At 38.1% G+C, this 72,089-nt stretch overlaps 1 protein-coding gene across 1 annotated transcript; it reads right to left on the bottom strand.

Moving 5' to 3' along the window:
• Positions 1-14,113: 14,113 nt before the first annotated feature.
• LOC100678198 lies at positions 14,114-54,410 on the bottom strand. Its single transcript, XM_031930051.2, has 3 exons — positions 53,500-54,410; positions 53,018-53,366; positions 14,114-14,220 (listed from the first exon to the last, which is right to left on the bottom strand). Exons 1-2 carry the CDS (start codon positions 53,820-53,822, stop codon positions 53,072-53,074), a joined length of 618 nt encoding a protein of 205 aa, XP_031785911.1. The 5' UTR covers positions 53,823-54,410; the 3' UTR covers positions 14,114-14,220; positions 53,018-53,071.
• Positions 54,411-72,089: the final 17,679 nt, after the last annotated feature.

Below are 72,089 nucleotides of genomic sequence, written 5' to 3'. Positions count from 1 at the left end.
CTCGGAACGTCCGCACACACACACCCACACACGCTGCCTTTAAAGGTCGTAGACTGCTCTGCTGCCCGTGTTCGTCCTGTCAATGTCATCATAGCTTCGTTCGTGGCGTCTCTCACTCGCCGAGCCGAACGTGTGCGGAATTCAGTGCCCAGCTGAAAAGTCGCGAAAACCATATGCAAATGTGACCGTAATGCTTAGCAAACTAAAAAAATCGATAAATCTGATGCAATGCTCTCGGCGTGTGAGCACGTGTTATCGTTTGGGCGGCTAGCGTGCTACGTAGTAGCGCGGGGACATGCGTTGGTCGATAACCGCTGCTAGCCAAAAACGAACTGGCGCGTAGAACCCGCGAGCGCTGGAGAAAGCCGGAGAAAGGGGTCAAGATGATCGCGAGATATGATGTGCACGACGAGACGTATTTACATGCATGACCGTAGTGTGCACGTGCGCGAAAGAGTATCTCGTTATCTCTAAACCATCTTTCCCTCAGATGACAGATTTCTGTACCTCCATTTTTCACCACCCATATACGATTAATGTTGCGATTTCATGTATAAGCATTTGAATATACTATTAAGCTAAAAATGAAAATAATTAAAATATAACGCGCGCAGTGTTGCTAGCAAAAAAAGAGCGCGCAGTATCTATAGATCCTTATCTATAGCCCTGTGTATAACGGTTGCGTGCTGAGTTGCAACGCCTGACCTTGCCTATTGGAAAATAACATAAAAAAAGAAAACGTTCCGGTCACGGTCATATTCTTTTTTATGGAGCCGTGCCGACAAATACAGATTTTAAACTAACGAAAAACAAATTGCTGCGCAGTAGTCTCCACGTGCTAATCTTTTCCTATACTGGCCAGCACCTGTATCTGCCGGATTGCCGTCCTCACGGCGCCGATCGCCTTGCTTGTGGCTACTCGTTACTAACTCGATTTTTACATTTCTTAAATTTAAAAATAAAGTATATTATATTTTCAAGTAATTTATTTCAAAAATTCTTATGATGCTTAGCTTACCATTGATACTCGTTGATCTGATTGGTTGGCATATAAGAGCGTGGGTTTTGAACATTTTTACAATTATAAAGCTTTTTTGTTCAAAAAGCAAAAGTTTCATATGAGGATTTTTATTGAGAATCGAGAATTGAGCTACTTTGTATCAGTTACTAAACAATAGATTTAAACTTTTGATTAATATTTGGCGTTATAAGCGTTTAATTCCTAGTTTATTATCTTGTTAAACATGTGAAATAAAGAATATTCTCCGTCTAATTAGAACTGAAATGATTCAATGCATACCTACGAATGTGAGTGCAACAGAAGTGGAAGTTGCGCTACCCCTACAAAACATGCTTAACAGAACCGTGAAAAGATTATGTGAAGCTGTTGCTATCGATTGGAGTCAAGATGTCTTAGATGATGTTACTTTGTTACTTACGTCAGGCTTTGATAACTCGCCTGGGCACATAAATTTGCATCAAAGGTGTGAAAACCCTGAAAATGATTGCTTAAACGCTCAGCAATCTTTGTTTGTAACAAGTATCTTGTTGATTGAGTTAAAGTAAGATTAATTGACTAGTAAATTATAATATTATGATACATATTATAAAATATTACTAAAATTATTATAATCTTTTGAGAAGTGCTAAAAAATATAGGTGGAGGGATCCAACACCACAAAGCATTCGTTTTTGTCAACCGTTGCGAATCGCTCTCGAAAAAGAAGACGAGCCATCAACGATTCGTGAATTTGAACGTCTGACTAATGAGATAAATTCGCTCACTCTTTAAAAATTTTATCTGCCAAACAAGAAAAAAGTATCAGTAAATTTGCCAGGTTCAAAAACCATGTTCAATGGAAAATGTGTTAATACGATCACAGGAAATAAAGCGACTTGCAGATGTCTCATGTGTCTACGAACTGCACATATGTTTAAGTCGCGAGATCCATTCACTCCTATAGAGACAAATTTATATTTTGGATTGGGATTGTTGCATGTTAAACTAAAAACTTTTGAACATCTCCTTCATTTGTCATATAAATTATCAATCGAAGAGTGGGATGTGACTGAACACCGAAAGGGTAACTTTATTATTATGATTTTTAATTAATTTCTACATAATATTAATTTGCTTAAATTTTTGTCCAAAACGTCATTTCCAGTTCAATTTATTTAAATTCCTTCAATTCTAATTGAAAATTTTTTAACTGTTTTATTTTTTTTTCTTTAGTGCATCAATATTGCAATATTGTAATGTAAAGATAAAATATAGCACTTTTCGGATTTTTCAAGGAATTTTTCTGGACTTCTTAGAATTTTAACGCTGATAATGTACTTATGATTATTAACGAGGTTTCTTTGTGGTTTAACTTGGTGTAATTTAAAGGTAGCACTATATATCATTTACCATAACTATAATGGGTTAAACTCAGGATTATCCTGACACCTGGACATCATCTAAAGGAAGTGAAATTTTTTTTTCGGTACTATAAGAGAGCGAGTAGAAGAGTGCAATGCGGTGGCGGACGTGGCGCGACGACAGAACGTCTGCCTTGCAAGCCAGAGGATCACGGTTCAAGCCCCGGGTCCGTCACTTTTCGTTGTACTTTTCACTCGTAACTGGACAAATATATCTTTAATCCTCATTAATGTTTTGTTTTGCATTATTTAAATATAGATGTTTGCTTGAAATTTTATACCATCAGAGCCGACTAATATACAGTAAATCATTATTTTTGTGCAATTGAAACAAAGTTTAGATCTGGGCTTGTACCCGTGAATTTATAGTTTATAGATTACAGATTATATGACTCATAGTTCTTTTGTCAGTTAGAGTATTTAAGTATAAATCATTATATATTATAAAATTTAGATTTTTTAAGTTTGGATTTAGAGAAAATTTAATTTATTTAAGAATATTTTGAGTTTTTTTAAACATATCCATTTTTTATAATACTTTTAGGAAAAAAACATTGAACATGTTTCAATATACATTCGATTTATTTTAATTTAGAACACTAAATAGTAATTTAGCATTTATTTCTTAATATTTTATATTGACATTTCATGTATATGTTTGAAATTAACAATATATATATATATAAATATATAGATTTAAGGAATTGTGTTCAAGTATACTTTGCATTTTTTTAAATTGCTGTAAATATAGTCTGCAAATTGTTTTTATCTGCAAAAACCCCGCGTAAAAATATTATATGAGATCGCATATGAGACCTCATATGAGATCTCCCGTAGATCTCATATACATCTCATATAAATCTCATATGGATCTCAGTACGAATTTCAGTCATATGAGATCTATATGAGATCTCATATAATATTTTCACGCGGGACAATAATAGAAAATTGTATAGAACGGCTGCAGCATTTTAAGAAATGGATAAGCTGAAATACTTAAAAGGAAATTTTGTAAAACAGCTGCAGTATTTTAAGATAAATGCATGTGCTGTAAACAATAATCTAAAAATGAGTGAAAGAACTCAAAGTGAGTTCAGGCAAGGAAAGGGTTAAGTGAGTGAAAGGTTAAATAATTAAAAAACACGATTTAGCGGTAAACAAAAATGCACTTGCTGTGGCGTAAAAACCCCCACAGATTAGTGGGAAAAGCCTCAGCAAGTGTTAGCTTTATTCAAAATAAAGAAAAGGAAAATGTACAAGAAAAAGAAAGAAAACAGTGACTCTAGAAGATAAAAACTTATGTAAAAGAACGCACGCAAAACGCAAAGACGCAAGGTGCCTGTTTCGCATGCAGAAAGAGCTCTCTTACCTAAGGGCTTCGTTGCCCGCGCAAATTTCGCAAACTCGAACGCTGCCGCTTAGGAGGACGTTGAGTCGCCCGCTGGTCGCATGCTGCCGCAGCTTTTCAGCGTGTTCTGGTGGGCTGGCAAGCCGTCCTGGGGAGAGAGTAGACTGGTCCGCAACCTGCACCAAGCGCGTCTCGACGTCTCGAGGATCCAGACGCTTGGTGCTTGGGCAACAAGAGGTGTTGCCGCTGCTCTGCTCGCCCCGAAGGAGTCACGTCGTAAAATTACCGCCTCGAGGCACACACTCACATGCGCACGAAAACACACACACGCGAACACGATCGCGAATTTTCGTAAACGCACGAGACGCAAATTACACTAGCGCAGAGCGAAGTGAACAGTGACTGCTCTGAAAAAGACAGATCACAAATTCACTTTACACAAAAACGGTGAAAAGCGCAAGAAAGCCAAACGTACGAGTCGCTTGGCGGTCCTAACAAGAGTGAGCGCGCGCGGACCCTTCGCGCGCTCGTGAGCGGGGCCGGCGCACAGTGGGAGAAAATGGACAAAATTCGAGCCACGCGTCATTTTTAATCGTAGAGCCATGATCTTTTGTTTAAACTCTTTAAAAAAGTATCAAGTTTAAGCTACAGGTGCGGAAATTATTGTATCACCTTCCCCTAAACCCATGCGACCCCTAGAAGCCACCCCTACCAAACCACAAGCAGTCTAACTCATCTATCCCAGGGAACAGCGAGTTAAATCGCTTAATTTTTTCTTAAAATAATTAAGCTACATACCATAAGCCAGCTAATAACCTAAATACCTACCCCTAACCCGCTTAACCCTAGAAACCACCCCTACCAAACCACAAGCAATAAAACATGGTTTAAAAAAGAAATCTTTATTCATGTCGATTTTTCACATTAAGAAAAAATTAAGCGATTTAACTCACTGTCCCCAGGGTTAGGCTAGTTAGCCTGCTTGTGCTTTGGTTGGGGTGGTTTCTAGGGGTTAAGCGGGTTAGGGGTAGGTATTTAGGTTATTAGCTGGCTTATGGTGTGTGGCTTAATTATTTTAAGAAAAAATTAAGCGATTTAACTCGCTGTTCCCTGGGATAGATGAGTTAGACTGCTTGTGGTTTGGTAGGGGTGGCTTCTAGGGGTCGCATGGGTTTAGGGGAAGGTGATACAATAATTTCCGCACCTGTAGCTTAAACTTGATACTTTTTTAAAGAGTTTAAACAAAAGATCATGGCTCTACGATTAAAAATGATGCGTGGCATGCGCAACGGAGAGCGTGCAGCGGTGCAAAATTCAAATACCCAAACCCGCATCTACACTACTTAACTGACTAAAAATAAACTGAACAGCTGAAAATCATAATAGAAAATTTTATACAATGGCTGCAGTATTTTAATAAATAAATGTGCTGGAACACTTAAAAGTAAATTTTGTCATACAACTGCAGCATTTTAAGATATAGCTTCACGATACACGTGCATGAAAGCTGCAGCTAGCTATACTTGACCTTGGCCGGTTCACTGCGAACTTCGAAAACATCCCGAGGAAACGAGCCCTTGTCTCGATTATTACGAGGTGATTCCCGCGACAGCAGTTGCACCGCACGCAGCTAACGTCTGCGCGACTGCTGTCGAAAACTCCACCCCGTTATAGTTTGAAGAATTAAAAAAAAAAAATTTAAGCGAAAATGTGGCAATTTTAAACTTTTTAACTTTAGACAGAGCGGAAGCAATTCACTTTATGCGCCCAAATTTTACAGACGTTCTATTTGATATAACTACTAAAATTTCCGCACTATTACGAGTCGCGAAAGTGCGTACAAAAATTCGATACACCCTAATGTACATATTTGATTTTTATTTTAATGTAATAGTAAATGTCGTTTGAAATGACAATTTCTTATAAAACATTTTCCACATTTTAAACAAAAAAAATTTCTGATACGTTCGTGTTCATTCAAATGTCTTGCAAAATTATACGCACTTTTGATATTCGAATTACAAAGTGTACATACAATTCTTTGTTTTATATGCTCTCCCTTTAAATGCTTTGTTAAAAAATCATCATTTAAGAATACTAATCCACAATATGAACAAGTAAAAAACTTTCCATCAATTCTGTATAATCAATAATTATTCATTATTTATTATATTAAAAAATAGTTTTAACTAAACATAAAAGAATGAAATTTACTTGTTCATTTTTAGTTAATCACATATTCTTATTTCTTCTAATGCAATCGTTTTCTGTTATTAGATAAAATAAAATAAATTAGAAAATTATATTATACACTATATTAAGCATAAACACTTTTTCTCCGGTTCTCTGGTCCTTCAGGGTCACACTATCTCTATTTCTTAATTTATTAGTATTAGAGTGATCTCATTTGAACCTCTTTTAGAGTGCGTTTACTTATATAACATTATATTATGTTATATTATCAAGTGGCGCGGTAGCGCCACGAAGGCGAGTTTGAGAAGCAGACGGAGCCGCGGCGCCCGTAACATTATTTACTTCTATATTACTGTTCGGATTTTTCATGATACAGAAAAAAATGCTTATCGTTACTTTTCGTGAGTTTTTTTGGCTTATTAGAATTTTTTCAACAGTTCTCTACATTTTTGTCCAGTGTGGTAGGACCGTGAAGTTGACTTCCTAGCTGACAAGTGGTAGGAGCGTGAAGTAGGCCGCACAAGCTATTATGAGCAATACAGTTGGGTATTGCTTTCCAACAGAGTAAATGTGTTTACATTGTCGGATCTTCCGTTTCGGCGGGAAAGCTGTGCGGACGTGACTTCGATGCTCTCTCAGTTTGCAGTCGTTTTATAGTGTTCTTGAGTAAATTTTAGTGCCGAGCACGGTATCTACGTTACGCTTACTTCTATTCTCTCCCCTCCAATCGTAGATTCCTATCTGGCTCTGCCCTATTTACCCTTTTCTTCAATTCTGCTCCCTCCGCCTAACCTCAACCAGGCGACAAGGGGCTACCGGCCCTCTCTCACGCCATTTTCAAACTCCACTTTTCAACCTCCTCTCTCTTCTTCCATCATTCCTACAACAACCAACCCTGATCTCTCTGGCAGTCATGTCCCTCTTCCCAACTCTCCTGTTGACAGCTCCTTAATCTCTGGCACTCCTAACCCAAACCCCAACCTATTCGCTATGCACCAGGAACCTTCCAAAGATCCTGATTTAGATGCAGCTAATGCTCTCCTCCAATGCAGCCAGCATCAACCCCTTTTTCAACTACCACTCTCACTTCAACTGTCAGGCTCTCATTCTTTTTTAATCTTTTCAGCCGAACACACCAATACTACTGTCGACACTGAGATGCTAGATGCCTCCAGCAAGTTTAAAAAGAACAGAGCTGCTTTTGAAACCAAAGAGAACGCTTCTGAACGTGGCCACTAACTCAAAAAGACCATACACAGACTTCACCATCGCCTGGAGAGCCCTTCTGGTCCTTCAACAACCACAACACCTGCCTTTACAATGACCTCTCACCAGCACCAGTGGCTCCATTCCCATCAACACCAGTTCTACTGGTCCCACCAATGGCAAAACAACTCAGGTTTTACAATCACCTATTCTTTACTCCTCTCTCAACCAGGGACCTTTTGTGGTCTTTGCTGAGCCCATGGACTCAACCCAAATCAAGGGACACCTTCACCCGACCACAGTTGGAAGACTTGTTGCCTCCACCTACAAAGGTAATATTGTTTCGATTACTGCTTCTGGCTCCCATAAGGTATCCATAACTCTGAATGACCGACAAATTACCAATTACCTCATCTCTAACACTGCCTTCGCCCCCTACAACCTTCGCTTCTCTGCTCCTTCACATCGCCTCTCCAGACAAGCTATCATAAGAGATGTTCCCTTTGAAATTTTTAATAAATCCATTCTCCAGGAACTTTGTTTCTCCCTCCCTTTCTCTATCTCCAAAGTAGAAAGGCTTAACAGAAGAATTACTCTCCCCGACTCCACTACTAAGCTCGTTCCTTCCAAAACTGTACGCCTCGCCTTCACCAACCAACACCCCAAACTTCATTCACCTCTTTTACGTAAGATACCTAGTTCAGATCTATGTACCTCCCGTTGAAATGTATTTTAAATGTTTTAGGTACGGGCACCTGAAGGATCAATGCAGAAGTAAACCTATCTGCCAAAGATGTGGCCGACCTGACCACGACTCCCCTGAAACTTGCCCTTTCTTCGAAACGCAACCTACCTGCGTTAACTACAACCAGCATCACCTCCCGAAGGACAAATCGTGCCCTGAGCGGCACTTCCAACACTTCTTACGCACCTATACTGCCACCCACAACATCTCTCTCACTGAGGCTCTTCCCAGAGTTCTACAAACCAACCCCCCTCAACACAACTCGCGCTCTTACCCCAAATTCAACCGCAACAACATCAACAACGCACCCAGCTTATAATTAGCTGCACCTGCCACCAACTTCTCTACATCTTTCCTACTTCCATCTCCTACCCCACCCCCTCTCAACACTCTAACTACTCTACACAGTCTCTCTTGCAGCCTTCAGCACCCTCATATGCTTCTATTTCACGCTCTTTCAGGCCTCCCCTAATGGCCAACTCCCAATCAAGGAGCCTCGCCCCCGCTCATTCTCCAACACTCGCTTCTAGCAACCTCCTGCAACCACAGCTGGGTTTCAAACCTCGTCACCGCTTGAACTCTTCTCACTCATACTCTCGCTTGGATCACGATGACTGCCTCGTCTCTCCAAACGGACGCTCTTCGCCCTACTTCCAATCGCAGCCCCTCTCAAAAACATCGACCTCCCCTGGACTCTCAACTGAATCTCCATCCTCCGAAGCTACATTTCCCTTCTCTTTCGGCAAACCCGGATCTATTATTAGTTTTCTTCTCGATCTCATTCTCAAAATTTTGCTTTCCGCTCTAAACTCTGTAGGCTTGAATGAAGTCGCTCTCAAGGCCACTCAAGCCTGCTCGTGCTTCCTTCCTCCCCCAATATCCTCTCATAATGGCTCATTCAATTCAGCCAAAAAACCTTAGCTTTCTTCAATGGAATTGTCTGTCTTTAAAACGACGTAAAGCTGAGCTCTTCAATCTTTCCAAAGATTTCGACATCATTCTCCTTTGCGAAACATGGCTGAGCCCTCACCACAACTTCTCACTTAAAGGCTTCGTTACAATTCGTAACGACAGGCCAGTGGGAAGAGGTGGTGGCACGGCCATCTTCATTCGCAATACTATCCCTTTCCAAATTGTCAATTCGTATAATTCTTTCAACATTCTAGAATTTAATGCTATCTCTGTAAACACCTCCCAAGGGGAACTCCTCATAGTCTCTGCCTATAAACCTCCCAACTCCCCCTTCGATCGCATTCATCTCAACAATTCCTGAACTCGATTTCTTCTTACAGGTCGATCTTTCTTGCAGGCGATTTCAACTGCCACAACTCCATCTGGGGCAGCAATTTCTCCTGCAATATAGGCGATCATCTCTTCTCGACATTTGCCGACAACGACCTTCTAATCGTCAACAAGGGCTCTCCCACCTGCATCAACAGGCGAAACCCCACCAACCCCTCCTGCATCGACCTCACTTTTGTTTCCCCCCCATCTTTACTCCATCTGTTCTTGGTCGGTCTTAGAAGACAACCACCTAAGCGACCACTACCCCACCACCACGTCTCTCGGAATTCCCTCTCCTGCTGCATCTTTCCGCTCTCATCGCCCCGATTACCGTCGCATCTCTCCCAAAAATTGGCGCGCTTTTGAAGAATCATTATCTAACTTCTCCTTTGACAATATCTCTGCTGATGCAAGCTCCTCCGAAAAATACGAGGCTCTCACCTCCGCGATTCTCACTTCGATCCAAAACCTCACTCTCCCATCTCGCTCTTCTAACAAACGCCTCAAAACTCCAGAACTCCCTTGGTGGAACGAAGATTGTTCTCGAGCTGAATCTGCTAGGAAAGATGCTCTAAAGAACTTTCGACGCGATCCCAACTTATATTCCACAATTTGTCCACCATCTTGTTTGTACCCCAATTTTCCCTCTGACTTCTCACCCTCCCCTCTTATTCTGGAGCTCTTCTGTAAACCCTTCACACATTTCAAACTTCGCGTTGCTATAGACAAATCTCTCGAGAAACCCAACTCTGCCCCGGTTCTCGACAAAATTGATAATCTTCTTATTTCGCATCTTCCGGAAAATATCCTGGATCATCTTCTTTCCATCTTCTATGAAATCTTCATGAAGGGTGAATTTCCCTCTTCTTGGAATGAGTTTCTTGTCTTTTTTATTCCCAGATCGTTCTCCGCAGACTGAATTGGTGGCTCGAGATATATGAGATCCTACCTCGCTACCAATTCGGTTTCCGGAAACAAAAATCCTGTTCCGATAATCTTAGCATCTTCACCTGTTCTGTTTATTCTAAGTTCGCTAACAGCGCATACACTGCAGCTCTTCTTCTTGACATCAAAAGTGCCTTCGACGGAGTTGACCCTGGTATCCTCGCACACATTCTCCGAGACCTCGGTTTACCATGGCAAATTTGCCAATTTTTCTATAACATCACTTATTCTAGATCAATTTCCTTTAACGTTGGAGGCAAAATCCAGGCCCCTTCAAAACGCTGAAGAGCCCCAAGGCTGCTGCAGCAGCCCCATCGCCTACAACGTTTATACCCACAAACTTCCAAATCATATCGACCCCAACTGCAAATACCTTTGTTTTTCTAATAACGTTGCTGTTTTTATCTCTTCCACTGATCTTGACTTCTGTCTCTCTGTCCTTCAAAATAGTCTCGACCACATTACTTCATACTTTCTTTCTCTTGGTCTCTCCATAGCTCCCGATAAAACCCAACTCAGTATTTTTTCTAGGAAGTCTACAGACACTTCTACCGCTTCCCTCTCTTTCGGTGATACCAAGATCAACTCCTTGCCTCAAGTCAAACTTCTAGAAGTCATTTTCGACTCCAAACTCTCCTGGACCCCACACTTCAAATATCTTCTCCAGAGATGCACCCCGCACATTAATCTCATTCGTTCTCTATGCGGTACCTGGTGGGGAGGCCACCCTCGATCCCTTATCCAAATCTACAAAGCCTTCGTTCTTGGTTCTCTTGAACTACGGTTCTTTCGTCTTCCTCCCTCGCGACAAATCTCTCCGCCATAAACTAGAAGTTGCTCAACGCAGAGCCCCTAAGAGCCTGCTTAGGACTTCGCCGCTCCGCAGACGCTGAAATTGGTGTCGCAATTAAACGCTCCCCCAAACCTGCCAAAACTGTCAATCTCTCTTTTAAAGATCTTCTCTCTTCCATTACTTTCTACACCGACGGATCCAAATCATCCAAAGGGTCCTACGTCGGTCTCGGCATCTTCTCCCCCAACTCAAACCTTAACTTACGCTTTCGCATCTCTTCTCACGCTTCTATTATGTCACAAAATTTCCAACTCAACTATTTTCGCATATTCTCTCAGCACTATTCAAGCTATCACTAATCTTCGCGACTTCATTGTCACACCCATTAACTTCATTTTCAAAATCAAGCTTTTTCTCTATCGCCTCTCCGCAGCCGGCCAAACCGTCCGCCTCTTCTGGATTCCCAGCCACCTCGGAATCCCTGGCAACGAGAAAGCCGACCTTCTCGCCAAAGAAGCCTCCGGTGCCGGCATCATTCTCAATTTTTCTCTACCTCACTCTGATTTCTTCCCTCTTAGCTCCCAGATCTGTCGCACTGAATTCAACAATTACCTCGATCACTATCGCACCAATACTGGACGCGACTAATTCTCATTCTACCGCCTCGACTCCACCAAACCCTGGTTCCATTCACTTCCTATGGATCGCTCCGCGATCACCACAATATGTCGTATGCGCAGCAACCACTATAGCCTTACCCTCAGCCTCTATAATAAAAATCTCGTAGATTCTCCCGATTGCCCCTGCGGTGAAGACGTCGAAGATTTGAATCACGTATTCTGAGCCTGCTCCCGCTTCGACGTCCAATGCACTCGTCTCTTCTACTCTCTCGCCGAATGTAAACTCTTCCCTCCCTTTTCTATCTCTTTCTTTCTTGTAGGGAAACGGTAGCAAGAAACGCGGAAATCCTCATAAAAGCGGTGGAGTATACAGGGTTAGAAGTGAGTGAATCAAAAACAAAGTACATGATTGTGGATAAGCTAGGCATCTGCAGAGGGGAGGAAGATCTCAGAGTTGGGAATTTTACTTTTGAAAAGGTTAGCGAATTCAGGTATCTGGGTACGACCATAAATGATAGAAACGAGATTAATGTCGAAATAAATAAGAGACTCCATTCGGGTAATGCTTGCTTCTACGCCGTGAGTAATTTACTTAAGTCGAGGCTGTTGTCTAAAAACGTTAAAATAAGAATATACAGGACAATAATACTGCCGGTGGTTCTGTACGGGTGCGAAAAATGGGCTCTCACTAAGCAGGCGGACAACCGTTTTAGGGTATTTGAAAATAAAGTCTTGCGAAAAATATACGGGCCGAAGAAAGATGAGGAAACCGGGGAATGGAGGAGACTACACAATGATGAGTTACACAATCTGTACGCGTCACCAAATATTAACAGAATAATAAAATCACGCAGATTGGGATGGGCAGGGCACGCAGCGAGAATGGGAGACGACCGTACGGCAGCGCGTGTCATGAAGGGCAGGCCGATGGTAACGCGACCTCTAGGTAGACCTAGACGTAGATGGGAGGACAACGTAAAAGCGGATCTAGTAGAAATAGGACGGGTGGGTGTCGATCGGAGAGGTGCATCTTGAGTGGGGTTGACACAAGATAGGGCAGCGTGGAAGGCTTGCGTAGATGAGGCGATGAACTTTCGAGTTCCAAATGCCATGTAAAAAAAGAAAAAGGTAAATACATCATTCGAGGGTGATGTCTAGGTGTACGGGGTAGCCGATGACGAGGTCTAGGTGGTGCGCTCCGTGGTTTTTGGTGTCTAAGAAAATAAATCATACGAGGACGGCGTCTAGGTAGACAGGGTGGTCGATGACGAGTTTAGGTAGTTCGCACTTGGTTTTCGGTGTCTAAGTGTATCATTCGCGGGTAGTGTATTAGAACAATCAGTGATTTTATGTTAGCGATAAAACTGTTACACAAAAACCATGGTCGAAAGGTGCTCAAGATGCTTATATTTTATTTTTAGGACAATTATGAAATACTCAAAAATTTACTAAAAAGGATTTAAATCTCTAAAATAATTAACTTTTAAAAAAGTAAAAGGTTAGGCGAGTTTAATATATTTTGCAACGAAGCAACTGATAAAAAAGAAATGAGATCAATCAAACAAAGTTCAGTTTATTATATTAAATCAAAAGAAGCAACAAAATTTTGTTGGTCAATAAAGGGCTTACTTAACTTAAAGTTAAGTTATATAATGGTGAATTAGGAAAACCTCTCCAGATATTTACTACGTATCTTTCCATGACCGTTTTATTTTGTTTATTGCTGAAAAACTAAAATTTTCTTTCTATGCATTAAAACGTCATAAAAACACCATAAGTACGATGAAACGGGCATGGCAAGTTACGTAGTAAGTATCTTGAGAGTTGTTTCTAATTCATCATTATATAACTTAACTTTAAGTTAAGTAAACCCTTTATTGCCCAACAAAATTTTGTTGCTTCTTTTGATTTAATATAATAAACTGAACTTTGTTTGATTGATCTCATTTCTTTTTTATCAGTTGCTTCGTTGCAAAATATATTAAACTCGCCTAACCTTTTACTTTTTTAAAAGTTAATTTTTTTAGAGATTTAAATCCTTTTTAGTAAATTTTTGAGTATTTCATATTTCTTTTCAAAAAATAAAATACTGATACATATACATATACTAAGGAATTGTTAACTGATAAAATAAATGACAAAAACCTATTGTGAATAATAAATAAATAATATATTATATATTTAATAAATAAATAAATATTATATTATATAGTTAATAAATAAATAAATATTTTCAATAAATTTTAACGAATTTAAATATTTTATAGGATTTTTATTTAACTTCAATTGTATATTAATTGTTATTTATTGATTCTATAAATTAACAGAAAATTTAATCACACTATAAGAGCAAGTATAAGTATGTAATTCTTCAATATTTCATGTAGCTTCCATAGGAATTACATATCTATGATCTGTGTATTTTATTTCATCATATAATACTGTATTTTTATTATTTTCATTTACTCTATCAGAATCACAATCATGTCTTTGATTCCTATCCATAGTGTTAAGAATATTTTTATTCATTTAAAAAAAAGCATGATCGTGATGTTTCTTCTTTTTCATACAGTTAAGAACATTCTTATTTATATTTAAAGAAGCATAATCTGGCCATTTGTTTTGTTCCATGGTGTTCCGTCTTTCCATGTTTTGTCTCTATTCTCTGTAAATAATAATAAATACATAAATATAAATATAGAAGATCATCAATTAAATTGTTTTATTTTAAATTAAAGATCTTACAATTTAAATATTTCTTTCCAAACAATATTTTTGATTACACTACAATCTTCTGTTTTGTTTTGAATAAATAATTTTTGTGGTCTTTTACATCTAGATAAAGCTACATATAATTAACCATGAGAAAACAAAAGTTTGTGGATATAAAATCCAACCATTCCGAATCTTTGCCCTTGAGATTTATTTGTAGATATTGCAAACGCCAAAATTATTGGAAATTGTCGACGAAATAATATAAATGGCAAAAAAGTATATTCTCCAGTTTCTAAAATTATTCATGAATAAAAGCTATATGTATAATCGTGGCTGTTTTGTGGGCGGTACATAAAAGCCTAGTTGGAATAAATTGACTTTTTGAGGATTTCTTTGTAGAAAGGAATTAACGGCTCGATTCATTGAAATACACGAAACTATAGGGAAAAGCCTTTCGGCATAAAAACCCTTTTATTTTTCAATTAAATTACACTGAATGCACTTAAATTAAGATGGACAAGAACGAATTAATTCTTAACACGAAATACGAAAATGAACAAAAGCACGGCGTGACGTCGCGAAGAACAATGGCACAGCGCACACGACAAACACGTGGTTCGACGATTAGATACACAGACATTATAATGCGAAGCACACACGCACAATTTTGATGCGAAGTAAAAGCGATTTGATGTAGGCAATGATGCTTGACAGTATCCAGGAGACGAAACGATTTGATGTGAGCAAGGATGCTCGGCAGTCTCTAGGAGACAGAGTCGCGAGGGAGTACCGCACGCTTAGAAGGATAGTCGGTGACCGACGGACGAGCCGCGCGAAAGAAGCGGGAGCGTCCCGCTCAAGATGGCGGAGGCAGCACTGCGCGGTGCTGCCACCGCGCTAGACTCAGTAGGCACACACACACGCACACAGACACACTCATTCGGTGCGCGGGCAGGCGCAGAACGAATTATGTACACGTCCAATGCTGAATTAGCATTGGACAAAATGCTGCGACGTAACACTATATTTCCTTTTTAATCACCAGTTATAATTTCTGCTTTAATGTTATATTTGTATAAATCTAGAACTTTTAATATTGTGCGATTACAAAGTCCATCGTTTATACTTAAATTTCTGATAAGCATAACTACCCTAGTGGAACAAAGAATGTAATAAATTCTAATAAATTGTAATAAAACGTAAAAAAATGTAAGAAAATGTAAGAAACTGTACCTTTTTGTTGTATTTTGGACCTTTTTTCTCATACGTTTTTGTACACTTTCTTACATTTTCAGATTTGTTACCTTTTTTTTTACATTTTATTACATTTTATTACATTTTATTACATTTGTTATTTTACCGCCTAATATAGTCAATATATTTTTTTAATTATTAATTTTATAATAAAATGTAACTAATAACTAATAAAAATAACTAACTAACATTTTCTTATATAAAATCATGCTTACAGACAATGTTTTACATTTTGTTATACTTTTTTACGTATTGTTACATTACATATAGTGTTGTTTTAAAGAAGAGATTCCCATGAAATCCTGGATCATTGGATTTGTAATAAATTGTAATAGAACGTAACAAAATGTAATAAAATGTAGCAAACTGTAATAAAACGCAAAAAAGGTCCGAAATCCAACAAAAACGTACAAAATGGTACGAATTTTCTTATATTTTATTAGACTTTATTAAATTTTTTATTTCCACTAGAGTATTGTTTCTATTTTTAGAGTCAACTTATGTACTGGAAAACCAGAAAATCTTAAAGAATTTAAATATTCCGTGGGATATTTATATTCAGCATTTATATCAGTTTGATCTACACCTTTATCTCGTGCGTAATCAATACTATAATATATAGTTGGTTTACTATCAATTTTTTTTTAATTTTTTCATTAATTTTATAAACGTCTATATTCTGCGGTGATACAATTTTATTTGATAAATCATCATTGACTGATATATTAGAACCATACATTTTTTTTACAAATGTCATTGCTTTTCCATTTGTCAGGAATTTCGAAATTTTCAATTTTTCCGTCACCAATTTTTAAGAAAAATGATATAAAATCATTATTTTCTGATATCATGTTAGTTTTTAATTTCAATACCTTGAAATTTATCCATAAATCTGAGTTTTTAATAGATTTAACTAAAGATTTTTTAGGTATCATAGAAGCTTCATCCAAAATAACAATTTCAGATTCTTGAATTTTTTTCTTATCGGAAGGATGTTTTAAATTTGCTGTTTTTATGTCTTCTAAATTTAAAGGTGATTTAAAAGTTTTATGGCTTGCCATTCGTCTAAGTAATAGAATAGAAGCAATACTTGTCCAAGCCATTGATAAAATTTGTTTTCTTTGACTCAAATAATAATAAATTAAAGTATTATATACGAATGTTTTCCTGTACCACCAGGTCCATCAATAAATATCATTTATTCATTTTCGAGAAATTTGGTTATATAATCAAAAATATATTTTTGATCATTATTAAGTTTTTCATATAATTCAGTGAATGTTTTTTTTTTTAATCATCTATGGTAGATTCTAATTCATCGTTTGTTTCATTTAATTCAAAAACAGGTTCTGAATGAGCAATGACTACTGCTCTTTGTATTCACGCATATCACCATATCACAAGACGTATTTTGCAGATGCTTGATCTGATTGAATTATAACTGTGTATGCTGTTCCCGATATTATGGCTTAACCAAGAGGGTCATCGTGCCTCTTTGACTTGAGCCTGTCTATAGTGTTAGCGACTACGCTACCTCGCCTTCGAAGGAGATGTCCTGGGGCTCGAGCTGGTTCCCGAGAGCGAGTGAAATCTTCTATTCATGAGTGTCAGCTCTCTACATCTCTCTCTCTCTCTACATCTCTCTCTCTCTCTCTCTCTCTCTCTCTCTCTCACTAGCTCTTTCCCAATCTCCAATTACGCCGTTCGTCTGTGTCTCGCACACCCGCTTGTGTGCTCGTGTAACAAATACTTTGAGTTATTAGAATATAAATTTGCTTCATAATATTTATTTCATGTGTTCAGTGTCGGTTATATCCGCAAACCCGCTTCTTGTCTCCTTATAGACAAAGTTCCCTGCCGCCTCCGAGGTCACGCGTATCACTTCACGATACACGTACATAGAACCTGCCGCTAATCATTCATCATTATACGACCTTGTCCGGTTCATTACGAGCATCGAAACTACATGAGGAAACGAGACCTTGTTTCGATTATTACGAGGTGATCGTCCCGTCAGTAGTAATGCAACTGCTGCAATGCAGCACGCAGCTAACGTCTGCACTACTACTGCCAAAACACTACTCCGTTATATTGGCGCCTATACGTAAGTGGTCCTTTTGTCTTTTTGAGTACAAATTTTATTTAGCGAAACGCGTGGTTAATTGACGCAGAAACAAAGCGAAGTAAAGCGACGCGCACGAATTCGAGAAAGTTTGGTCGAGTCAAAATCGACGGTTTAGAAGCGAAGCGAAAACAGCTCTGACGCAAGTGTTATTGACATTGCGGCGAGCGCTCGAAAGCGCACTTGTAAACACGCCGAGCCGTTGAGGTGTGTGTCTAGCTTGCGGCACGACGAATATTATTTTGTTACCGCAGAATTTTAGAGCGAATGGTTGGCATGCAGTGAGTGTATCAAGTAGATCACTCGTTATTTGGCATGCTGCAAGCAACCACACAAGTAGCGGTAGAGCCGCGTGGCTCCCGCGCGGCGAAATTGAAGGCGAGAGGCGACGCAGGCGACCTAGCCTACTGTGTGACGTCACACGCACAGTAGCTGCCGACTCGCTCACGGCGCGAAGCCATTAGGCGAGAAGCTTATAAACTTGCGAGTGCGCGGTGTAGTCGCAATAGCGTAGACTTATACAGGGACACTTTCGCGAAAAATTGTGAGTCGTATATTTTAGGATTAAACAATTGCCAATCCGCGTAAGCGCCAAATTATTATTCTGGGATGGAACATTTTTTTTTAGACAGTTGTAAATCGATTAGGAATATTAAATGCATAGAAAATTTCACTTAAAATTTACGGTTTTTTTCTCTCCTTCCGAATGCGACGAAAATAAAATTTTGTTTTGTTCTTGTCGAGACATTAGGACGTGAAGAAATTTTCTCTGCAAACTCCAACAAAGAAAATAGAGTGAGGAGCTCTTAGTTCTGCAGATTGCTCAAATAAATAATTAAATCGTTGTGCGGTGTGATATTTAGAGAAATTAAGAATTGTTTTTTTTTTCGTTCTCTCTAATTTACTCGCTTAGGCTGTACAAAGTCAAGTACAGACTTGGTCGCGATCCCAGACTGAGAGGTCTATTATAAAATAAATAAAAACAATAAATTCTTTCTTTTTACAAACAAATTGGAGTGAAAATTTTTACTATACAATCGCATAGATTTTTCCTTTTTCTATTTATTTGTTAGAAATTACATATTTCTTCAGATTTCCTTTAACTTATCCTCGTTTACTACTGCGCATAAGCGAATAATAAATAGAAGAGAATGGATAATCCCAACGCTGGCCATTTCGACGTGGCACAAGAAGTAGCAGCATGAGCATATGGAATGCCAGAAGAAAGTATAAAAGACGTTCTTACAAATCTACAATTCAGAGTAGAAAGCGATCCATTCCGGAATATAGATAGGTTCATTAGGCTATTGTGCAGCGACTACACTGCAGAAGATTTCGTGCAGTCTACCTGACCAGAAGATATAACAACTTCAAAAAACGCGGCAAAATTGCAAAAGGCATTGCTGACGAATAGTGTTCTCGCGACTATCGTTCGCAACAAAAAGTCAAATTCTTGGGCGTTAACGCCCGTATCACGAGCACAGCTCCGAAATGGAACTTAAGAATATGACGGCAGGAGGACCTATGTACCATAGCTCACCCATACAGCAGCTAGAGAGTAATCCTCCCAGCAACAGGGCTCAAAATGTCGGAAACTAAGTAGCAGTGGCTTCTAATGTAGACGACAGGCGCTGGGAATCGACAGAAACAATAAGTCGTACGACAACGTCGACATCAGCAATCAACACAGTAGCAGCTGCGGCAGCGTCAATGTACGCACTAAGCAACAATCGCAGCGACATACAGGCAGCAAATACAGCTGAATATAGTGTCCAGCAACGCAGGCAGCGTATGCGGTAGAAAGTGACAGGCTCAAGAATAAAATCAAGAACTTAGAATATCTAGTGCAAGAGTTAGTCCTAGACAGTCAAGAGACCACTGACTCGATACTGCAAACAGCGAATACGCAACCGAGCAAACAGGTGTACTCGTACTCGTAATTCGGTAATGAATCCAGTGGCTAGTGCCTTCCTACCCGCAGCAGGAGCGAGTGCCAACTATATGCAAACCAGAGCTCGTTAACAACGACAACATCTGCAAAGGGATTCTAGGAAGGGGGTGGGATTACCCTTTGGTAACGATAACCTATTTTTCGAAGAAGAACATATTTTAATCTACTCTGGCAACCCATTCATGACCGAAAACTCCTACCCGTTTCCATGGAGCAATTCATGCCGAGATATCGGAAAAATAGCCAGAGAATAAAATATCAAGTTCGACGGGCACAAAGACAACTGCATTGAAGAATTTATTTGACGTGTGAGCGAACGTAAAACGTCTTCTCATCTCGACGAGGAAGATTTGCTAAATGCCTTGCTGCATATACTGACATGGCCAGCGTTAGTCTGGTGAACAGTTGCGACCACATGGTCAACCTGGAGCGATTTTTGCCAAGTGGCAAGAAGAAGTTACGGAGTGGACCAAGACATACAAATGCAGTTCCTAGCAGAAGCGCAAGCACGCACGCAGGGGAAGAAGGAAGAGGTCAGAGACTACATCTTTGCTATACTGACCATTCTAAGTCGACTAGACGTACAACCGCAAATGGAAACCCAGCTCAGCATGATTTGTGATAACATGCTGGCTTAGATTAAAATGCTTGTGCCAAAAAACAAGGTACTTAATTTAGATGCACTGGTAACGCTCGTCAGGGCAGCAGAAAAATTGATTCACGATAGAGATCATTATAAGGCTCTACCGCCGCCAGAAGTGTGTCTGATGCCAAAAGTGGCTTACAAAGAAGAAGCGGACGCACCAGGGCAGAAGACTGCGCCTCATTGCACCTTAGCAGTTGCCGAAGTGACAGAGATATTCGTAGTGGCAGCATACATCGCTACGGCTTTTGAGGAAGCGCAAATGCAACTTAGCACTCTTGGCAATGCGAACTTGCAAGGCTCTCAGCTGCAGCTGTCGATAAAGGCTGGAGGGAACAGGCAGAACGGCAAAAGAAACCAGCCAAAAAGCACATCCGCGGTTACCATTGAAGAGGTGCCGGAGGAAGGAAAACCGCGACGTAAGCCCGCTAATAATCACAACGTGAGCCAAGCAAACCACGGTCCAGCCAAGTCTCCAGTAAAGTGTTGCTAGCCCGGTTACTATAAAAAGTCCTGCCTCGAATGCTCGCAAAAGGCGGGAAAAAGGCCAAGGGAAACAGTAGAAGGAGTCTCTACGTTTCCCGAAGACACCAAAGGGACCTCAAACTCATCTTTAGGGCAGACAGGAGGTAATGAAGTTATGCCGCTGAGAGAAGATTCCCCTTCCGACATGGACTGTAGTCGTTGGTGGACTGAAGTCGGAATTGGTGAATTTCGACTACGCGCTCTTTGTAATTCAGGAGCCACTTGTACTTCAATTAGCCCTATTGGCATACAAATAGCCTCAGCTTGTGGCCAATCAATAATTCCGTATAAAGGGCCAGGTGCGAAACTCGCAAATGGACAACTAGTGCCAATTTACGGCCATGTGGAGTTACCATTTGACCTCCTCGAGAAACCCACTACTAAAAAGTCAGGATTATGAGTCAGCTTGACTTAGAATGCATCCTGAGGACTGACTTTATGCAGGCGTTTAATGCAATCCTCCTGCCAGATAAACCGACTAAACATTGAGGGCATATAGAGAACTCAGTCCCTTTAGAACTTTACACTCTTATGCATGGGGTGGCTAATGCCCTTGAGGCCATCGGTTTAGCAGACGTGATCCCTACGCAGCGAACTCGCTTAGAAAATGTTTTGAATAGATGGCTTCCAGAAGGAGAAACCGTATTGGGTTGCACGACGTTGATTTAACATACTATAGATGTAGGATCGGCAAGGCCTACAACTATATTATCCAGTATCAAAGAAGCTAGAAAAGAAATGCATGCTCAAGTGCTAACGATGTTGGAGGCAGGGATAATATGCCAGATTGAACAAGTTCAGCGTATCATCAGATACCGATGAAGGAAGAGGACATGCACTTAACCGCTTTCACAGTGCCTGGATTAGGCCTGTTCGAGTTTACCCGGATGCCCTATGGGGTAGTCGGTGGACCAGTGACCTTTCAACAGCTGGCTAATAAAGTCATAGGGCCGGAGTTGGAGCCACATGCCTTCTCCTACCTGGATGATATTATCATCACGACAGACAGCTTTGAATAGTATTTGCATTGGCCTGATGCAATGCTAAAGAAAATTAAAGAAGCTGCTCTAAAGATCATCAGAAAGAAGAGTAAATTCTGTTACAGTGAAGTTAAATACCTGGGAGTCGTTGTCAATTGCGATGGTTTTTGCCCTGACCCCAGTAAAATCGAACCTAATATGAAATACTCGGCACGCAAGAATCTAAAGCAGTTACGCCAATTCCTTGGGATAGCTTCGTGGTACCAAAAATTTCTGGATAACTTTGCGACCATCGCCGTCCCGTTGACATCGCTCACGAAGAAAGATGTCAAGTATCATTGGGGCAACTCGCAAAAGGCAGCGTTTGAGCAGATAAAAGCGCTGATTGCTTCTGCTCCAGTTCTGCATCGTCCGTCTTTTGATGGCCCACTTGTCATTTAAACTGATGCTAGTGACACAGGCATTGGGGCTATGCTAATTCAGATCATCGATGGAGACGAGAGAGTCGTGAGTTTTGCAAGCCACACCCTCTCAAAAGCGGAGCGCAATTACTCCGTTACTGAGTGAGAGTGTCTAGCTGTCATACGGGCAATCCGAAAATTTCGTCCTTATGTGGAAGGTTATCACTTCCAAGTAATCACCGACCACAGTAGTCTAAAATGGCTGTGTAATATGCGCAATCCGAATGGACGTCTTGCTAGATAGGCTCTTGAGTTACAGGCATACGACTACGACATAGTGCATAGAAAAGGTTTGCTCAACTATGTCCCTGATGCCTTGTCAGAGAATATACAAGGATGAAAAAAGCGACGAAACGCCGATCTCCTCTGTCCAGCCCAACGATTCAAGCTGCAAAGACGGCTGGTACGATACGCTGATTGCTCAAGTCTTAGAAAAACCCACTGAGCATCCGTACTACAAGGTTCTAGCAGGCCAGCTATACCAAATCGTCTCGATTTGACGCTTGGAGATATCATAGAAGACCAAGATGTTTCGAAAATGGTCTTACGGGCGGACAAAAATTCCTTAGGTTTTGCGAGGATCGCACTGTGAGCCCACCGCGGGACACTTAGGACGACGCAAAACTTACGAGCGAATCGCAAGGTATTACTACTGGAAAAACATGTATAGAGACATCAGCAACTTTGTGTACTCCTGTACAGTTTGCCAACAGTGTAAAGTAGAGCAAAATTAATGGGCCATGGAAAGTTGTAACCAGCGATATTATGGGGCCACTCCCTCGTTCTACTAAGGAATACTGTTATATCCTTATTTTTATGGATACTTTCACTAGATGGATTAAAGTAGTCCCAATACGCTGATATGATCGGCAATACGGTCAAGAAAGAACTCAACAAGCGAGTCTTCTTACGCTTCGGTGTACCTTATGTGTTTTTATCCGATAACGGTACAGAATTTGATAACAAACTGCTTGACCAATTTCTGCAAAAACATGGCACGGAGCACCACACTAGACCTCCATATCACGCCCAGGCGAACACTGTAGAGTTAATCTCACATTTAAGGCAATGGTGACGTCTTTTATTGAGAACAAATACAAGAATTAGGATAAATTTATATCCGAACTTACCTTCGCATACTACACTGCCACTCAAGAGTCTACGGGAGTCAGTCCTGCTTTCCTTAATATAGGACGACATCCGACTCCGCCACATAATACCAAACAAGCAGAAGAGAAAGCCGCTCGAGAAGTAACTGAACAGCTAAGTAAGTAGGAAGAGTTAATGTGCCAACTTTTCGACCTACGGCTTATCACCGCAAAGAGAGCGCAACGTGCAACAGAACGACAATCAAAATACTATAACGCGGACTTGGTCTAGAAGCGTAATCGCATTTTGTCATCAGCTGTTTAAGGCATTAATGCCAAGTTAGCTCCGAAGTATGCCAGACTGTTTAAAATCACTGCTCGCCTGGGTCAGGATGTCTACAGACTCGAAAGTAACACTAAAGAGGTGTTCAAGAAGATCCATGTCGTCGACTTGAAACGCTACTTGGATGGAGAAGAATTACCCACCGCTCTATCGGAGCAATCTACCTTCAATAGCAAACTACTAGCGATAATGCGCAATCAAATGATCCTTACGTAAACGTAGATGTGCCACGTAAACGCGGTAGGCCAAGAAAAACGCGCGTAGTTGTTGCTCGCTGGTCGGTTATAGTCATACCCGCGAAGAAAGCTAGTAGCCCTTTGAAGACTGACGCTCCTCCGGTAGAGATTAGCAAAGCAAAGCGCGGGTGACCGAACGGCTCAACGAAAAATATAACACTGCAAATAGACGTTTCGCCGCAAAGCATGCGATCTCGCGCGAAGAAAAACTAAAACCGGTTCCTTTCCCTTTACTTCTTCTCTATTTTTTCCTTTTCATTTCACTTTTTATATAACGGATGAGGTAGGCGGCATCTAAACTTTGATTTCCTCTCTCTCCCTGAGTTTTTCCAGCTAGAGTTCTACAAAGATGGCGGAATGCGACAAGGAGCTGGCGACATGGACAGCCCGGGTCGACAGTGACGAGGCCGCCCAATATAAGCAAGTACTCGACGAGTAGGGTCAAGTGGACGATCGAGCGAGTAAAAATCCTTTCACAGGCAGAACAGTCCACTGCACCGAGCCAAGATGCCGTCAAGACGACAGCAGCTGCGTTGCTGCCGCCCGTCGCCCCTGACTCCGAATGCGCTGAGCCAGCAGCACCTCTACACGACAGCAACACCTCGAACGCTGAGACGGTCGTCGCCTCCAACGCCAGCATCTACGGCGAGGAGGGGAAAAAGCTGGCCAAGAATTATCCTCAACTCGTCGAGGCCAAGAGGGAATTACAGCAGGTCGGACTACCAGACGGAGGCAAAGCTCCGGGAGCAGCGGGAACGCCAGCTACGCGAGACGACCACTTTGCTGGAGCAAATGCGGCTCGCGAATATAAGGTCCGTGAAGCTGAAAGGGGCAAAGATGCCTTACTGTTATGCGTACGGCCTTGCAGGTGTAATGCTAGGCAGGGAGTGCCCTCGCCGAGACAAACACACCCTACCCACACAAAAGTGAAATGCGATTACACCCTGTACGCGATGACAGCGTCTCGCCAAAACGAAATTATCTGTAGGATAATATATTTGTAAAGAGATCTAAAGAGTCTTATTCTTATTATTGCATCCTACCCCATTTCAATTCTAGGAGGTAGGACTATACGTATTTTCTTTTCTTTTTTGACTGGTGCTCATCACATCGGTTAAAGTATGAAGTATTTGTTTTAGTTTTCATTACTTCGATTTTTTTTTATTTTTAAATTCACACAATTTATCAAGGGGCGCTGTAGCGCCCCGATGGCAAGTATAAGTTTTTATACACTGTGCCGTCGGGGAGCAGCGTGACCTTATTATACTTTGAATTTGCTATTTAACCTAAATGCGTTTTATTATCTCCAATTATTTCTTGTCTGATATGTCTTAGATGCTTATGTTTGAGTAATGTATCTTAAATATTTTAATGAGAACTTTCTAATGATCATAATATTTTGCTTCAAAAATTTCTCTTTTAGCAAAATAATTATGATAAAAAATTAATTTACGATAATTTCTTAAAATTTTGGTCATATGCGATTCTCAACTCTTTAAGTACAACAATACAAGATATATCATGATAATAGGTTACAATAAGGTTATCTTCAGCAATCAGTGCAATATACTATACTACGCCGCGAATGTCTCCAGAACATATTAATTATGTGCAACTCTAATAGTAAAAGAGTGAGAGAGGTGTCGGCTAAGCGTCGCTGCCTTTTACGAAACAAATCGTAGTTGCAGAGAACCGAACACACGGAGTAAGCGTCTATCTACACAAAGATTCTGAGGAAAGAGGTCTAGATTTTTCAAACTAGAAGTTTTCTAGTTGTCTTTATCTAGTTTTTCTTGCATCGTTTACAAACGTGCATCAGTGTTTGTTTGAGAGGACAGAGGCACACGCAGCAGCAGAGTACGTTCGGCCTTTGTGCGTGATTGTGCGTGATTGTGCATGATCGTACGTTTATCAAAGAACCTTCGCGCTAACCCTAGTGTACATGATGTGTGAATCCGTACATACATGATGTGTGAATCCAGAGAGTAAACAACAGCGTGCTCTACATCAGCAAACATCTTGTGACCCTTGGTTCATATCGGTGAACTGAAAACTGGGCACCAGCTAATCGCTTTAGGACATGCAGGATTGCCACAACAGAGAAAAGCGAGATCGACACCGCGATATACGGAAAATCTATGAGCTCGTCTACAACTTCACGAGCTCTTACCACTTAAGCTGGACGACGATCCCGTCCCCTGCAATGCAGACCTCCACATCTATGGTTGTTCGACTCGTACTTCAGTCTCCTCAACGGCAACTATATGCTCTCTCCAAGACCTTATACCCTTGTTTTTTCGAAATGAGTCGACAATGAACGACAAGGTATTCTTTCTTCTTCCGTAACAGCGGTTTCGGTCAGCCCTCACATATTAGTGCAGTAGGGTTCGCCACAATTGGCGAGCGCCGCAACGACGTCTGCCGGAGCTGCTCCGACGACCAGCGATTGACACTTGGCGCTCAAGACCATCAAGCCAAAAACGGTGCGTTAGACAAATGAGCACAAGAACGAGTTTGCGACGGAACGTCTGATCCAGTTCGAGGACAAGGAGGAGGCGATAGACGTCAACGAGGAGCCGACACGGCCCCCATAGATCGGCAGTGTCGGCCGTCCGACCACTTCAAGCTTAGCATATCCGTGACACAAATCTAAGCCTACCGCTGCTGTCCGCCAGCATCATCGAGACCCTCACGCCCCAGATGATCTAGGTTGCTCAATAGTATAAACAGCATGTCCTCAAAGACAAGATACGCAAGATAATAAGGCTCTCAAGAAGTCGTAGTAAGTCGAAACTTTAATTAAGAGGACACAACACCATTAAACTTCGAAAAAATTGATTTTTTTATTGCTTATTTAGAAAGGAAATTTTTCGTAGGACACGCTCCTGAAAACCGTTTATCAAAAAAAAATTTTCCGCAAAGTCATAAGCAAAATACTAAAACAAAATTTTTATCGTTTTTTCGTAAAATTGCGTATTTTTCATTTTTTGTCTAATACGACTAATAATTTTAATTTTAAGTTTTATAAATTCAATCTAAATAAAATTTTTATTGTAAATGTTGAAAATTCTATTTTTTTATTGTAGTATATACGTATATTATGCTCCGCATACATATTTTAGTAAATAAATTAGAGCGTATCGATTAGATGTTTTTTGCGTTATTTTCGAGATAAATTTCTAGTTTCGTTCGTAAAATTCATTTATTTGAATTCAAATATCGCGCGCCCACGCGCCACCTGTGAGCACGTTAGAATCAATGTGTTGGAGAAGGACAGAGCGACCGTTCCTGCTGTTCTGCTAGCAGACAGCAAATATTTCAAAACACAGCTGATATAGTCCTGGGATGTGTTTTACACTGAGTAGACACAGCTAATGTTTTAATACATAAAAAAGCTGATATTATTTAAAAGTGTTTTTAAATTAATCTAAGTAGTGTTTGCAGTGTTTTTGAGGTTATAGCTTCTAGCTTATAACCCCACAAAGTAAAAAAGTGAAGTGTTTGTTACGTCATAGGTGAAATAAGAAAATAATAAAAATTTAAATAAAATAAAATAACGACGCAGCTGCGTGACAAAAAAAAAAATATATATTTTCCGTAGAGCTTAAGAACAGGCGAGCGTGCGGACAGCGCGATTAGGCCGTCCGAAGAAATAGCCACTAAGAGCGCGCGCAGGTACAGCGATCGGGATCGGTATACGGCAGGCAGCGGTCCTATCGTAGAATTTGTGCGCAGCTGAAAAAAACCAAAGTATCTGGGGAAATTGCGAGCGATAATCTGGCGCCTCAAGTTTTAGAGTCTTTGCGTCACAGAATGCGAAGCCGTGCAATGCAAATTTTAAATTTTAAAAGTAGAACATTTATAATAAATAAAATAAAAATTTAGATTCATATACAGTATGGACAGTTGAAAAGTATTAAGTTGCAACTGTGCATATTTTATTTATTTCAAAGATAAAGTAGAATTCGTATTCGTGGCGTAGAAAGAAATTTATACTCGCACAGGTTTTACGATATGTTTTTAGTTGAATAGATAGTTTATAATAAACTAGTTAGAAATATCAGCTAGGTTATAATAATAATATCGAGTTTAAATAATAATTTAATATTATAATAAAGTTTGAAATTCAAAAATATTAAGTTATAATAAATTTAAATTGATTGCAATAGTAAATTAAAATCATAGTTGATATTTTATTATATTATATAAGCAAAAATGTAAAATCTACAAATTTTTATAAAATAACAAATAGAAAAGTTGAAAATGGTATAGGAAGGGGCATCTCGCGGGAAATCGGCAAGGCTAGGAAAATGGCGAAGGTGGAGCGGAAGAAGATCGGAAGAGACGGTAGCCAAGCGGAAAGCAGAGATGCTATAGGTCTATGACCGATATAGAGGACGCAGATGCGGACCCAAAGGTATGGGCCTATGGAAAAGATGCGACGCGGGGGGCAATGGGAAGAAAAGTGTGCGAAAAAAAGTTCAGTCTGTATGAGAGTCTCGGCGAGGAGTTAAGCCGAGGTAGCTGCTCCCAAGCAACATATAATTTTTAAATTTTGTATTACAAGCCGTAATGGCTGAAGAGTGGACAATAAATTTTCAAAGATTTTAAAATATACATTACTAAAACATACTTGTAGTAAACTTTAATTAATTATTTTTTTGGGATATACATTGAAACGGTCCGCGAAGGGTTAGAACGCAAACGCGAGGAATTCGTGACCCGAGGTTAGTAAATCAGGAGACAAGTACATACGAAGAACGATGACAAACTCTGATCCACCCGGTAATATCTGTTGAGTGGACAAAAGCTTTCCCTATGCTCTGAGGTGGAAGACACACCAATACACTATCCAATACACACGCCCCGCACACTTAGGTAAACCACGCAGCTATTAAACTGATGTGTGAGGTACTACCATCTCACCATGAATCTACGACCAGATGAGCCACCTAAGAACAGGGTACTACCATCCTGCATCGATGACACAACTGATGGGGGTATGGGAGAGGATGTTCTAATAAAGTGTCAAAATTATTTATATTTTGTAAAGAGTTATTCATTTATTCTTTTAATAATCATTTGCAAGCGATGCTGGATCTCAGCCTACAGGAGATGGAGTGGACTGCACACATACTCTTCGAGAGCCTGGGGCTCATGGACTACTAGGTATGGTGGAGACCGGAGCAAGCAGCGAGTACTATCATTCGCACGTTACTCAGTTGAGAGCCAGATCATTAATATGCTCTGCTGCTGGCTCCGAGGCTCCTTATATACCCAAGTTGCTCCCTCTCTCCTGTGTTACATGCGCGTACGGCATCTACCCGCGCATAGGTAGACTATTTACATTTGGCTACTAGCGCCACTCGGTCGGTAACTTGCCTACGCCAGGCAAGTTATCTGTTGCTGTTCTCTTATCCCCGGGCTGGGCCTGCCGTCACAACATCAATCACTAAAAATTTTATCATTTATCAAAAACAAGAAGGGAGGAGTTAACAATCCAGTAAACTCTGAATTTGCTGCAATCTTCTAACAAGAAAAGTAAGTGAAAATTATATAAGTTAATCAATAAATATCTAAAGGTTTGGGAATTTGTAAAGTGAGCAGGCTTCGAATGCTGCCGCTAATTTTACAAATATATTTTGGGAGAACTTGTCGAGTTGCCTGGAGGGTTGACTGGACTTCGCTTGTCGGAGGCCTTTTGACCTACAGTTCAACGAGACCTGTTCATTAGTTTGGGAAGGGATTTGAATCAATTCACACGAAATATTAAAATAAATAAGGGAGCGACTCCATCCCGAGTTCAGCGGAAGCTGACTCAAAACGGAGAATATTACATTGTGCGCCGACGTTCAGACGTAACATGTTTGTCTCAAAGCAGAGTAGTGAAGATTTTAAAAAAGTGTAAAGTTCAGTGATTTTGAAAATATGTGTAATTATCAAGATATCAAGGGCAGGTATGCGTGTATCAATCCAGACAAGAAGTACTCTCGAGGAAGAGGCAAGCAAAGGCAAAGAAGATTTTAGGAGTAACGAGTGAGTATGAACCTGCCAACAAGTCAAGACTTCAAGTTCATCAAAGAAGATACAAACTCCAGCAGCGGAAGATGCCTCTGAGATCAGGAATAGATTGATTGATATCAACATTCTATTTCCTGCGCTTGAGGATATTTTGATTCTTAACCAATGCCATGGCAAAGTTCAACTTGGCGAATCCAAAGCTTACGATTACGATTCAAGATTTAAATAATGTGTATTGAGTGTGGTCAGCTGACAACTCTTAACTCATGCAGAAAAGTTGGCGTCAAAAACTATGCTTGGGTGAACAACAGAAGAGCAGTAGTTACATTTCGTGCTCTTGGACTTGGACACGCTTGTCATCATCTATTTTGTAGGTTGATGGACTACTTAATACCCATGGCTCAGTATGCATGTGATGCAATTAGCGAACAATTCAGTGAAGTGTGTAAAAAAGTGGCCAAGGATCCGTGAAAACTGCAGTGATGGAAGAAAAAGCCGCTACAGAGATTGGAGCTCCCGGACTAAACATTTTGCCATTTGGAGGTTAGACTGGTAATTTTCTGTAGTTTTAACTTGAAGATTCTATACAGTGACTAAAAGAAAAGATCTATAAAGTGTTATTATCATAAGGATAAAATAACCTTTTTATTACATTTTTAAAATAATTCGAAAATTTCAAAAGTCCTGAGCCAAAAAATTGAATAATATGTCATATTAATCACTTTTAATAATTAAAAAATATCAGAAGGCATTCCAGACGATTGTAAATGGATGTAACTAATTTAATCTGGAGGTCCGCAAAATACATAGGTTTCAAGTCAACAATAGCTCTAAAAAGACAATACTTATCATTTGTCCTCAATCTGCGTTATGCCAGAGGAGATAAAGTTTTTTTTTTGTTTAGGGAATTAATTTAAAATTATACATAATAAAGAATGGAAGTATCTTTTATTAACAATTTTATTCACAAACTAATATTTTAGCAAATTTGGTAATGGACAAATGTACATGTTATCGTATATATTCATACAAATGCAAACTACTTTTATAAATGTTGTTTGCACGATTAGATTTATGTCTTCTAGTTTATCAACAATTTGGAATTTATTATATTTGTCGCTAAAAGTAGGATGCGTATGAAGCACGTTACAAATGGTTATTTCAGTATCTGTTTGATCATCAACAACGAAACACAGAATTCGTATGAATGTGTGAATATGAATTAGTTGAGCTATGGAATCATTTTATCGCTTCTTTACCTTCATCGCAGTTTGATACAAACATGAATTTGAAAAACCCATGAAAAACCCATGTGTGCCAAAGTGTGCCAAAGTGTGCCAAAGTGTGCCAAAGTGTGCCAAAGTGTGCCAAAGTGCAGCAAATTTCCGAATTTGAACACTTTGGCACACTTTGGCACACTTTGACACACTTTAGCATACTTTGCCACACTTTGGCACACCCAATTATTTCCACTAGGGTTGCTTTGATTTTTTTATACATATGTCTATATTTCAATAAGACGAAAAATGTCGTCCCGTGTATTTTAAGAGTAACTTTATAAATAGACTAATAACGTTATTCACATGATTCAATGACTATTACTACGTTACATGCGGCGTATAGAATGAACAACAGTCAAATCAGAATCACAGCGTCCAGACTACACACGAGGACCTGTATCTAGAAAACGATAAAAGATTATTTATTTTTCAACTTTACGATACAGTAAAACGGTATTTTTGCAACACGAAGTTCGACATTATGACTTTATGACCATCCCAAATGTTCCTTGAGAAAATATCCAACAGCATGAGTTTTTAATGCAAAATTAAAAATATATTATGTACATTAATAAACTCAATCGACTACATAACAATTGTTATGCAGTGACGAAAGATAATGAAACCTATAACAAAACTGTACATTCATAGACATGATTGTTTTTGTAATCGCACCGGTTTTCATGCCCTATTGCAGACAAATAATTTTTTTAACTTTCATTTATAGAGCACACGTAGCAGTTGTCCTACATTATAAATCAGAATCACTCGATTTTTTTAATATTTAAAATGACTTAACGGTTTTTCATACTAGACCCCTCACGTAATCGATGTACAAAACTGAAATATATGATTACTTTAATTAATTCTGACGTAGGAGGTGGTTCATTTTCTGACAATTCTTTTAATGGTACTGCTGTACAACGATCATCAACTTCAATCGGCAGATTATTGTCTGATTCTTCTTTGATTTCAAACTGAAAATGAAAAAATGTCCATTTCGACACAATCTAAACATATGTATTATATTCTAACATAAAATACTAATTTGTGAAATAATTTATCTGTGTGTGTGTGTGTGTGTGAGAGAGTGTGTGTGTAGTTCTCTGTGAAAGCAAGAAAAAAAATTCTGTTAAACTGTGAATAAGCGCAAGTTGTTATAGATTTTCCTGAGTATTTGGAAATTTTTTAAAGTATCTGTTAATTACAAAGTATCAAAGGTGGCAGTTTCAGCAATTTATGTATTTTATGCCTATTTATACTATTTTATGACGTACAGATGTATTTTCCGGTTTTTTCATACGTGTTAAGAGTAGCTGATTTGATTGTTTTTAATCACGGCAACCACGCTCTTCCCTATAAAAATTTACCATGTGATATGCCACGCGACACACTGACCACTAAAATTAGATTGATTTGTCACAAGATTTGTCACGTGATAACTGTTAGCAGTCTGCCATGTAACGAGTTGCCGATTTTGGTAACACGTTACACCATGTATCATACAGTCACGTCGTAATAGATCACGTAACACATTACGTAATAAATCACGTGTTTAATCACGTAACATGTTACGTCGCGTGTCATATAGTCACGTAACATTCCCTGCTAATAGCCGAAGGTGTAATTCGGATTTATCAACTAACAATCACAAATAATTAAAGTTTATCACTTTTAATTGAGCTATAAGTAGTTAAAAATGATTTCAATGATTTGCATTAAATACGATCAAAAACGATAGAAATTAGCTTTCATCAAAATATGACTTATGGTGATTAACAGCTATAAGATGTATTATTTGCGATTTTAATACTGTATATTAAAAACGATTAAAATGATTTCAATTATATGAGATTAGAAACAATTTTATTTGGCTCATCATTAAGTACGATTAATTAACAAACAATCAAATATAATTAAACTTTATTACTTTTAGTTATAATATAGTCTTTTAAAAACGATACGATTACTTTTGATTTATAAACCTGACATTGCCGCATAACTTTCAGCGATTTCAAGGACATTAAAATAGATTATAATAGATTAAATCGAATTGTTAGTGATAATGCGGATAAAAAACGATTAAAATTAATGCTAAAAATAAGCATTAATTGCTATATGATTAAAATGTATTAAAATTGATTCTTCTAAAACGATCAAGAGGATTAGAAGTATAAAGAACGATTAAAATGTGATTAAAATTAATCAAATTTTATCGCTTTTAATCTGCAGCTATTAGCAGGGTTATGACACGTGACGTGGCACGTGACAAGTAACGTTGTATTTCATAAAGTCACGTAATTTGTGTCATAAAGTAATGTGACAAATCACGTGATATGTAATGTGACGTGTTACGTAATATGTCATATGACGTGTCATTTAATATGTCATGTGACATGTCACGTGATAATCTTTATGAATATTATTATAGAACATTTAATTAATTTTACAATTATGCATGTAAAATTAGCAAAAATCCTATTTAATTCTCGGATAATTGGTAAACGAATTTAACGTTTTCAGAAAAGCGAGCAAAAACAGTCATATAAGTCCCTATTAATAGATACGAAAAACTCGAAAATGGACGTGCTTGTCTCACAAAAAAATGTAATATTTTTAATTTTTTGTATTTTGTAATAATTAGCGATTTAATTCAGACGCGCTCCTTGAGTATGTGTTACAATATTTGTCCAATTTTTATTGGATAGAAATTCGTGTACTACCTGTCAGAATACAATATTCTAGAATTAAAAAAGTTCACTTTTTGAGGTTAGAAAGATTACACAATTGCGAGTTGCATTTTATTATAATAAGATATGACTTCATTTTTGAAATATTTTGTAATTCATAGGGATTAATTTTTGAGGTTACTAATTTCAATAAACATAGACATCGCTCACAAAATCAATAGTCAATCACAGATCAAATATAATGTTGTGAATGAATTTTTTGATTATAATGTCATGATTTTTTTTTAGATAAGTTTATTTTTTCAATCGCTCATAAACAGGTAATAACTTTTTTTAATTATCTTATTTTGAGATCACCACACACAGACTCTAATTATGTGTTTCCAGCATACGTTGTTGTGCTCTTCGATGATAAGAAATAAAATGAGACGTCTACGGAAAGTTAAGTTATTAAGATTTCTAACGGGGTGTGAATTCGACCAACAACTAATTCGTCGAACGGCTGGATCGCGTTCCCTCGATGCAGCGGAGGATTCCTCTCCGCCCGCGAAACACCACCGTTGCATGCAGCTGATTCAGCTGCTTCTGTTTGCTGGGTCAGCGCGCCGCCCGGCGCGTGCTCGGCTGCTCAACTGCGTTAAATAAATAGTCCTATATAACGCCAGCGGAGGCGACGGTATTCGCAGGAAGGAACAAGGATCAGAAATAAGCGAACGAGGTTCAGAAATGACGACGACTCACGTTAAATAAAAAGACTAGGGTTATATTTGTCAGTCGCGAAATAAACGTGAAGTTACACACACGCCTTCTCTCTTTCGTCGAAGACGCTCGTAGTCCTGGACAGGCCGCAAGACTCCGTAACCACCCTGGACCGCTAGGCTCAGGCTGGGGTCACCGGGCTCCGCGTCACACTCACACACGCAAAAATCCTCTCGAAGTCGCTGGACACAGCATAGCACTAACACTACCGCGAGACCTTGGAAAGCTTAGCGAAGTCGCATGTATGTTTAGCGAAGGCCGAGAGCTATCTGAGCGCGCTCCTGAAGGATTCGCCCGTGCGCTCGCCCTCTCTATCTCTTTCGCGCCTATTGCCGAATTCGCACGTGTTTATTATCGCGCACGCGACTCTACGCGATTTCGTCGCGGCGCAGCGGTACTCATACCGCTACGAGTTGGCTGTGGAGCTCAACTCGTTACAGATTATGGATTTTGACTTTCGAAGAGATGTTATACCTGGTATACGGTATCTACAGAAACTGTTTTAAAATTTTTACAGTATTTCTAAATTTATCATAAAAAAAATATATACTTTCACAGTTTTAGAAACAATTTAAATAATTGCACTCGATTTCACAGAGAACAACCCTATATACATATATAGTTTGTAATAATATAATATAATTTATGATTTTTTACATCATGTACAACATTGGCATCAATGTTTGTGTAGCAACTTTACCTCGAGTCTGGGGCAATTTTTCAATATAACAATTAAAATTATAAATAATAAAAATACTACACAATTTTGATCACAATCATATTAGCTAATTCTATAAATAATTAAAATGTGTAATTTATTTGTATAGAATTAGATGCACTATACTTCAGATGATCAGTTTCGTCATTACTGTTATTAATCCCTGGTGCCAATTGAACATTTGAGGCTACATTATGCCTTTTCAGTGTCCTACGTTATTTCTACGTATTTTTTATATGGCACACGATGATCAGCCATTAGGATTATTATAAAACAACCCTTTTTTAAAATAAAAAACACTTTTTTCACTAAAAAACGTAAGGCCGGTGAGGCTTGATGAAAGTAAACAAACACGTTTTAAGAGCATAGACTTTGAGACTTAGTTGGAGGGTGACCTCACATATGAGATGAAAGCGTTCCGCTGGAACCGGAACGGTAAATTCCACGTTCCGGTAAGATTGTTAATATATATATATATATATATATATATATATATATATATATATATATATATATATATATATATATATATATATGCTACAATTTTAAGTAGTTTAAAAATTATTACACATACATATACGCACACACAAACCAGAAACCACACACATATATATATATATATTCATATACACACACATACATCATCTGTTAAAGCATAGCATAGAGCAGGTCAAGGAAAGTCTTTAACATTTTTTTTTATAAATAAATAAATAGTTGAAATCCATCTTTGAGAGTAATAAATTCAGAAAATATTTACGGCTTTGGGAGTGATTCTCTATAATTCGTGCAGCATTAAGAAAACAAAAATAAACTGCTGATTTTTCACATGATTCATCCCAAGATTCGCCTGATTTCTTACTGGAAAAATAACACCAAATCGTCACGTGACAAATCACGTGACAAATCGCGCGATTTCTCTCTCCCGGGTATACATATTTCAATGAATTATGACAATGTATGGTCAGATGAGATTTTGGCACGAGATCTCACGTGAGATATAGCAATAGGACAAATAGACTTTTCTAGCGCATTTTTGTCAAAAGCTTTCGAAATAAGAGGACATATTCTCTCCAGCAGAATAATGAAACTCATGCATCGCCAGCATAATATAACAAAACTAGATATTATAAAAAATAACACAGCTCCACAATAAAAAAAAAATTGTAAGTCCCAAAAACTTGACCACGGTACTTATATGTTTTTGGGATCGCTGCATCCGAATCCAGGGTCATTTTAACCCCATCAGATCTTAAGTCAAGGTCAAATAGGGGTCAAATTATCAAAATACATTAAGAAAAGACTAAAGCATTGTATCTTGGGGTTTTTGGGGTCGCTGAATGCGAATCCGGGGTCAGTTTAACCCCATCAGAACTTTCTCAAGGTCAGTTGAAGATCAAATTATCGAAATACATGAAAAATACACTAAAGCCATGGTATCTTGTGATTTTTTCGGGCGCTGAATCAGAATCAGGGCTTATTACAACCCTATCAGGTCATGGTCAAGGTCAGTTGAAGGTCAAATCATAAAGATTCATAAAAAGTAAAATCAAACCTTGACATTTAGGGGTTTTTGGGATCGCTGAATCCGAATCCAGGGTCAGTATAGTCCCATAAGGTTATATTTATGGTCAGTTCAAGGTTAGTTCAAGGTCATGGACGTAAAGAGAGTGAAAAAAATAGTTATAAACTGAAATAATGCAAAAGGTAAACCATAAAGCAAAGAACAATATATATGCAAGTACAATCGTATCCTTTAAAACTATATCATAGTTTGCTGCTCCTTCATTTACTTTAAATTTGTTAGAAGTATATGCAATTCAATAAAATACCCGTAAAAATATTAAGCCCATTACTCTTTTTTATGGTAACGAACTATTTTATTGGCAAATGATCTACGAAGTGGATTACGCTTCCGCTTCTCCGATGTTGATGGTAGATCTCTTTTTAACGACCAACAGTAATCTGCTAACATATTTACGTCCCATCTTCCTTGGTACCTGCGCTCCATTTCCTTGATATCTTGGTGAAATCTCTCTCCCTGCTCTTCGCTGTAATCACCTAGGTTTTCTGGAAACTCATCAACATGCGAATATAAAAAGTTTAATTTTAGATTCATTAGGCAGTCTTCATTATCGGGTGTCTCTCTCAGTGTAAGTCCCAAGACGATTGATGTTGACTATCTTGGGTTTGTGTTAAGGTCTTATTTCCCAAAAGGTTTCCAAAGTCATGTTACAGTAATCTTCATCTCACTTGCATCACTTGTATTTCCTACTTGATATGAAGGGATATGAATATGCTGTTTTGTTTGGTCCCAGGGTACCTCCACGTGGTGACGGTGGGAAACGACCGATCCTTTTTTTCGGTCGGCTAAACCCCTGGGTGAATGCTTTAGAGCCGTCATGGCAGACAAACAGCAAAAAATTACGATGAAGGGATTCGGAACCCCAGTATCGGCGGCTGGTCAGGGTGAGCAAGCGGGCCCGCAGGCGTTGACATCGAGCGACCGCAGCTCTTTGTTAGTGGGAAACTTGGCTTTCGAAGAGTATAATACTACAAGAATTTATCACTTGAGATCTGGTGACCAAGAATGCGTTATAGCAAAACGTAATAGTTTTTGTTACATTTGTGGCAAGTATGAGACCCCAAAAAAATAGAAGAAAAATCAATCAAAATATTAGTACAAGAACATGTTTGACTTAGACATGAAAATTGACGAATTTGATTGGGTTCCTAAAATCATATGCGGAATATGTAGGAAAATGCTACAGAAAGGCAAAAATGGTAAAACTGAAGTAAAAAGTGCCTACAATATGGAAGGAACCTTTAAGGAAAGAAGACTGTTATTTTTGTAATATGAATTTGCATGGAGTTAATAGTAAAATCAAGTCGCACATTAATTACGCTAACGTTGAAAGTGTCACGAAACCTATATATGAATCGTCAATTGATAAAAGAGAAGATCCACTGGGTACGTACGTAAGTGGAAGTATGGATCTTGAGGAAAATTTAGAAAGACATGATAAAGATGAAATGATAGAAGAAGAAATGGAGGAAGGAGATGTTATTGCGGAAGAAGAAAAATCGCCTCATGAAGACAATGACGTTGCTAGTACAAGTGATACAAGTGACGAGGAATACATCCCCTATAATGCTAAGAAGGAGAAAGGTCCAATTACACAAGAAAAAGTGAATGATCTCATACGCGATTTGGGCCTACCAAAGGATGGGGCGGAGTACTTGGCTTCGTGGCTAAAAGAAAATACTAATGAAGCTGGAAAAATTCAAATTTCTTACTACCGAGACAGAGATAAGAAATATCGTGATTATTCCGCTAAAGATGAAGAATTTCCCTTACTTTACTGCAAAGATATAGTTGGGTTGATGAATTGTTTTAAACATGGATTTTACAACCCCAACGAGTGGAGATTGTTCATCGATTCGTCGACGAGAAGTTTAAAAGCCGTTCTGTTACACAATACAAATGTTTATGCAGCCATTCCCATAGGATATTCGGTAATACTGAATGAAGAGTACTGTAACATGAAAGTAATATTAGACCGAATAAAATACAATGATCATAAATGGCAAATATGTGGGGATCTTAAAATCATAACAATACTTCTGGGGCAACAATCGGGATTCACAAAATATCCTTGCTATTTATGTGAATGTGATAGTAGGGATAGAAAGAATCATTACATAAAGAGTGTCTGGCCCCTTAGAAAAAAGTTCGAACCGGGTTCTAAGAATATAAAAGAAAAGCCACTTGTTGATCTAGCTGCTTTAAGTATCTGCGAAATCAGTTTCCCAAATTAAGTGGTGCTAAAGTAAATGAAGGAACTTTCGATGGCCCTCAGATTCGTAAGATGATAAATGATGAAATTTTTGTTACGAAAATGAATCATACAGAGAGAGAGAGAGAGAGAAGCATGGTTATGTTTAGAGGACGTAATTACAAATTTTCTTGGAAATCATAAGAGCCCAAATTACGAACAAATAGTTTTAAATTTAGTAAATAGTTACAAAAATCAAGACTGCCTAATAAATCTAAAATTAAACTTTTTATATTCGCATGTTGATGAGTTTCCAGAAAACCTAGGTGATTACAGCGAAGAGCAGGAAGAGAGATTTCACCAAGATATCAAGGAAATGGAGCGCAGGTACCAAGGAAGATGGGACGTAAATATGTTAGCAGATTACTGTTGGTCGTTAAAAAGAGATCTACCATCAACATCGGAGAAGCGGAAGCGTAATCCACTTCGTAGATCATTTGCCAATACAATAGTTCGTTACCATAAAAAAGAGTAATGGGCTTAATATTTTTACGGGTATTTTATTGAATTGCATATACTTCTAACAAATTTAAAGTAAATGAAGGAGCAGCAAACTATGATATAGTTTTAAAGGATACGATTGTACTTGCATATATATTGTTCTTTGCTTTATGGTTTACATTACCTTTTGCATTATTTCAGTTTATAACTATTTTTTTCACTCTCTTTACGTCCATGACCTTGAACTAACTGGGACTATAATGACCCCGGATTCGCATTCAGCGACCCCAAAAACTCCAAGATACCATGGTTTTAGTGTATATTTCATGTATTTCGATAATTTGACCTTCAACTGACCTTGAGAAAGTTCTGATGGGGTTAAACTGACCCCGGATTCGCATTCAGCGACCCCAAAAACCCCAAGATACCATGGTTTAGTCTTTTCTTAATGCATTTTGATAATTTGACCCCTATTTGACCTTGACTTAAGATCTGATGCGGTTAAAATGACCCTGAATTCGGATTCAGCGATCCCAAAAACATATAAGCACCGTGGTCAAGTTTTTGGGACTTACAATTTTTTTTTATTGTGGGGCTGTGTAATTATTTACAAAAAAGGCTGTAAAATGACATACAATGTTTTTTTAATAAATTAAAATAACGTTTCTTTCTAATGATGTCTACAAAAATTCGAATGGTGTCTACAAAAAGTTAGATTGATTTGTCACATGAGTTGTCACAAGATTTGTCACGTGGGAATTGTTAGCAGTCTGTCACGTGATGTGTTGCCGAGTTTAGAGATATGTCACGTAACGAGTTGCCGATTTTTGTAACACGTTACACCATTTGTAATAGATCACGTAACATATTACGTGATAAATCACACGCTTAATGACAAAAAAGCTGTAAAATGACAAAACAATGTTCTTTAATAAATTAAAATAACGTTTCTTTGTAATGATGTCTACAAAAAGTTAATGAAGTTTTATCCGTATTTTTTGCCAATCGAATTTTGCTATGCGCACATTTGCTGTGTCATTTCCCTTAGAAAATTACAAACTTTCTGTTGTAAATCCGTACCCAATAGTTTAAAAGGCCTGAAAATTGACAGAAAACTTTGTTTTTAGTGATTATAAACACGTACAAACATAAAAACAACTAGAGCATACAAAAATAGTAAAATGATACGTATTTTTGTTACAAATCTGCATGTAGACTTAAGCTGTTGTGATCGTGTGAATCTTGTGCAAATCATATATGGTACAGTTCTATGCAGAATTGATGTATATAATCTTCTAAATTTTTCACGACAAAAATTTTCAAATTGGAGGTTTTATTCGGATGATACTATCATTTTAATAGGTCAGAAAGGATAGTTTTCAATTGAGGGGTCGGATCGCGAAAGGGTGTACTGCATTCATAATTCTAATAATTCAGCAATAATTTTTAAAAATTTTTTGCTTACTTCGCGCGGTAAACGGGCGACCCTCAGTGAGGCCGATGGGTGGAAAAAGGGAAAAATTTAAGCTTCATGAGAAAAAATCATTCAATAAAGCCTTCCACGCGGGAAAATGTTCGTTAAGTAATGTATTTTGAGGATGCGAGTTCCTCAGAATGTACCTCAAAGCTAGTAAGTACCCCATAAACTTAAACTAATTTTTGCGAAATACGCTGATTTTAGTATATTTCCGTTACTGATTACTTTTTATTAGAACATTTTTTAAAGAATATAGTTAAATTTTATCTTATTTTATGCCAGACCAATGTTATTTTTTAAATAATTATATACGAAAATCAGCAATTGTCGCAAAAATTGGTTGAATTTAATAGGGCACTTACTAGCCTTACTTTTTGGACCGATCGGCCACACTGTGCGACCGTATACCGACAGGGAGTTACCTTACCGATATGGGTATCATTTATTGTTTGATAATGATTTTCGAAATTCCGGGAACAAATGACCAAAGGTAATAATATACTGTCCTACCACCATACTAAATTTGAAGTCGATTCATTTAGAATTTCTATAGCAGCCCCGTGTTCAAATTGGCCTGATCTTCCCAACATATGTTTTCCATTCGGGAATACCTCTTATGTTACTTATTGAACTTGTAATTTCAAGAAAAATTAAAGCACTATTTTGAAGGAAGCAAAAAGAAAGAATGCAGAAATAACCATTCATAAGATGAATTCTAATACGTTGTTGCAAACGAGAGAAGAGCTGACTTTTACCGCACTCGACAACTATAATAAAAATTCGGAGAAGAAAACAAAAAAAAAGCGATGTGAAAACGTCGATGCCGAAAAAAGTTAGTTTCTGTATTCAAATAGTCAGTTACTTAGAGCATGGCGCTATAGTCATGGCGCTAAAAAAAGAAGCTAATGCAGATAAAATCTAACAGACTGGGGCTCAAAAACAAGCTAAGACCGGGTTAGTGAATGGTATTGCGCTCGGGAGTCGATATAAAATATTAAGTGTAAATATTGTTTAGTTTTTTTCAAGACATCAATTAAAATCAAATGAAATCAGAAGCTATCGTTCAATGGCTTTATTAATATATTTTGATGCAGCTATCGGTGTTTACAAACAAAAATATTTTTTATTTGAAAGAGTTTCATACACTCTCTCCTGACAATTAAGTTCTAAAAGTGTGAGCTCCCTTAATTTCAAATTATTGGATACAAAATTAACTCCTATGTCATTAATTTAAATAAAATAGGACTTGTCCAGTTTTTTACTCCGATTCTGTCAAATTTTATCTGGATCTATGTATTCCTAACTCTTTGCAATCTCTATCCAGATTTCCTTTGAACGTATTTTGCGTTAAATCAAGCATTGGCGTCATGAGCTCATTGGTCAAGACAACCTTTGGCAGACATAAGCAATCAACCAAAAGCTAAATCGCTAACCAAATCTTCTCTGATAACACCCATGTATCCGTCGTTAGAACCTTTGCGACCACTAACACCGTCCTCATCGCTAATTTGCACAAGCATGCGGGTCGGTCCCAAAGGTCGAGCCGCAACATGCGATTTCGATGGCGAAGGTAATGTGGGATCGCAATTAAGCTTGCAATCGTCGCCTCGTCGAAGTCCATCGAAAGCACACCCGCCATTGGTGCTTCACTGCCGATCGAAATCGCATTCCCCATCGGTACCTCAATGGAGCCATTTGCCATCAACGCCTCGTCTGAGCCCATCGCCAAAACAAAGTCTCTCTCTATCACATTCTAGGAGTTCGCGGTCACGGTCACGCTTTAACAGTTCGCGCTCTCAGCATACTCCGACTCCTCATGCTCTCAACATTCACCGGCACGTTCGCGCTCTCAACATGATCCGACTCCTCCATGCTCTCAACATTCACCGTCACGTTCGCGCTCTCAACATGATCCGACTCCTCCGTGCTCTCAACATTCACCGTCGCTCAGCGTTCACGGTCCCGCGCACATTTGCGTTTCAGGCGTTCGCGCTCTAGGCGTTCGCGGTCACGGTCACGTTTGCGCTCTAGGCGTTCGCGGTCACGGTCACGTTTGCGCTCTAGGCGTTCGCGGTCATGTTCGCACTCTAGGCGTTCGCGGTCACGGTCACGTTTGCGCTCTAGGCGTTCGCGGTCATGTTCGCACTCTAGGCGTTCGCGGTCAGGTTCGCACTCTCAGCGTTCGCGGTCACGTTCACGGTCCCGCGCACGCTCTCGGCGTTTGCGGTCACGTTCGCGCTCTCAGCGTAGATACAGATCGCGAACTCCACCGTGGAAGAGATTCGACTTCAGAAGAAAAGTTTTGAGCTCATCGGATAGAGGAAATGAAGGTACATATTTAAACATTTAATATAAGTATATGCAAGTATTAAAATGTTATAACATTTTTGAAAATATCCGAGGATATTTCTCGTCCCATAAAAATCGTCAGACATGATTGGGAATAATTTCTCAGAAAATTTTTATTTTCTAACGATTCATTACTCCATATTGTTCAAAAGAATATCATTTTTGAATGGCACATAAGTAACATGAAATATTGTCACAGATGCAGCGACCTACTGGATTATTCTCAAATTTTGGAAACCGAGTTTGTATAAGATGTACGCAAAGCGAAACCTTTTGAATGCTCCAGGTAAGCAAATGAATGTTTTAGATGCTTGTATGAAATAGTCTTGTGGAAATAGTTTTTGACAAAAAATTGATGTTTGATATTAATTTTTTTGCAGCGCATTTATTTGCGACAGGGTATTACTTCACGAGTAGATGCTTGGAGAATGCTGTGAATTACAAAACCATTAAGCACTTTTGCTGCGGGGGCAGCTCAGCTGATATGGAAAAAAGAGTTGCCGTATTTTTGTTTGGACCTCAAAAAAGTAAAGAAAATTGTTCCCGGAGAGAAGTCGATTCACCTTTTCTGTCCAAATAAGTTGGAATTATTTTTTGGTGAGATATATACGTACAAAGTAGTTAATATACATGTATATATTGACTACTTTATTATATATATTATATTATATCATATATTTATCAATTTAACAGGTTTGTGCGCAGATTATATAGATAATACAAGATCGTATAAAAATTATCCCATTGATAAAAGGCAGTATTTGATGAATGCATGTACGACGGCTTTGACTCAAAAAGTTAAATATGAAAGAAGTTTTGAAATAGAGGTTCAGAGTAGGCGTACTTAAAGCCTAGTTCAAAACTAGTTTGGCGATGATCATTGAGATAATCCAAGATTACAGAATAATATATGTTGTTAATAACAATGAGTCTATAATAAATATAATTAATATATAAATAAATCGATATAAGTTCGTTAAGAGTATTGTGTATTTTCACGTAAAAATGTTTGTGACAATATTTCAATTGATTAATAAATGAAACCTATATATTTAAATATAAATTTGTTGTAATTGATTCTTAATTGATCGGCCGCATATTAAAATGAGACCCAATTAAGGTTAATCCAATAGTGCTACTCACAATCAGTATTAATAGTTATAACTTATACCACACCGTAATACAATTCACCATCGAAGAAAACTGCTCCTTGAAGGTCTTCCATTCCTCGGATTTTCCGGAAAATTTCGGGATTTGACATTTCGGCATGTTCGCGAACTCCGACGGACCCGGAACAGGTGGTGTGTGTACGACCTGATTATTTTGCGCGCCTGCAGCGGTTATCGGTGGCCTCGCAGCGATTTCCAAATCTTCAATTGACTGAAGCACATCCGCTTTACTCTCCACAGAACTTGACTCAACTTCGAGATACTCGTCGTTCTCGAAGTACGCCTCGCCTTTGAAAGCCGACCTATTCGCTTGCAGGACCAGATCACTTTGAGTATACTCGGACCAATACGACTCTAACAAACTCAAACGCGTGCTCATGTGCGGCAGCGTGCGAGCAGATGCCGCTAATCTTGCCGTGTTACGTTTGAAATTCAGCAAGAACCCGCTTATGCGCTTCTGCATAACTAACTCTGCAGCCGCATCAGCCATTGTTACTGAGTGCCAACTCGATCAAATACGAATCATGCTTGATTCAGAAATTCTAGCAGTGATCGAACTACGAGTAGAGAACAAGTCAAAAAAAAAAAATAAATAAATAAAAACGATACTTAAGTGCCGCCGCGGGTCCGCATACACACGGACACTAATTAATATGGCCGTCGAGACGCCAATGCGCGAAGAAATGCGCTGTGTGGTGCGGCCCCCGCGGCCTAACGACGCACGACAGCGAAAATGTCAGTCCCGTCCGGATGGCGAGCCGAGCAACGAGCGACGCGTCGAGCGAGCGAGCTTGCGCCGGCCGATGAACTGCGCACAGCTGCTAGTGCGAATGCACAAACGAGAGAGAGAGAGTGAGAGAGAGAGAGAGAGAGAGAGAGAGAGAGAGAGAGAAGGATTAAAAGCGAGCACCGCTCTGCCGCTGCCTCAACGTGGCCTAACGACGCCAAGTGAGCAAGAGCGAGACAGAGCAAGCGAGAGAGAAAGAGCGAGAATGAAATTCAAACCTCGATTACGCCGGTGCCGTCAACTCCCGTGATGGCTTTGCGTACTGGTCGCGTCGTCCAAAGTTGACGGGAATGCGGTACCAATATGGCCGTCTTCTTCTTATTTCCCCTCGTTGTGCCCCAAATGGCGAACTCTTGGCATCCCTCGACGTTCAAATCTTGACCGTTGACCTCTAGCCTCTAAACCTCTAACCTCTAATCCTCTAAACTTCTAAACAAATAAATACTTCTAACCGTCTAAACGTCTAAATTGTTACAACAACAGGCAGCTAGGCCCCTTGCGGCCAACTGCGAGAGCGAGCTCTAGGAAGCTTCTGGACGCTATCCGACCGTTGCGACTTCGAATAGTCGAACGACTGCCGAAATACTTTAACACGCCTTCACTATGCAAAAAACAAAAAACTTTTCCGTATACAAAACACTTAATGCCACGATACTGCACGCTCTGCTACCAATATTTATAGTCTCTCGACTTTGATAGAGACTTGTGGATCAAAACAATTAATGTGAAAATAATAACACGCTCTTTAAACTTGAGATGAAAAGGTATACTATGTATACCGTCAAACTATTGATGATTATTGAAAAGAAAAGAGTGTGATTACAAATGTCTTGACTATGGAAAATTGAAGAGTATTAGAAGAGTGTTAGAGCACCGACGCGTTAACAAACGATATTGTTTAACAGTCAACACTGTGAGGCGAGTCCTCACAGCGCTTCGGCAATACGAAAACTGAATAACACAAATCAGCGAAAGCGGCAGAAGACCGTTCGCGTAACAGGCGGAGAGAGACAGAGTAGGAGCGAGCGAGCGCGCGTTACCATGGCAACCTCATTGGTGCCGTGCGGGCTAGCGAAAACCGTCGAATTTGAACTTAAGGTGATAAGCTTCTCGAACCTTCTCGCTCTCTCTTCGCATATTAAACTAATATTCGAACATCCTCAAAAACAAAAAATTCAACCGATGCTCGCGAGATACTTATTGTATGTACATATCTAATTTAAAAGTAGGTCTTTGTTATTATAGCACCTATCGAATTATTTATAAGTACATACCCTAGTCATTTTTTAATAAAATTTCAAATAATATTGCGTACCTGATAGTTTGGATTTCTTTCGAAGATTGACAATTTCAGCAATGTTGGTACATAATTGAAGGCGTTGTTGTTTACTTATAAAGCTATTGTCGTATAGCTTGTAACGATACTTAGCAGCCTTGGCAATAGCTTTCTCAATATCGTCCATTTTCTACACTTACGCAAAAATCCTTTTCTCAAAAAATATAACGAATGCTGTAGAATGTGTACTTAACGTTTTCGATCGTATGCTGTGCTCTCTATAAGGCAGTCGGGCATCGAGTGAGAGGACGATCCGCGTAGGTAATACACCAGAGTGACTCGAGAAACTCTTGTCGCAACCTGTCAGGAGTAAATTCGCCGATTCTGCACAGCGACAGCGCTCGATCTCGTTAAGTCACGTGGGCTATATATATATATATATATATATATATATATATATATAGCTATATACTCGGCAGCCTAACTTTCAAACGTCGACTTGTGGGGATAAACGCCAAATTCGCGAGCGAATTACATCTAATATTATTGCGAAAATGGAGGAAATCGACTATATGGAGGAAGAAAACATGAGTGCAGAATGTGAAGATGGAGATCAGTTGATTATGTTTCTAATTCAATGCGTCAAAAAAAGGCCGTTTTTGTATGACAAGAGCGATGAATCATTTGCGAAAGTTAATGCAAAAGTGAAAGAAGAAGTTTTCGAGCAGATCGCCTATGAGATTTTTGATAATCTTGGAATTATAATTATAAGTAAGTTGCAAAATATCAAAAACTAAAAGAAATATTTTTTAAAAAATGTTTAATCACTTATATATCTGTATTATAGGCGAAACAGATAAGAAAATGTGGCAGGACTTGAAACAACAGTTCAAAGATTATTCTGAATATTTGCAACAATTCATCGATCAGGCATGGGCTACGAAGCAGAAAAAACTGGGCTTACTACGAACCATTGCTTTTTTTAAAAAATCAGATTGGCCATCGACAAGTAAAATCCTCGATGAAGACCAATGCTGAAATATCAGAAACACCAAATCCAGAGATATGGAAAATGACTGGTAAACCAGAAGACAAACCTTATTGCCTTCCAAGTACATCTGGTGTATCAAAAAAAGAGCCTTTACTAGATAAATTTGCCATTGAGAAACTTGCAATGAATAATAATTTGACAGAGGTTGTCAAATCACTGCAAGAAACAGTAACAGCAGAGGCTTCTAATATCCTTCAGCAATCGCAAAAGAATACCTGCACTGGCGAAGATTACAATCTTCTTTTATTTGATTCATTGGAACATATCCCATCAACAGCAACACTTAAATGTTTCCAAGCAGTTATGCGCCATATTGAAGAGAAGAAGAAATTAGTATTCCAAAAATAATTAATGTCAATGTTATAATCCTAATATTTATCTTCTTAGACATAAATCTTTTTAGTAATATCTATCAGCATTTAAAAGCAACTTTTGTAATAATAATGTATTAATAAATATATTTTCATACTTACTAATATACTTATTCATGTATCCCTCACTTTACTATTGTTTACAATAAAAATTTTATTTTCAAATACTTATAGTATTACAAAAATAAAAAAAATATATGAATATAATTATTTGTAAAAAATAATCGAGTTTTCACAATTTCATCCATTGCCATGGTACACTTCCTAGGGGAGAAGCAAAGTCTCTTAAAATGTCTCTTAATCGTACACCATTCAAATACTGTTCATCGACTTCTTGATCTTCATTCATATACTCTTCAACGTTACGTATACCTTGATCTTCATATACATTGTCAGCGTATCTCATATCACCATTTTGTATTTGGCAGCTGATGAGGAAATTGTGCAAGCATGCACATGCACATACAATTGTGTCTATATTTAGTAACTTCGAAGCTAAAGGAGATTTAAACATTTTCCATTTATTAACCAGCAGTCCAAAAGCACTTTAGATGGTTCTTCGAGCCCTTGAGAGACGGTAATTGAATAACTCTTTGAGCAATGCTTAAATTGGTTAATCTTGTGAATGGCGTTATAAAGAAATTTTTCAAACCAAAGCCTCCATCTCCAATAAAAAAATAAGGAATGCTTATATTGGTCAAAGGAAGTCTTTCATTGGGTGGCAAATCAATGTTTTGATTTAGCAAGGCTTGACCTAGATCACTTTCTTTGAAGATGGGACGTTTCACGTCAACCGGACCATCAGTACACCTAAAATTTGGGTTAACCTAACAAGACGTTTGAGGTCTCAAAATGATCGTCTGGTCAAGGGCTTTTGAAAAAGTTCTGGCCTTTTCAAAAATCCAATGTGGCGCATAAAATATGGAGCCTGAAACTCATGTTTTCATAGCACATTCAACAAAAACAATAGTAAAAATGTTCTAATTTGTGAAAATCCTACCAAAAAGCATGTACAACTCATGATAGGACATATTATTGACAATGCTGACGGAATTCCAAAATCAAAAATGGCGGAATCAAAATGATGGACATTATACCTCCACCAAACCCATTATACCGCAACAAATGATTTTTGATCAGTTTAAAGTATCGATATGGTCATTTTCAGGGTCACTGAATCTTATTTTAACCTCGACATTTCAAAATTCGAAATGGTGGATCCAAAATGGCGGACATTATACCACCACCAAACCAATTTTACCGCAACAAATGATTTTAGATCACTTTAAAGTATCGATATACGGGTTTCGGGGTCATTGAATCTTAGCTTGACCTCGAAATTTCAAAATTTAAAATGGTGGATCCAAAATGGCGGACATTATACCACCACTAAACCAATTTTACCGCAACAAATGATTTTAGATCAATTTAAAGTATCGATATGGGGGTTTGTGAGGTAAATGGTTATAAATGTATTATCGGAATCAGTATTTGTGCACATGAATCTTATATTTTTCCGGTCTATTAGATTTAGAATTATCTGTCTGCGGTTTTTGCACTTACATTTTTCTATTGTTCTGTGTATATGTATATGCCTGCGTGGATGAAAAAAATTATAATTTAGCCAAATGAATCAATCTTTAATGACATTTTGTGCACTCTTATCAATTCTGGCTCCTCGTTCGTGGAGTTTTTACTGGTGATAAATGGCTTTCGCCGATATCATAAATTACTCTGTTCCTAGGTTCATTGGCATTTGAGTAATGCATGACTTTCAACGTTTCATTATTTTCTGGGATAAATCCATGCCCCATTTGTATGTTTGTGACAGGTGGACAGTTTTTAAATCTCTTTGTTAGGAATTGACGAGTTTGTTCGTGATCTTTTTTGGTGTATAAGACAAATTTTATATTGAATGATCGCCCATTAGCCCATGAATAAAGAGCTTTAACATCTAGAATTGCTTTATTTTTTGCAGCTTGTAAGGTCGCTCTTGTAGCTTCTCTCTTTACTATCGCTCCAACTCTATCGCAACTACCTTTTCCGTGTGCTGTTGCAAAACAGTGCCATTCAGCATCAACGCCAAACTCTCTCTTATGACTCATTAAACTACTCATTTGATAACGATTTTTAAAATGCTATTTAGCACCATCAGTAGCATATATTACCTTTTTTACTGTGGGACAAACCTTGCGAATTTCAGGTATAAGCTTTTGCTGCATTATGTATACTGCAGTGGCATCATGAGTAGTACAGTCGGGCATAGATACTGTACTGAAATGCTTTATCTTGCCTTCAGATTTATAATAAACGACAGCAGGAAAAATCGTACTTTGATCATTATTAAAATGAAATGCCTGTGCAGCATCTTGAGCTGTAAAAGCATATTTCTCAGCAAAATCCAATTGAGGACTTTTCTAGGCTAGAACATAAAGTTTCAATAAATTCTTGCGATGTTAGGCATTGTTTTATCAAAGTGTATCTATCGATTGATTGCCACGTGCTGAAGATGATTTGATCAATATTGTGCTCATCCATAATGTTCTCAACGTAATTAGAAAACTTTTGAATGTCCGGACAAAATTTGCATTCATTCAAATAACAACTTGGTTTGGGATCCTCACATAGAACGAAATTCAAACAATCTTTATAATTCTTCAGAATATTGTTTGAGATTTTTTCTATATTTACTGCGTCAATCATCGCCTTGAAATTTTTGGTGTATCGTACATACACATACATTGTGTGTACCAGAGGATCCTGCAAAGACACAACATTTTGGTCTCAGTTCCGCAAACTTGGTAAGCCCAATCGGATGTTCAGGAAACTGTTCTTTAAATTGATTATGAAGGTTTTTAATATCAGTAAGTAATAATCTTTTCTGCACTTTTATTTTTTCACCATATAAATAAATACTGACGGTATCTTTTTTATTTGGCATAATTCTGCTGTTATTCATAAAAATCTTCAACTTTCTGAGTAGTTTCTGCAGGTAATGTTTTTCCACGTTTTGCAACAGGAGAAGCCAAAACTCCATCTGATTCTCTTAACTGTTTTGCTTTACGAGCCATTCTGTGAGACACACCAAATTGGTTCATAATTTTACGTATTGCCCAGTGTTCGGGCAAAATAGTAAGAATACTGACACGTAATAGATCGTTCTCCGACAGGGATTGGAATTTGTTTTTAAGTCAAGTTAAAATATCTGTAAGATCATCTTGCATAGGTTCATCCGTGTTTGAAACCGAAGGTGAGTCAGTCTCTGATTCAAAATCAACACTCATACTGACGTTTGGAGATGACAAATCATGTAGTTTGTAAAAGGATTTTCTACATGTATCACAAATCAGTGAAGATGTTGGATAATCAGGATAGACATCTTGAAATTCTTTGGAGATCTTCCTAAGAGATTTGCTGTGTCCTGTATTAATATCAAATGGATTAACGCATCTATCGATACGATATTTTTTCGCAGGAGAAGACATTGTTGTAGGATATGAGAAAGCACAACCAAAACAAAAAAAATGTTAGAAATAACAAAATTACGGCTAGTACAGTTGAACAAGGAGTTGCCGATAAAGTAAGACTTACTTAACAACTGCCTTAAAAAGGATGTTGAAGAAGAAGTCGCCAATGTATCTATTAATGTACCTATTAACTATCCTAAAAAGGACTGTTGGAGAAAAAGTCGCCTATGAATAAAGCCGCTGATGGACTTACTCACCAACTATCCTGAAAAAGACTGTTGGAGAAAAAGTCGCCGATGAAGAAAGCATTCCTTGAAGAAAATATTCCTTTCTATGGGTTGCTAAACGTGGGAAGGGGTTGGGGGTGTAGGTAAAAAAGAGGGATGAAATAAATCACTTGAAAGCAATAAATTCCTTTGCCACAAAACAGTTTTATTTGCTGAAGTCTTTGCACAAGTTGTCATTGGACACGAGCCGTGTACTTGCAGCATTAGGCTGTTGGAAGAGGGGCGAGGTACAGCGCTGGACCCGGCCTCCTTATGTGCCCTCTGCGACGCTACTTCACTTGTGGGCAATGCGCAGCCTCCTAGCGGCGTGCCGCGGTACTAGCGCCGCGGTGATAAGCGCTACAGCGTGCGTGGCGTGTTCGGCGGGTTGCGCGTTAGCAGGGGCTTTTCGCGAGAGAGCCTGCGGGTGGGTTATGACAAATATCCGCCAGTTTATATTGGCCATATTGAATTTTGAAATTTCGAGGTTAAAATAAGATTCAGCGGCCCCTTAAACTCCCATACCGATACTTTAAACTGATTGAAAATCGTTCATTGCGGTAAAATAGTTTTGGTGGTTGTATAATGTCCGCCATTTTGGATCGGCCATTTTGGATTTAAAAATTTCGAGGTTGAAATAAAGTGCAGTGGCCCCAAAAACCCTCATATCGATACTTTAAAGTGATCTAAAATCATTTGTTGCGGTAAAATTGGTTTGGTGGTGGTATAATGTACGCCATTTTGGATCCACCATTTCGAATTTTGAAATGTCGAGGTTAAAACAAGATTCAGTGACCCTGAAAACCCCCATATTGATACTTTAAACTGATCAAAAATCATTTGTTGCGGTAAAATGGGTTTGGTGGAGGTATAATGTCCACCATTTTGATTCCGCCATTTTTGATTTTGGAATTCCGTCAGCATTGTCAATAATATGTCCTATGATGAGTTATACATGCTTTTTGGTGGGATATTTCACAAATTAGAACATTTTTACTATTGTTTTTGTTGAATGTGCTATGAAAACGTGGGTTTCAGGCTCCATATTTTATGCGCCACATTTGAGTTTTGAAAAGGCCAGAACTTTTTCAAAAGCCCTTGACCAGACGTCCCATATATATAATAACTTGAGACTTGAGAGATGCTAACTACAATTATAAGTTCTATATATCTATTGTGTATAACATACCGTAATCACCAACATTCAGCCATGTGTATCGTAGAAAAGAATCACATGCTGCCATCAAAACCACGCTGGAAAATTTTTTGTAATTAAAAAAAATGATCCTGAATTAGGAGGAGTTTCGATGCTAAAGTGACGCCCATCTACAGCTCCTAGACAATTTGGAAAGTTCCATTTATCTTTAAATCCATTAGCAATGATTCTCCACTCAATTGCACCCGGTAATGGAATATATATTGGCCTTAATGTTTCATAGAGAGCACGACAAACTTCTGGCACAATGCTATACATAGTTGAAGTGCCTATACGGAAAACACTAGCACACATTTTTATACTGCCTCCATTGCGCAGATAGCTGAAAGAAAATATTTTATGCATTCACCATTATCACATAATTATATCACTGTACAAAGAGAAGTTTTTCTCTATTCGACTCAATCCCTTGGTATTTTGCTATACAACTTTAATTTGAATAATATTGTACTTACTATAATGTTGCAGCCAATCTCAGTTCTGCAGGTAGAGATGTTCGTCGACTCCTTTTCTCAAGTTTATTTCCAACAAGAGCATATAAATATTCAAATTGCTCCAACAACATGCCAATATAATCATACAATTTTTCATGATTGTTGTTCTTCATATAAGCAAATATTGTTGAAAAAGCGCCAAAACATAAACGTTGTTGCTCCGTTATGTCCGGTTTTGTCCACCATCGTCTTATACTTTGATCCAGATTATCTATTATAGATTGAATAACGTTCAAAATGTTTATCCAAACTATAATGAGTTGTAAATGATTTTCTTTGTCCATTGTTGTGATTTTTATTAAAACTACTTTAACTATTTTAACATTAACTTTGAGAAGTTTAAATCGAGGTTAAACAATTGCGGTTATGTTTACCTCTACTGCTACCATCAGCATTCAGCAGAAAGAGCAGAAGACTCGCGGCCGTGGAGCGTTTGTGGCGGTCATATGACAACTTAACAATCCACTACAAAATTAATTTGATTTGGCAACAATGCGAAAATCGCCATTTTCCAGTCCACGGAACACAGTTGCGAGCAACGGTTCCTCTATTGTGGACAGCTCCTTTCAACGTTGCGAGACTAGGCGCGCGCAACTGACGCGGTCGAGTCAAGATAGAGTTCAGAAGCAGAGAGAGAGAGAGAGAGAGAGAGAGAGAGAGAGAGAGAGAGAGAGAGAGAGAGAGAGAGAGAGAGAGAGAGAGAGAGAGAGAGAGAGAGAGAGAGAGAGAGAGAGAGAGAGAGAGCGGTAGCCATTTTAAGCGGGCGCGGAATTCAAACAGTGAACACGAAGATTTAGCATTTTAAAGGTCTTATGACAATGATAATTATTATTCATTGAGATAAATTCGAAATCACGCTAATTTAATCTTCTTTTTGTATAAACAAATAAATAATTTTTTCCTTACTTTAATTATTTCATTAAGAGAATTTTGCGTTTTACGAAGTAACGATTGTTGATTTAGAGTTTTGTTAATGAAACTTTTTGTAGATTTAAGAACAATATTAAAATTTCTTTTTGTTTTTGGAATAATACTTCATTATTAATTCGGTTTTCTTCGATCAAGAGGTACTTAATTATTTTGACTATTTTAATTATTTTTGATAAACATAATAATAATTGTTTAGAATCCCAGTTTTGTTTTTTTATCGTTTTCATCTAGTTCTTGTTATATCTAACAAAATTAAATAAAACCGAGTCACGCTTCATATACAATCACGTAAGAACTTTGAAATTTTTGTTAAGTTATTGCAACACACTTAATTTACTACGCCAATTTTACACACTAATGCCAAAATTCGATTATTCAACTCAATCTTCCCAGTTAAGATTTACATTCATTTTTAAATAAATAATTAAATGTCATCGATAATTTTCAGAATCTCAGGAATTCTAACTTCTATTAGGCTAATTGGTAACGTTTAAGTTTTTTTTGGGTACTGGTTTACGGTTTTGAATTTAATTATTAAGATATAGTTATCTGATTTTCCTTTTAGTATAAAAATCAAACAAGTTCTTTTTAGGATAAAGGTTATGATAATTTGAAAGGTTTTAGGTTAAATTTACTTTTGAAAATTTCATTACGATTTGCGTGAATTTTCATCAAAACATTATTTTTACCCCTATGCGAACATTATATATATATGACCTATAAACCTCTTTTGCGACATACGAAACCTTAGTAATATTTTTTTTATCTTGGTTCATACATTGTGTATGCTTCCAAGGCACAAATCTTTTAAAAAATTTGTTTTTCCTTCAAATTCAAAAGTGAAGCTTCTTGAAAAAGGTGATATTGACGACAAGCGAGAGTGGTGACATAAGTTGGGCAAAATTCTACAATTAATTAAAAATAAATTAAGCAAGAAGAAGAAAATCAAAGTAACTGAAAGCTTATTAAACAACTCCAAGTATCATAAGAGTGCAAGAGAATCAATCGACGATACGAGTGAGTATCTAAATTATCTAGAAGGTACACAGTACTTATTCGAGATGACGGGGGGAACGCCTCAAACAATGATGATTCAGCCAATGGAGGAGCACCAGACGCGTGCATGCTATTAATGAGCACCATGGCAAACAGCTTTGCACTCATGAATTGCATAAGCGGAATTTCAAGTTTTGATGGAAAAAAGAATCTTCGAGACTACATAAAAGATTTGAGGAACGCCAGCGAGTTGGTCAGTGACCCGATTAAGCCGCCATTCTTACAACACGCTTTACATAAAATAACGGGATCAGCGAAGAAAAGCCTAAACAATAAAACAATAAAAAGTGTAGAAGATTTGATACAACATTTAAAACAGAGATTTGGATCCAGAAGAAATTTCAGTTACTATAATAATAAAATACAGAACGTGAGTATGAGAGAACAAGACACGATAGGCGATTTTTATGATGAGATACATATGCTTCTGAGCAGTGCTAAAAACGCTTTGAAGGAAGAAAAAGGAGAAAGTTTCAAGAACGACATGATGGCACCATTAGAAACTTTAGCAGTGGATATATTCATCAAAGGTTTACCTGCAAATTTGGCTGAGAGAGTAGACTATAGTAAACCCAATGATTTACAAGAAGCTTATGAAGAAGCAGTGAGACTAGAAACCAGAATGGAGATTACGTGGGGTACGTGAATGATAGAACGTACGACGGACCGCAACAAAATGAACCTCAAAATCATTTCCTGCAGAATAATTACAGCGGCACACTAAAAAAAAAGTTGTCTGCGCGAGAAATCAGACCTATCTATCTTTATGTTTTTCGGGTCGCTGAATTCGAATATAAGGTCAGTTAGGCCCCATCACGTCAGGATCAAGGTCAGTTGGAGGTCAAATTAAGAAGAAAAGGTTTAAAACAATTAAAATGCCATATATTTATGTTTTTTTGGTCGCTGAATCCAAATCCGGAATCAGTTTGGCCCCATCTCGTCAGGTTCAAGGTCAGTTCAAGGTCAAACTGAGAAGAAATGATTAAAAGAAATAAAAATGCCATACATTTATGTTTTTTCGGTCGCTGAATCTGAATCTGGGGTCAGTTTTAACCGATCACGTCAGGGTCAAGGTCAGTTCAAGGTCAAACTGAGAAGAAACAGTTTAAACCGATTAAAATGTCATATCAAAACTTTCCAAAAATGGAAAAAGATACCGAAAAATTGTAAAAAATCTTATTTAATCACATAATATCTTCCGTGTGTACAGAGAAAAGTTGCTTTCGTTTATATTTTTTTCTTATTTTGCTTTTTTTCCACTAGCTTAGTATCTCTCGATGTCTTTCTTTACTCCTTTTTTCTCTTGTAACGAACTCTTTTTACTTCAAATGACCTATGCAATGGGTTTCTTTTTCTCTTTTTGTTATATGTTTTAATGTCTCTCTTCAGTGTCGAGCAAAAATCTGCCATCATGTTGATATTCCATCTTCCTTGGTATCGATTCTCCATTTCACTTATATCTTGATGAAATCGTTCTCCCTGTTCTTCACTGACATCTCCTAGATTAAGAGGGAAGTAATCAAGATGGGAATGTAAGAAATGCATTTTATAACTCATCAAGCAACCCAAATTTTTTAATCATTCAATCTTTGAATCAATCAAACAATCAAACAATTTTTGAAATCATTCACATGAATGTAATAAAAGTTGTAATTTGTTTTGTTTTGTGTGTGGAGAATATGTATTAGAAAAAAACATGAGGTCATTATCTTAAAAGTTTAAGTTGTTTTACAGTGAATGCTTTGGTATTGAAGTAGCCAATCAAAATGTAAACTGGGTGCCACAAAAAGTTTGCAGTAGATGTTATACGATGGTAACATGCTGAGAAAGAGATAAAACAGAAAGAAACTTGAAATTTACAAAACCAATGATATGGTCTTCTCCAACGTGTCAAAATGACTGCTATTTTTGTATGACTAATACCAAAGGTTTTAACACGGCTACTAAATCTAAAATTGTATACGCAGACGTTTCTTCAGTAGTGAAACCTGTGAGAATAGAAGTCAGGGATAAAACTGTTAGTATCGAACCCATGGATGTGGACCGCTCAGGCGAAGTAGAAGAAATGCAAGTTGATGAGTCCTGTGACGAAGAAGGTTCTGAGGTTGAAGAAGAATCTGACGAAGAATCCTCAAACGAAGAATACCTGCCAGCTAGTACAAGAAAAGCTTCAGAAACCTTTAACCAAGAAGAGTTAAGTAATCTTATTCGAAATTTAGGATTACCTAAAGATGGAGGAGAATATCTAGCGTCAGTTCTTAAAACGAAAAATCTGTTAGCAAAAGGAACAACGGCCTCTTTTTATCGAGATAGAGAAAAAGAATTTAGGAATTTTTTTACGAACGATGAAGAGAATTCGTTGGTATATTGTATAGATGTTAAAGGTTTAGTCGATGCAATAAAAACGAATACGCATAAAGACGAGGAATGGAGACTTTTTATTGATTCGTCAAAACGAAGTCTGAAAGCTGTTCTGCTTCATAACGGAAACAGGTTTGCATCCATTCCCATAGCTCACTCGACTAAGCTGAAAGAGACTTATGAAAATTTAGAAATTGTATTGGAAAAAATAAAGTACTTGGAACATCAATGGAGAATTTGTGGTGATCTTAAAATTGCAACCATGATCTTAGGACAAGAATCAGGTTTTACTAAAAATCCCTGCTTCTTGTGTTTATGGGATAGTAGAGACAGGGTAAATCAATACGTTAAGAAAGTATGGCCAACTAGAACACATTTTGAACCAGGATCGAGGAACATTATACGTACGCCATTGATTGACCCATCAAACTATCTGCTACCACCACTTCATATCAAACTTGGCCTCATGAAGCAGTTCGTCAAAGCTCTGGATAAAGATGGCGATTGTTTCCAGTATTTGGGAGAAAAGTTTCCCGCAATAAGTGAAGCTAAATTAAAAGAAGGTATTTTGGATGGTCCTCAAATTCGTACTCTATTTGAAGACGAAACATTTATCACAAAAATAAACGACGCAGAAAAAGCTGCATGGCAAAGTTTTAAAACTGTTCGTGAGAACTTTTTAGGAAATAACTATCAGGAACTAGTTGAACAAATGTTGGATTTCAAAAATTTGGGTTGCTTGATGAGTTATAAAATGCATTTCTTACATTCCCATCTTGATTACTTCCCTCTTAATCTAGGAGATGTCAGTGAAGAACAGGGAGAACGATTTCATCAAGATATAAGTCTAATGGAGAATCGATACCAAGGAAGATGGAATGTCAACATGATGGCAGATTTTTGCTGGACACTGAAGAGAGACATTAAAACAAATAACAAAAAGAGAAAAAGAAACCCATTGCATAGGTCATTTGAAGTAAAAAGAGTTCGTTACAAGAGAAAAAGGAGTAAAGAAAGACATCGAGAGTTACTAAGCTAGAGGAAAAAAAGCAAAATAAGAAAAAAAATATAAACGAAGCAACTTTTCTCTGTACACAAGGAAGATATTATGTGATTAAATAAGATTTTTTACAATTTTTCGGTATCTTTTTCCATTTTTGGAAAGTTTTGATATGACATTTTAATCGGTTTAAACTGTTTCTTCTCAGTTTGACCTTGAACTGACCTTGACCCTGACGTGATGGGGCCAAACTGATTCCGGATTTGGATTCAGCGACCAAATAAACAGGAATATATAGCATTTTAATTTTTTTTAACCGTTACTTCCCAATTTGACCTCGAACTTACCTTGAACCTGACGTGATCGGGTAAAACTGACCCCAGATTCAGATTCAGTGACCAAAAAAACATAAATGTATGGCATTTTTATTTCTTTTAACCATTTCTTCTCAGTTTGACCTTGAACTGACCTTGACCCTGACGTGATGGGGCCAAACTGATTCCGGATTTGGATTCAGCGACCAAATAAACATAAATATATGGCATTTTAATTTTTTTAACCGTTACTTCCCAATTTGATCTCGAACTGACCTTGAACCTGACGAGATGGGGCCAAACTGATTCCGGATTTGGATTCAGCGACCAAATAAACATAAATATATGGCATTTTAATTTTTTAACCGTTACTTCCCAATTTGATCTCGAACTGACCTTGAACCTGACGTGATCGAGTAAAACTGACCACGGATTCGGATTCAGCGACCAAAAGAACATAAATATATGGCATTTTAATTGTTTTAAACCTTTTCTTCTTAATTTGACCTCCAACTGACCTTGATCCTGACGTGATGGGGCCTAACTGACCTTATATTCGAATTTAGCGACCCGAAAAACATAAAGATAGATAGGTCTGATTTCTCGCGCAGACAACTTTTTTTATTTTGTGTGCTGGTGTTATCAAAACAATTATCCAGGTAATAGCTATAGAGGAAGAGGGTATCAGAACAATTACGGCAATTAAGGTGGACGAGGTGGTTACAACCGTAGCTATAACAACGGGCAGCAACAACGCAATAATTGACAGGCTTGGAATAGCAACGGGAACAGGGAATCAACAAATATTCGATCACGAAACTGGGAGATTCTACGATGCACAGCAATATCCGGATAGAAGAAATTACACTAATTGGCGCAATAATCATCAACAACATAATGATCAAGCCCAGAGAGGTAATTTAAACTACCAAGAGGCTCGCCACGACCCCAGGATGGCGAGCCAAAGCTAAGGTTACCCGAGACAGAACCAAATGCACTCAATGCAAAACCAAAGCACCAATCAAGTCCAAAATCAACAGATGCCCAGAAATACGGACCAGCAGCATTATCAGCAACAGTCACAGGCGTACAACGAGAACAAAAACACGAACCCAGCGGGTCCGAGCAACAATCAGCCGAAGGCACCAGTGATGGCAATTTTGACAAGACCAGAGAACTATCAAGAATGTGGTCCACAAACTGTAAAGGATCTCAAAATGTTGATTGGGAGGACGACAAGGCCACAGCAGTAAGGATAAGAATACCAGTTGGAACCACTAAACCATGGGTGGAATTCATGATTGACAACGGAGCCACAGTAAACTTAATTAAAGCTAGTTTATTGGATGATGATATGCCCATCTATACTGCTGACGCTAGAGAGCTAGGCGGAATCACAAACCAAACTGTGAAGACGTACGCATCAATATATTTAGATATAAAAGGCACCCCAGTGAAATTTCAAATAATATCGGACGATTTTCTTATTCCATTTGATGGGATGTTAGGACGCAATTACCTAAAGAAGACATGAGGAGGAACACAATCCGAGAAATATTAAGAGAGGATATAAGTGTAAACAAACAAATGAAGTGCTAAACGTAGAATCTACCCTAAGTGAGAAAAGTGAGCCTATAAAACAAAATGATGAGAATGTAGCCGATCAAATTGGAGGAACTGTAAAGCATATAATCAAAGCTAGAACCAGACATGTGATTCAAATCAATCTCATAAAAATCGAACTAAAAGAAGGATACATACCAAGAATAGATGTGGGAAACAAACATCTATTTCTAGGAGAAGGTGTAGTAACTAATATAAATAATACTTGCAAAATGATGGTCATCAATACGAGTGAGGAAAATGTCATCATAGAAGTGGATCCAAAAGAACTTATACCATTTGACACAGGAACAGATTTTCTGCAAGAAACTGACAGTGAATTTAATGGCGACATGATTGTGGACCAAATAAAGAGACTAGAAAGAGTAAAAGAAGCAACCAGAAGAGATCACTTAAATCGAGAAGAATTGGACATAGTCGATCGAATCATCGAAGACTACTTGAACCGAATTCTGCTCGCAGGAGACAAACTTCCATGCACAGATATGATTGAACATCATATACATCTATTAAACGATGTACCCATCAATACCAAGCAATATAGACATCCTCCGCAACATAAGCAAGTTGTAAGAGACAGCGTAGAAAAGAAATTGAGAGACAGAATCATAAGAGAGTCTAATTCTCCGTGCAACTCACCTATTTGGATAGTACCCAAGAAGTCTGACAGTCATGGCAATCCACTATGGAGCCTGGTTATTGATTTTAGAGAATTAAATAAGAAAACAACCAGAGATGCATATCCATTACCAAATATTGCAGATATCATGGACCAAGTAGGAGGTGCAACGTACTTTTCTATCTTCGACCTGTCAAGTGGTTTTCAACAAATACCCTCAACAAATGAAAAATTAAGAACCTATAATGTTTACATGCGAGATCTAGTACTAAGATTAGAGGAGATGAAATTTTTAGCAGGCGAAACCCAAATAGCTAACAAAGTCAAAACAAAAACGAGGTATGACAAGAAGGTTAGAGCGTTTAAGGGCAAAGTGGGTGGATATGCTAGGCTAATTAACGAACTCCGAGTCAGTAAGTTTGACGCATATAGAAACAAACCCTTAAAAAACATTGAATTCATTGGTAGGAAAAATGTAATTTTAGAATATCCTAATGGCAAAAGAATTAGAAAACACATTGATAAATTAAAGCACATAGAGGATAACTCTGATACCAATTCTGATTAATTAATCGCATATAAATGTAAATAAATTGTAAATAATATATTTATAAAATTAAATTTTATGAACTGTCACTAACTCATATCTAAATTTGCAGGATGAATAAATTAAATAAAATTTTGATCATAATTTTTAATATAATAATAATGACCCAAAGTCAACCCCCATATCAAACCCATTGGACCCGAATCCTGGCATCTACTTCGAGAGAGTGGACGTCATGAGGACAAAAAGAGCTGACTGGAAAATTCAAATCTACATCGATGTAGATGAATTCATGCACATACATGCGCCACTGGACTCATACAAGGCCGTCTACAATAGCTGTTTGACGCGAATCGAAGAGACCAAATGCAAACATGCATTAGGACTAGATCTCATAAAGTTGAAGGACCAAACCTTGAAAGAAGTGCAAAAACAAATAAAAGAAACCATTAAAACAATGACACACTAATCAAACAACGGAGATAGTACTCGTGAAACCATCGTACAAATATTTGGCAGTAAATTCTAATCAAGAAAAATACGTTAAATTCAATGCGGAACCCACAATCACATGTACCAAAACGCATTATGCCCTCATATGCCCAACACTTGGTCCACTTGAGAGCACACCGACATCGAAAGACTGTGAAGTAACAATGCTATTGAACCCCAACACGGCAGCACTAAAAACTTGTGATATAAGATATGGAACCAATGCAAAAACCCAATGGAAATATTTAGAAAATGACCAATCTTGGCTATACTCAGTTATCAAACCAGAACAAATGCGAATTTCATGCACGAACCAAGGAGACACAAAAATAAAACTGGAGAAAGCTGGAATAATACGACTCTCACCAACGTGCGTTGGAAGGACCACAGACAGCATGATATTTGGACAAGAAACCAAATCCAGTCAAACCACATATTTGTATAAACCCGAAATTAATTTAAAAATACATGACATGTACCCCATTCTAAATGATCACAATGCACACCAAAATATTGACATAATTGGACCTAAATCTGACTTTAGCCAAGCCAAACCCCTAAAACAAATGATAGAAAAATTAAGTGAATTGAAAGAACACAAAAGGCGAGAATATAAAACAAATACACTTCTATATAGTGGTCTAACCTTCCAACTGTTTATGATAGCAGGCATAATAGCATTAATAATGGGAATGAAATGCGGAATGATCGTACCCTGCCCAAAGTTAAATAAGCAAACATATAAGGTACCCCAAACTAACGAACCAAATGATAACCCCATAATTGAAACAAGCCTAACAGAGACCCCTAGCACTTCTAAAACAAGATGTAATAAATTAAGTAAATCTAAATTATCCCTTATAGAAACCCAATTTAAAAATGAAGCAGAATGCGATTATTAACATACCCCTGTACATAAACCAAGCATTAATAGCACATTCCCTAACACAAAAAAATCTATATTTACAGAAAGTGGGAAGATGACGACGTCAACCCCAAGCGTATCAATATTCTGCAACATGCAAGTACCAGTTTGGACCATTGTGCGAGAATTTGAACAAGTTGGGAAACCACGGTGCATTTTTACCGAAAATACCGAACACCACCATTATCGGCAAAACCGCAAACAAAACCACGCGAGAAACCTGTACCGATGCCACCAGTAGTAACCGAACCATTGGATGATACAGCGGGACTGCGACTCTGTGCCCAGGTACCGTTGGGCATGAAATTCGAAAAGTTCGCGAGAATTTTTGGCATATTTGGACCATTGGACCATATAACTTTCGTGTTGCACAAAAATCAAGAGCCAGGCACACCATTCCGCAAGTACTTCGCCTTCGTGCAATACTTTGAAAAAGAACACGCGAAGAAGGCAATCGACCACTGCATCGAAAGATTCAAACAGAGATGGGCGACGCCGAGACATGTTAAGATGCAAGATACACAATACAGGAAAAGGCACCATATCTGCGGAAAACACGCTGACCACAGAAACAAATTGGACCATGAGTTTGTGTGCAAAATACAGAACGGAGAAAAGTTGGAACTACATAAAAAATGGGGACAATACTTTGAGTACAAACACATAGACACCCATGCAATAGAATGCAAAGGGATTCCACAAAAACCCATAGAAGAAGAGAGGTCCACGTAAAACGACCAGCAACACGCAACAGACAGAGAGGAATCCGCATCGCCTGATGTAATTATAATAGAAGAAATGGACCTGGAAGAACTGCAGCAACATGGCGAGACAGACCCACTAGAAACTACAATGGACCAAAATCCTAATCCAGTAAGTGGAGCAGAACAACTACTATGTTTCAAGGATAATGAAGAGCAAAACAACGAAGAAGAAGAAGACAAAATGAGTCTTTATAGTTATGCGCAACTGTCACAATAAATTTTTTTTCCTTTTTTTTTTCTTTTCCCTTTCTTCTGCGAAAACTAACATTATATTACATTTGTAAAATGGTACCAAAAATAGCGGGACCCAAAGAAATAAATAACATACTTTTATATTTTTATACTACATAAGCTTTTGATTGCAACCCTCATGTATTCAAATAAATATAATATAATATATAACATTATAAAATAACAAAATAAAGTATCTAAACATAAGACAATTAGTTAGTGCAGGAAATCGAAAAATACTAACAATTTAGCATGTAAGACACCCAATGTAAGCCCACGGACCACAACAATAAAAGTAAGTGGAATATTAGTTGAAACAATACCTATAAATAATAAAGAAACACAGTAATTCGATAAACCCCACTGCCACCCACCCTAATAAAAAAAAAAATTTGTTTGCACGATGACAACAATTCTTTTCCATCTACAATTTCCACTTACGGGACCACGTACCACAATTCGACGGTACCATAATTATTTCTCGAGGACGAGAAACGTTCTCAAAGGGGGAGGATGTTACGTGACAACTTTCCCGATCTCGCATTTGAAATAATAATTTCAAAAGTAGGATCGAGAAAGTTCCACACGTAAAAAGGTACAGCGAGACTCAAGGCCACAAATGTATCAAGTGGCTAAGAATCTTGCTAACCTAAACAACTTCCCCGCCAACGGTTAGAGGCGCACGTGCGGAGCTACGTTGCAGTTTTGGCGCGCAACTAGTTGCCAGGCCCCGTAAGGTCTAATGAGTGCAACAAGCGTCGACACTGTAACGCGGCTAAGGGAAAGTAAGCTGGCGACAGCGTGGGAGGTCCGTAACCTCTTCCGAGCGCTCTTGAACCACGTTGCTCTCTCACTCCGTGGTCGGGCGACGTTATTGGTCGAAAATAAAAAAAAAGAATAAATACAACGGAATTTTGGTTTCAATAAACTGGAGTATTTTGTTCAATCCAGCTTCAAAATCACTAAATATTATTTGGAAAAGATCGGGCCATTTGTGTCTCTCACATATCAAAAATATCAAGGTAAGAAATTGAGATAAATTTTAATTGGGATCATATAATTAATTAGATAGAAAGGAGAGAGTAAGAGTGTTGATCGTGGAAGCAAGTCGTGCGAATCATTCATTCATTCCCTACGCGTTTGCTTGACAACTGTATAGCTGTTCGTGTACATCAGGCTCATTAAAAAAACAAATAATATATTTTTGAGGGAGAATTAGCCAAATTCTCCCATAACACCTTTAATGAACAAAACAATTTTTTGCTTCATCTTCATTATGATTACATAATAAACTTGACTTTGTTTAATTGATCTGTTTTTTATCTGTAATTTAGTTGCTACAAGTGAATTAAGTTGGACAAATAGAAGAATTGTTGTCATGAATATGCATGAAATGCTACGTCACTCATATCCATAATAATTTTGCGGAATTTATCAAACTCGCCCAACCTTTTACTTTTTTAAAAGTTAATTTATTTTAGAGATTTTAGATCTTTTTAGTGAATTTTTTTGAGTATTATTTATTGCGCACCATCTAGACTTCGTCATCGGCCATTTTGTATGTTTAGACACCGTCCTCAAATGATTTTTACACCTAGGCACCAAAAACCACGGTGCGAACTACCTAGACCTCGTCATCGACCACCTTGTACACCATTTGATATAGAGCAAAGATTTATAATACTGTAGCTAACTTCACGACACACGGCCGTCAATAACCAACTATATTACACACATAGCTTGTGCGGACAACTTCACGGTCCTACCACTTTTGGCCTAAGAAGAGAATTTGATATGAGCATTTGAGCATTCTTGAATCACACAAGTAGATAGGCTATAGGCATACTGGCTCAAGCGGATTCTGGCTCACCCCCTCTTCTCTCAATGTGAGCCAGAATCAGAGCTGCGTATTTTAGATGGAGGGATTGTCGATCCATCCCTTCCCTCCCCTAGCGACCGAGAATTCGTCCCCCTCTCAAAGTGAGCCAGAATCCGAGCTGTGGATTTTAGATGGAGGGATTGTCGATCCCTTTCTTCCCTCTCCAAGCGATCGAGAATTCACCCCACACTCAAAGTGAGCCAGTAACCGTAGTATGTATAAGTCCCAATCTTCCCTTCTCCGTGTCCCGAAAAAAATTTTGTGGTGTGTTCATGCTCCTTCTTCCTCGCGTAGGTAGAGACGGTGACCCTCGCACAGGTGTTTTCCCTTGCCCTTACACATTGTATTGGAGACATTATGCATACTACAGACTGCATGTGAATCTCTCTTGGATAGGTATACAAGCTATCTTACGCAGATGTATGCAGCTTCTAGCTTCAGCTGTTTTTCCTTTCGACTGAGATATGATAGTCCTCCTGACTGCGCGAACTGATTGCGTAGGTACTATCCCACACACTTTTCATACGATCCTCGCGCAGGTATGGACGACCACTGCGACCAATGTATGCGAGAAATGCTCACTATACAGACTTCGTGTAGATAATTCTCGGATAGGTATACAAACTATCCCACGCAGATGTATACAGCTTCTAGTGTCAGCTGTTTTTTGACTGAGAAACGCTAAGCTAGAAAATATTGACCACCGACTGTGCGTACAAATTGTTCAGCTACTATCCCTCGCACTTTTCCAGAGACAACGCTGCACGATTTTCGTTTGTGATAAACCTGCTGTTTTGTAGGTGAACGCAAAGGCTGCTCAATATATTTTACTGACTGTGTGCACTAGGGTGTCCCAAAAAACACGAACTTTTGAGGAGCAAAAATCTTTATGCAGTCTCATATTCCGGCATAGCAAAAAGTTAGCCTGAATTTTTTTAGAATTTTTAAATTATTTTTTCGCACCGCTCAAGCCCCAGAAAGATTTTAAATGTAAAACCTATACAAAAAAAAAACGGTCTGATGCTTCGAATTTTTTTTAAGTACGATGTAATGTAGTGAGGTCAATTATTTTTTGTGTACGTGTTGCCTATCAATTCATAATATCATAGAACTGAATTTCATTAAAATAGGCTTGTTCAAAGCTGAGATATTCAACGATAAAAACAGCCATTCTTGCTATATTTAGAGCCTCATACAGCCCACAAATATTAAGTTACGGAACTAAGATTTTCACTTTACTGAAGTTTAACTTTTTGTCAACAATTGACTAAGGTATCGTTCTCCTAGGAATATTTTGTAGGCTTTTTTTTTCATTCCAAAAATATTTTCGTTTGACCGATATTTCGAGCTAGCACCTTGCCCGGGGCAATAAAGAGCTGAAAATCCGTAGGCAAAAACTTTAGGGCTTGGGTCGGGGCGGTCACTTAGGTCCAAATTTTCACGATCATGCTTTCCGGTATTTTTATGGGATTTTCAGCTATGAATTTTTCTATATATTTTTGACAAATATTAGTTAAATAAAAAATATCATTGTTTACAAATATTCTTTGAAATCAGGTTTTTTGATAAAATAAACATATTTGCGGAAATAAATAAAAAATTATTGTACCTATAAAAACTATAATAGTAAGAGTAAAATATTGTTGTTATTTAGTTTAAAATAAATAAAATAGGAGAACTAAAAATCTTAGTTTGTCTTGTCGACTAGGGTAAAGTTTGGAAAAGGAGTGACTGGCCATACATTTTTTATAGGGTAGAGCCGAAAACGCATCCCAAGGGTCGGTTGAAAAAAATTGTATAAAAACCGTGAATATACGTAGTTTCATATTATGTGGTCACAATTAGCTCAATCCGTTGTTTGAACGAATGAAAAATACAAAATCAGAAGTAAACTTTTAATTTTTTCCGTTTAATGAACAAAAGTTTGTTACAAATTTTCGAAATTGTTAAATTATTTAGATTGCTTTAAACGACATATATCTTATTGATGAAGCAAAAGATAATAATGAAAATATACACATGGCTTCTTTTAAGCTGTTTATTTTTTTTCTTATAATGATTATTCTACATAGTAGTGATAATAATAATAATACATGAATAAATACAATGGTAAACTTAAACGCTTTTGCTTTATTCTTTTATTTACTACAACCTATGATTTATGCATTTATAATAAAAAAGATACAATTATATTTAAATTACATGCTAGATAATTTAACGAATCTCATTTTCATTGTGACGAGGGAACGCGAATTCGTATTTCGCGCGCTCGCCGCGTCGCGCGACCATTTCATGCGTAGTGCGGCGTTGCCGGCTCGGCGACACTCGGGAAGCGCGCGCGGACCCGGCGCGCGAGACAGATAGGAAACAGCGCGACTACAGTAAAGACGGGTGCTAGATTTTTATCGGTATGTCACCCGCGTTTACCCGTGCGACTGAGACGAGAGAGAACAGCGACGGCCCGAGACCATCTGCTGGAAGAACGCACCCGAGCCACCTTCAACTAGAGCATCCGGGGTACCCCAGCACGTCACTGCTTCAGCCGAGAGCCGAGAGGGCTACAGAGCGCGCGCCTGGCCGGAGACTCTATACGCGAAGAAAGCGCGGCGAGCTTCGCACGCCGCGCAGTTGTACACCGAGGCACCCCGGCTGCATAGTACGGGGTCGGCATTGCACCGACGGCTAACGTCCGTCGCCGACTTCAACATCATCGAGGGATAGCCGTGTGGAGATAGAAGGAGTGAGTAATCCCCCTCGTTGCCGCGACAGCATCTTCGCGGCTGTCGCGTTAAAGCCCAGTTGCCCCGTGACATCATTTATCCAATGATTGTGCTCTTAACATATATGCGTTTACCACTTTTCTTTAAAACTTTTTCTACTAAACAAATTTCCGGATACATAGTTTTGTGAATTTCCGTTTCATAAAAGCCGCCAGAGACGGGTTTGTCATAATAATCTTTGAGGTGGTAAGTTACTGGATCTGTTTTTACAACTCGCGTTATTGTGAAAATTTCCGTAGACCAATTTGGTGTGTAACCTTTTTCATAAACATTTTTTATCCTACTTATTCGTACTTTATCTCTTACTTTGAATTTCGGTTTTTTCACTGGCGACTTTTTATTTGGAAAACGAGAGACTTCTCGCTCATTGGTCTGTATAACATTTTTATACTCGATTCCTGTTGTATGATGTTTTCTCGAATTGTATGCTTTGAGCAAGTTAGGTAGAATATCCAACCATTTATAGCTTCCTTGTTTGCTGAATTCTATCCATATTGCATTTTTTAACGTTCTATTGAATCGTTCGCATATACTTGCATGAAGATTACTATGTGAAGAGTATAAGTGTATATGGTGCTTCTTCATAAGTTTTTGAAAAATTGATTTATAAAATTCTTTTCCTTTGTCAGTTTGTAGATTCTTCAGTACTCGTACTTGTTTCGGTATTGACTTCATAGTTACAGTAACATCAGTACCACTCTTTGACTTGATTGGGACGGCCCATGCATACTTTGAAAATATATTTATGACAGTGAGTAAGTAATATAAACCTTTGTTCTCTTTAGAATATGGTATCATTTCTACAAGATCAGCTTGCCAAGTCTATTCTAGTAGTTCTATTCCACGTATGTCATATTTTCTTCTCTTGTATCGCCGACGTGCTGGCTAGTGCAGCTCTTCAGCTACTCTTTGACGTTCCATCATCGTTTACAGTAGATGAAAATCCATCTGGAAATTTGTCTATACGAATTTTTAATTATTTATTCACTTAAACTCAAATTAACGCGATTATTGCCGCGATCAATCATGCGAATAATCGCACGACTAATCGCGCGATTTTTTTAGTAGGGGATACAAACACCATAAACCAAGTACAATAAAAAGGGCATAGCAAGTTACGTAGTAAATATCTTGAGAGTTGTTCCTAATGCAGTTTTTATTTTAAGAGCTTGAATTACAACGTTTGTGTTCTAAACATGGTCAAATGTTCAGTTTGAAATAAATGTATGCAGTGAGTCGTACGACGTAACAAATCTAACGTTGTCAGTAGTACCATGGCACCATGAAGAATGTAAACAAAACTGACCTTGATCCCCACCTGAGGCACTGGGAGGTCAAGGTCAAAATTGTTTACTTTCCATGGTGCCATTTGTACTTTGGAGAGAGCCCCACTTTCCATTTTTCTATCCAAAGTGCCTCTAATTTTTCGAGACACTTTGGAGAGAACCTCTCCTTCTTCGCTGTCTGTCCAAAGTGCTTTATGTTTTCCAAGGCACTTTGGAGAGCGATTTACTTGTTAAGGTGTTGACTCCCCGACGATCCACGAAAGATTGGTGTGTGGTGTTGGGGGTTTTCACCACCACTGCCCTCCTTTGCGCGTATTCAGCATATTACCCTTTCCATTGCGGATAGAGGTCTCTTACTCCTTTACAGTAAGTTAAGTGATTACTTAGTGATTTTAAGTGATACTTTTGGGTAAAAAATGTACCGAGACTCGGGCTTGAATCTGTATTCCGTGGTCTACAAGGTAGGCATGCTACTACTGAGCCACGACTACACTGTAAAATCTATCCTGAAATGTTGGGTTCGTGTGTGTGTGTGTGTGTGTGTGTATGTTGGTGTGTGCACGCGCTTCTAGTACACTCATGATAAACTTAAAATCTAGCTTATAACTAGAACGAGTGTGCAGGATGACTAGGAAGAGTAGAGTTGGATAAAATACACAAGTAAGTGAGTAGAAATATTTATATATGTTTTACAATTATATTTATTCATAATACTTGAACTAAATACATTTATAGTTATGTATTCTTATATAAAGTTGAATTTGAGTATGCAACTAGGTTATATAAATTTTAATTAACAACTCGCAGATAATGATATGGATATCATGTTAAGTTAAATGTATATTTTTATCTTTTAATATTGTCTATTTTATTTACAAGCGTCGGGTCAAAATCTCTTAATTCACATTAAACATTGTGAGCAGTGAAATATGTTTACTGTGTATTTTTGCTATTTACTAGTTTGTCTTTGCTATAGTCACCCAACTCTTTCACAATAACCGCTATAGCCTCTTTAACTGTTGATAAGTACTTAATTCTATGGTCTATTATTTTAGACAATGCTTTCAATCTGTCAAAGGTCACTCTTTTAAACAGTAGTGAAGGTTTACGCGCTTTTTTCGCCCTAGATTTGCCAGAATCATTGCGTCGTCTTATAATCCTCCAGCAATTCAAATGCACGATTGGAGTAGCTGATCATGAATCTGATGCTGAAGCCGGAAATGGTGACTCGCAGATCTAGCATATCCTCCTGGATGTGTCGGTCAATCTCGTCTAATTGTTCCCGAAACTGTAGCTAGGCGGCGAGCGACAAAGATAGTCCGTAAAATTCGTTATTACTCAGTCGAATAACCAGATCGAAGTCATCAGAGCCGAATGTTGTATTTCCTAGCCCTATGTCAATAATTTTCTCATAGGAGTTATTTAAGCTGAATACCATGTACAGAATTTGATGACAGCGATACTTAATGGTCTTGTTACCTCGTAACCCATCAATATAAATATATTCGAGTTCCTACCTTTAGATACATAAAATTACGCGAAGGAAATTCCTTTTGGCTGCCGCCAGCGTAGTCACTGCCTTCTGGGAAAGGGAGCCGGAGACGAAATCACTTAATGCGTGGGTTAGTTCTAATGCATTTACTTTTATTACGGGAAAATGAAGGGAAAAGTACCTTTATTTATGTATGTGTAGGTGTGTGTGTGTAAGGATCTTCTTCCTCCTTGATGCAGGCTTCGAGAATAC

This window comes from Nasonia vitripennis (assembly GCF_009193385.2).
Source record: "Nasonia vitripennis strain AsymCx chromosome 4 unlocalized genomic scaffold, Nvit_psr_1.1 chr4_random0007, whole genome shotgun sequence".
NCBI lineage: Eukaryota > Metazoa > Arthropoda > Insecta > Hymenoptera > Pteromalidae > Nasonia > Nasonia vitripennis.
This window is presented reverse-complemented; position numbering and strand designations above follow the sequence as displayed.

Coding starts and splice junctions, on each gene's coding strand:
- LOC100678198 (XM_031930051.2), bottom strand. CDS start 53,822: ATGGACAAAGAAAATCATTTACAACTCATTATAGTTTGGATAAACATT. Junction 53,367..53,499: donor AGATTGGCTGCAACATTATA/GTAAGTACAATA, acceptor ATTTTCTTTCAG/CTATCTGCGCAATGGAGGCA.